This window comes from Cucurbita pepo, chromosome 9, assembly GCF_057944985.1.
Source record: "Cucurbita pepo subsp. pepo isolate OVF chromosome 9, ASM5794498v1, whole genome shotgun sequence".
Classification (NCBI taxonomy): domain Eukaryota; kingdom Viridiplantae; phylum Streptophyta; class Magnoliopsida; order Cucurbitales; family Cucurbitaceae; genus Cucurbita; species Cucurbita pepo.
This window is the reverse complement of record NC_141806.1, coordinates 11,182,541-11,254,224: the sequence shown is the minus strand read 5'-3', so window position 1 is coordinate 11,254,224 and position 71,684 is coordinate 11,182,541. Positions and strand designations below refer to the sequence as shown.

General features: G+C 36.0%; 6 protein-coding genes and 2 non-coding genes across 11 annotated transcripts; 6 read left to right on the top strand and 2 right to left on the bottom strand.

Moving 5' to 3' along the window:
* Positions 1-7,080: 7,080 nt before the first annotated feature.
* On the top strand, positions 7,081-7,154 carry TRNAN-GUU (transfer RNA asparagine (anticodon GUU)). The gene has a single exon. It is a non-coding gene; the product is annotated as a tRNA-Asn (tRNA).
* A 65-nt stretch (positions 7,155-7,219) lies between these two features.
* Positions 7,220-7,292, top strand: TRNAN-GUU (transfer RNA asparagine (anticodon GUU)). The gene has a single exon. It is a non-coding gene; the product is annotated as a tRNA-Asn (tRNA).
* Positions 7,293-11,369: 4,077 nt separating this feature from the next.
* Positions 11,370-16,939, bottom strand: LOC111801532 (nucleic acid binding protein). Of its 3 annotated transcripts, none has more exons than XM_087126690.1 (14): positions 16,674-16,939; positions 16,500-16,591; positions 16,361-16,416; positions 16,220-16,271; positions 16,033-16,137; positions 15,129-15,209; positions 14,412-14,492; positions 14,220-14,285; positions 14,008-14,124; positions 12,948-12,995; positions 12,648-12,733; positions 12,493-12,553; positions 11,676-11,762; positions 11,370-11,570 (listed from the first exon to the last, which is right to left on the bottom strand). In XM_087126690.1, the coding sequence occupies exons 1-14, from the start codon at positions 16,897-16,899 to the stop codon at positions 11,517-11,519; spliced, it is 1,212 nt and encodes a 403-aa protein (XP_086982816.1). In that variant the 5' UTR covers positions 16,900-16,939; the 3' UTR covers positions 11,370-11,516. The 3 variants fall into 3 exon arrangements, with proteins under 3 accessions (XP_086982816.1, XP_023541322.2, XP_086982817.1); XM_023685554.2 differs by having other exon boundaries at positions 11,672-11,762; positions 16,674-16,937; XM_087126691.1 differs by having other exon boundaries at positions 16,500-16,586; positions 16,674-16,837.
* Positions 16,940-18,468: 1,529 nt separating this feature from the next.
* Positions 18,469-19,587, top strand: LOC111802342 (uncharacterized). The gene has a single exon (XM_023686670.2). The coding sequence runs from the start codon at positions 18,469-18,471 to the stop codon at positions 19,300-19,302; it is 834 nt and encodes a 277-aa protein (XP_023542438.2). The 3' UTR covers positions 19,303-19,587.
* Positions 19,588-20,411: 824 nt separating this feature from the next.
* Positions 20,412-22,178, top strand: LOC111801340 (Leucine-rich repeat protein kinase family protein). The gene is made up of 2 exons (XM_087127220.1): positions 20,412-21,654; positions 21,841-22,178. Exons 1-2 carry the CDS (start codon positions 20,412-20,414, stop codon positions 22,176-22,178), a joined length of 1,581 nt encoding a protein of 526 aa, XP_086983346.1.
* On the bottom strand, positions 22,162-26,241 carry LOC111801341 (NAD(P)-binding Rossmann-fold superfamily protein). Of its 2 annotated transcripts, XM_023685301.2 has the most exons (6): positions 25,909-26,238; positions 25,428-25,580; positions 24,334-24,427; positions 23,947-24,029; positions 22,914-23,067; positions 22,162-22,599 (listed from the first exon to the last, which is right to left on the bottom strand). In XM_023685301.2, exons 1-6 carry the CDS (start codon positions 26,056-26,058, stop codon positions 22,364-22,366), a joined length of 870 nt encoding a protein of 289 aa, XP_023541069.1. In that variant the 5' UTR covers positions 26,059-26,238; the 3' UTR covers positions 22,162-22,363. The 2 variants fall into 2 exon arrangements, with proteins under 2 accessions (XP_023541069.1, XP_086983345.1); XM_087127219.1 differs by lacking the exon at positions 25,428-25,580 and having other exon boundaries at positions 25,909-26,241.
* Positions 26,242-35,189: 8,948 nt separating this feature from the next.
* LOC111802670 (putative WRKY transcription factor 35) lies at positions 35,190-37,549 on the top strand. Its single transcript, XM_023687115.2, has 3 exons — positions 35,190-35,929; positions 36,164-36,307; positions 36,657-37,549. Exons 1-3 carry the CDS (start codon positions 35,445-35,447, stop codon positions 37,195-37,197), a joined length of 1,170 nt encoding a protein of 389 aa, XP_023542883.2. The 5' UTR covers positions 35,190-35,444; the 3' UTR covers positions 37,198-37,549.
* A 32,907-nt stretch (positions 37,550-70,456) lies between these two features.
* On the top strand, positions 70,457-71,396 carry LOC111802014 (protein LIGHT-DEPENDENT SHORT HYPOCOTYLS 4). Its single transcript, XM_023686272.2, has one exon. It carries the CDS (start codon positions 70,644-70,646, stop codon positions 71,145-71,147), a length of 504 nt encoding a protein of 167 aa, XP_023542040.2. The 5' UTR covers positions 70,457-70,643; the 3' UTR covers positions 71,148-71,396.
* Positions 71,397-71,684: the final 288 nt, after the last annotated feature.

Sequence of the window (71,684 nt, the reverse complement as noted above, 5' to 3'; positions counted from 1 at the left end):
AAGGTTTATGAAAAAGGAGTATTCGTCTAGTGCTTTCAAGTGCATGTGTGTGGGTCAAAAAGTATTCTGCATCTAAACTCACTCGGGAATGAAATTTGAGCCTAATGTTATAGACAGAATCAATGTATGTGTAACACCCGACCCTGATGAGGAATTAAAAATTCAATGTTTCCTTTTAAAGTCGAATTTCTAGAATTTTATTGAGAACCTTAGAGGCAGAATTTGAGCCTAATGTTATAGATAGAATCAATGCATGTGTAATACCCGACCCCCGGTGAGGAATTAAAAATTGAATGTTTCCTTTTAAAGTCCAATTTCTTGAATTTTATTGAGAACCTTAGAGGTAGAATTTCAAGATAAGTTAAAAGAGAAAAATGCTTAGAAAAATCTCAGGAACTTAAGGAAAATGTAAAGAAAATAAATATATGGTTTGATCTAGGTTGATAATAACGCTAACGGTGTACTAAAGAAGATATGGGACAAATATTCTGATGATACTATTCACACTGCTAGTTAGGCTTGGTAAGTTACTTTAGTCATCCCTAGGTGTCATGGAGGTTAACTAGGTTTCTAAGTCGTCTAACGACTTAAAACTCGAACTCTCATTTCAAGACTCATTAAACTAGCTCATCGAGGATACCTAGGTTTTGGAGCACTAGGGATAGGCTTCTGATTGCAGCTCACGATCTTGGGGTGCATGGTTTATTAGAGACGTCCTGACCTAGGTCAACATAAAACTATCTGTCTTGGTGAGAGAAATACTTTATCTGAAATTCCAAAATTTCAAATAAAATCAATCTCATGATCTATCTGTCCCGGTGGAGAGAAATTCTTTATTTGAAATTCTAGCTTTGTGTCTCGGTGTTCTTGTAGTGGTCATGAGGGTTCTGCTGAAGTGAGCTCACTCGAGCTCCCCTCTTCAACCATGGGGTCATCATCAGTAAGATCCCTTCTCAACTGTAACGCCCACATCATCTTCACCCCTTTTGGCTGACGGGTGATAGTTTGAATGACTGTCGGGTTGGACTCCGTTACTACTAAAATTTTTGCTAAGGGCATGAGAATGACTTTGTGTTCAAGCAGAAAATCCATACCTAACACGATGTCGAAGTCGTTCATCTTGACAATCACAAAATCAATTTGTTTCATCCAACTCTCTATCTTGATTAGAGTTTTATTTGCAACCCTTGAGACAGGTAGGACTGCTGAATTGGCAACTTTCATCCGTTCGGTATCTTGATGTTCAAGTGTTTCACTTTGGTCTCTGACATAAAGTTGTGGGTGGCTCCAGAGTCGACAATAGTGTTCTTGGTTGCTCTATGGTTGACCAAGACCTTAAAATACATAAGACCACATTCTACTGCCTTTTCTATCTCATTCACTCTCTTCTAGATGACAAATAAATACTTTAGGGCCACCATGCAAGGGGGTTTTCCACGTTTTCGACTAGCGATATTTCAACTTTCACTGTCTTGTACTTAGCTTCTTAGTTCATTCCAAATTTTATTTGGAAGGCATAAAGTATCGCCTTTTATTGGCACTCGGTTTCTCAGTGAGCCTCCTTGTATATGAAGCAAGACGATAGACCTTGGCTTTTATTGTGACATTTCTGGTTGTGAGGTCTCCACCATGAAGTTCTACCTCTCTGTTGGGAGGACTCGTATTCCCTTCCTCTACGTTCAAGTTTGTCACTCCCCCCACCTTTGGGGGAATTGGACGGCTAGTTCTAGAGTTATGTTTTTGGGTTGATCAATGCTAAGATCAAACCACTTTCAAAACTAAGTTTGGATTGTATGAATGAGTTGTTATGCCTTTTGGGTTAACTAATGCTCCCAGTACATTTATGCACTTAATGAATCATGTTTGGAGAGAATATTTGGGAAAACAGGTTGTTGTGTATTTTGATGATATTTTAATTTATTCAAAGACTTGGCATGAGCATGTGTAGCATGTTAAGTCAGTTTTGATTACACTTAGAAAAGAGAAACTTTATGCTAATTTTAATAAGTGTAGTTTTTGCATAGAAAAAGTTGACTTTCTTGGCTTCATAGTTGGTTTCAATGGAGTAGGAGTAGAGGAAGAGAAAGTTAAAGCAATCAGGGATTGACCAACACAAAAAAAATGCAGGTGGAGTTCGGAGTTTTCATGGGTTAGCTAACTTCTATTGGAGATTTATAAAATATTTTAGCACCGGCACCATTGAATGAGTGAAAAAGAATATTGTTTTTAAATGGGGGATATGCAAGAGAATGCATTCAATGAGCTTAAGAAGAAATTAACCAATGCATCATTACTTGTCTTGCCTAACTTTGATAAAACATTTGAAATTGAATGTGATGCAAGTGGTTTGGGCATAGGTGCTGTTTTGATGCACGATGGAAAACTAATGTATTTTAGTAAAAAACTAAATGGGGCAACATTGAAGTATCCTGCCTATGATAAAGAATTGTTTGTTTTAGTTCGCACATTGTCGGTGTGGCAACACTACTTATGGCCTAGAGAATTTGTGATCATTATTATGAAAGCTTGAAGTATCTTAAGGGTCAAAGCAAACTAAACCGTAGGCATGCAAAGTGGGTGGAGTTTATTGAAATATTTTCGTATGTCATCAAATATAAGCAAGGTAAGGATAATGTGTAGCTGATCATTATCTAGAAGGTACAACTCTGTACTCCTCTGTGCAAAAATTATTAGGTTTGAACATATTAAAGAATCATATAAATATGACAAGACTTTTGTAACTATGCATGTTGTCTTGAAAAAAAAAAAAAAAAAAAAAAAAAAAAAAAAAAAATATGAATGATGGTAAATAATAATTAAAAAAAAAATGATGGACTCTCTTCACCTTCCTGCAAATATCTCTCCTCGACACCTTCTACATGATCTTAAAAAAAAAAAAAAAAAAAAAAAAAAAAAAAAAAGCCAGATTTTGGGAAGAGAAAAATTTTGCTAGGGATTGAAAAGTTATCCTAGATCTCTTTTTCAATTATTTAGATGTTAGATATCTTGTTGAAAATGTAAAAAATGGCGTACATAATTAGAAAAAAAATAATATTTTTAGGAAAGAAAAAAAAATCAAAATCCTTTATCCAATTAATTAGAATTAGATTTCCTCTTCCATCACCCAATTGTTTAGATTTTAGTGAGCGGTTGGAAATCATGCTAGAATCAGATCTCTCTCATTTACTTTATAAACTACTAACAGAACTAAAGGGATAAGAAAAGAATTAAACGGGAGGGGTGAAAAGAATTATAGAGGGAGAAAAAGGAAAAACAAAATAATAAAATGAGGAAAATAATTAAAAGAGAGAGGAAAAGGAATATATATAAAACAAAGTAAATATATAAAAGAAAAGAGAGAGGAAGAGGAAAACAGAAGAGTGAACTAAATACAGAAACCATTTGACAGAGTAAAGAGAGTAAATACATAGAGTAAAAAAAGATGATGAGAAATATATATATTATATATTCCATACTCATAAAGTTTCTAATGCTCCTATAAAATTTAACGCATGAACTATTTTAAAATTTAGATAATTAAAATTGAAATTAATGTCATGCTTCATATAGGTTGGCTTGGATACAAAGAACAAAACCGAACTTGATAAATTGGTGATACCAACCTAAGCTAATCAGGTAAGTGGCTTTACTATCGGCTCGGTCGAAAGATTTGACTTATGTATGACGACACGTGTCTAGTGGCCCTTGAACGTCTCATTTATGATTTATAATATGTGATGATGTGATGATGTGTTGATGTTGTATGATGACTTATTCTTTAGGAAAGTACCCGATTACATGGAATCCTTAGAATAATTGTGAGTGACAGGGATGCTAAATTTTTAAGTCACCCCCTTGTAAAGTATTGTGGGGTAAATTGGGTACCAAATTGTTGTTTTCAACTACATGTCCTCTTCGAACAGATGACAGTGGTGGTTAATAGAACATTAGGAGCATTGATTAGGGTTATTATTTCTAAAAATATTAAGTCTTGGTTGTAGAGTTTGCATATAATAGAACAATTCATAATTCATAGTAAGACTCATTATTCTCCTTTTGAAGTTGTTTATGGATTTAATCCCGCCTCTTGATTTGCTTCCTATTCCTTCTAACATTTTTGTGAGTGACGCAACCACAAATAATACAGATTTGATCAAAACATTGCACAAAGATGTGAAGAAGGAGAGACTTGAGAAACAAAATTTCAAATTGCTTCAAGAATTAACAAAGGACGGAAGGAAATCCTTCTTCAACCCGGTGATTGGGTTTGGATATATTTTTGCAAGGAGCGATTCCCATCTCAAAGGAAGAAAAAATTACATCTAAGAGGGATGACCCCTTCAAGTCCTTGAGAGAATTAATAACAATGCATATAAAATTGATCTTCCCAGATAATTTTCAGTATATTCTACTCTCAATGTTGCTGACTTGAGTTCTTTTTATATAGGTGATGATTTTTTTTATTTGAGGACGAAACCTTTTGAAAATGGGGAAGATGATAAGGATCATGGTGTTCCAAATATTCCAATTGAACCTATTACACGATCCAAGACCAAGAAAATTCAACAAGCATTCATTCTTTATCTACAAAATTGGGTAGGCTCGATTCAACCATCATTTTATGTGTTACAAGCTGATTCAATTGAGGAATGACCATTTGTAGCTCCACAAGTGAATATTTGCACGGTTGAAGTAGTGGATGAAGTTGCAAGCATCATTTAATGGGTTGTTAGAAAAACTTTATTTATTATTTTTAATTCATAGTTCTTGGAATGGGTAAGAGGGGAAGTTATTTGTCAAATGGACTGAGTAGATTTAAGGGGATCACGATTAAATCATGGCCACAGTCCTTTTTAATGGGCATTTGAAGAATTAAAAGTTTCTTTTGTGGTGAGACTATAAATACCCACCAATTAAATTATTACGTAGAAATGAAATGAATGAAATTGAGATTTCAAATTGAGACGATCACCCTTAGAAATTAGAGCATTATCTTTGTCATTTCTAAGTTTCATGCTATTCTTGTGGTAGACTACATCGAGTCATTCAATCAAGCCTTAATCACAAATGGAGACTTTCACCCTTAAAAATCCAAGCATCATCTTTGCCATTTCGAAGTTTCATGCAATTCGTGTGCTAGATTGCATTTGAGTCATTCAATCAAGTCTTGATCAAATTCGATTATGAAGTGACTTAATTTAGAACATTAACGTTCCAAATCTTGTTTCTAAATCTTTGATCTTAGGAGTTAATCTAATTTTAGTCTAATCTCTTGGTTGATCCAAAATTAACGAAGTGTTAATTTCTTTGATTCAAGGGTTCTTACTTCAACAAAAGCTTGGATCGTTTGGTTGAGGATTATGGTTGCCTTATGAGTCATTAACTCCGGACATGAGAATTTATGGGGAACATTTAGTGTGCTTGAATTGACGTTGAGGGTCCAAATCCAGATGGTCAAAGTCATCTGATAGTTGGCGGCTCTTAATTTTGCCAAGTAGCTAGAATAGCTCAAATTAACCCACGGTTTAAGGTTCAAGCTCTTCTTCTAGAAATAGAGTATTTTTTTTTTTTTTTTTTTATAGTAGAAGGCTAGAATAGCTCAATTGGTTAGAGCATGTGGCTATTAACCACAACGTTATACAAGAGATTGTCACTAACCTCGTACATGGGAATTTATCGGGGACATTTTGTGGGCTTGAATTGACGTTATGGTCTAAATCCTAAATGGGCAAGGTCATTTGATAGTTGGTGGCTCTTTTCTTCTCGTAGTATAGAAATTTTTGAATAGTTGTATTTGCGTATGTTATGTCTTATTATGTTATATTATAAATTATTTTTATTATTATTATTTATTTTATTATTATTATTATTATTATTATTTTTTTTTTAGAAAAAGGTCGGAATAGTTTAGTTGGTTAGAGTGTATGATTGTTAACCGCAAGGTTATAGGTTCTACCCCACCTTCTAGTGTACTCAATATACTTTTATCAAGTAGTTGGAATAGCTCAGTTCACCCCGGTCCTTTAGAAATTTCCCAAGGTCAAAGGTTCAACCTCTTGTTCTAGGTCGTTTAGAAATTTTAGTATAGTGGTTGTTGACCAGAAGGTTGAAAGTTCAACCCCTTCATCCCTAGAAATTTTTAGGGAGTGTTAACCTTGTAGTTGGAATAGCTCAGTTCACCCAAACTCTTCTTCTTGGTCGTTTAGAAATTTTTCAATAGTGGAGGTTGGAAGAAAATTTTGTATAGTGGAGGCTGGAATAGCTTAATTGGTTAGAGTGTGTGGCTGTTAACCACAAGGCCGAATGTTCAACCCCTTCTTCTTGCGTACTCCATATAGTTTTGTGAAGTAGTTGTTGGAATAGCTTAATTAACCCAAGCTCTTCTTTAGAAATTTTTTAATAGGGGAGGCTGAAAGAAATTTTGTAAAGTGGAGGTATGGCTGTTAAGCACAAGGTCGAAGGTTCACCGCCTTTGATAATAGAGGTTGGAATAGCTCAGTTGGTTAGAGCCTTGTAACCAACCCTTTCTTAGGTCAAAGGTTCAACCCCTTCTCCACTCAATATAGTTTTATCAAGTAGTTGGAATAGCTCAGTTAATGCCAAGGTCAAAGGTTCAAGCTCTTTTTCTTGGTCGTTTAGCAATTTTTGTATAGTGAAGGTTGGAATAGCTCAATTGGTTAGAGTGTGTGGCTCGTTAACCACAAGGTTGAAGGTCCAACCCCTCCTTCTAGCGAAATCCATATAGTTTTGTAAAGTAGCTGTAATAGCTTGGTTAACCTCAAGGTCAAAGGTTCAAGCTCTTCTTCTTGGACGTTTAGAAATTTTTTAACAGTGGAGGTTGGAATAGCTCAGTTGGTTAGAGCGTATGGCCCTTAACTACAAGGTCTAAGGTTCAACCCCTTCTTCTAGCGTACTTCAATATAGTTTTATCAGCTAGCTAGAATAGCTCAATTGGTACCTGGTTAATCACAAGGTCAAAGGTTGAACCCCTTCTTGTATTCAATATAGTTTTATCAAGTGGTTGGAATAGCTCAAGGTCAAAGGTTCATGCCCTTCTTCTTGGTCACTTTAATGGTGAAGGCTGGAATAGCTCAGTTGGTTAGAGCGTGTGGCTGTTAACCACAAGGTCGAAGGTTCAACCCCTTCTTCTAGCGTACTTAATATAGTTAAAGGTTTAAGCTCTTCTTCTTGGTTGCTTAGAAACTTTTTAATAGTGGAGGCTGGAATAGCTCATTGGTTAGAGCGTGTGGCTGTTAACCACAAGGTCGAAGGTTCAACCCCTTCTTCTAGCTCCCTTATAACCCCAAGGGAAGGTTCTATTGAAGGATAGCCGGAATAGCCCCCTTAACCCAGGGGAAGAAACTGAAAGACATACTCAATATATTTTTATCAAGTAGCTGGAAGCTAGCTTCCTTAACCACAAGGGAAGGGAAGGAACTCTAAGCGTGTAGAAACTGGAAGAGAAGGGAAGGAACTCTAAGCGTGTAGAAACTGGAAGACTTCTTGAATTAACCCCAAACCCAAACTGGAAGACTTCTTCTAATACTTTTATCAAGTAGGTGGAATAGCTCCCTTAACCCCAAGGAAAGGTTCCACTAAAGGGAGGAAAGGTTCTACTAAAGGGAAGGAACTTGTAGAAACTGGAAGATTGAAACTGGAAGACTTGAACTCTGAGCATGTAGAAACTGGAAGACTTCTTCAAAAGGTACTCTGTAGAAACTGGAAGACTTGAACTCTGAGCACGTAGAAACTGGAAGACTTCTTCTGAGCGTGTACTCTGTAGAAACTGGAAGACCTCTTGAATTAACCTCAAGGGAAGGAACTCTGAGCGTGTAGAAACTGGAAGACTTCAACTCTGAGCACGTAGAAACTGGAAGACTTCTTCTGAGCGTGTACTCTGTAGAAACTGGAAGACCTCTTGAATTAACCTCAAGGGAAGGAACTCTGAGCGTGTAGAAACTGGAAGACTTCTTGAATTAACCCCAAGGGAAGGAACTCTAAGCGTGAAGAAACTGAAAGACTTCTTGAATTAACCCCAAGGTAAGGAACTCTGAGCATGTAGAAATTGGAAGACTTCTTGAATTAACCCCAAGGTAAGGTACTCTGAGCGTGTAGAAATTGGAAGACTTCTTGAATTAACCCCAAGGAAGGAACTCTGAGCGTGTAGAAACTAGAAGACTTCTTGAATTAACCCCAAGGGAAGACATTGGAAGACTTCTTGAATTAATCCTAAGGGAAGTAACTTTGAGCAGGGAAGGAACTCTGAGCGTGTAGAAACTAGAGAACTTCTTGAATTAATTCCAAGGGAAGGAACTTTGAGAAACTGGAGAAACTTCTTGAATTAACCCCAAGGGAAGGAACTGGAAGACACTGGAAGACTTAAGAGACGGAACTCTGAGAAACTGGAAGACACTGGAAGAATTAACCCCAAGGGAAGGAACTCTGATAAACTGGACACTAGAAGACTTCTTGAAAGACACGGAACTCTGAGAAATTAGAAGACACTGGAAGAATTAACTCCAAGGGAAGGAACTCTGATAAACTGAACACTAGAAAACTTCTTGAAAGACACAGAACTCTGAGAAACTGGAAGACACTGGAAGAATTAAACCCCAAAGGGAAGGAACTCTGAGAAACTGAACACTGGAGGACTTCTTGAATTAGCCCCAAGGGAAACAACTAAGGGAAACAACTCTGAGAAACTGGAAGATTTCTTGAATTAACCCAAGGGAAGGAACTCTGAGAAACTTTTTCTTAGACTAGAAGACTTCTTGAATTAACCCCAAGGGAAGGAACTCTCAGAAACTGGAAGACTTCTTGAATTAACCTCAAGGTAAGGAACTCTAAGACACTGGAAGACTTCTTGAATTAACCCCAAGGTAAGGAACTCTTAGAAATTGAAAGACTTCTTGAATTAACCCCAAGGTCAATTGTTAGAGCGTGTGGCCCTTAACCACAAGGGAAGGTCCTATGGAAGGGAATGAACTCTGAGCGTGTAAAAACTTGAAGACTTCATAGTTCAGTTAGTTAGAGCGTATGGCTGTTAACCACAAGGTCGAAGGTTCAACCCTTTCTTCTATGGTACTTAATATACTTTTACAAGCAGCTGGAATAGCTCAGTTAACCACAAGGAAGGTTAACCTCAAGGTCAATTGTTAGATCGTGTGACGGTTAACCACAAGGTCGAAGGATCCTACTGAAGGGAATGAACTCTGAGCGGTTAACCTCAAGGTCAATTGTTAGATCGGAGCGTGTGAAGTATTCCCGATCCTACTAAAGGGAGAGGGAATGAACTCTGAGCGTGTGAAGTATTCCCGATCCTACTAAAGGGAGAGGGAATGAACTCTGAGCGTGTGAAGTATTCCCGATCCTACTAAAGGGAGAGGGAATGAACTCTGCGTGTGAAGTATTCCCGATCCTACTAAAGGGGAGAGGGAATGAACTCTGAGCGTGTGAAGTATTCCCATTCCTCATATTCCACAAGTTCTTCCAAGTATTCACATTCCTCGTGGGAAATATATATTTTCTTAATGATTTAATATTTAATTATATCAAATACAATAAATATATTTTTCCTTTTTAATATATCTAATACATTAAATATTAATTTGATCCTTGTAATTAATATATTTTTCTCCATTTATATTTAACCTATCTAATATATTAAATATTAACCTATAAACAAGTCGATCCTTCACGAGTGGTTCATAATTACAGATGGGTCAAAAGTCCGTTTTACCCCTGTAATTACATCTTTCACTTAAGTACCACTTATTCTCTAATGAACAATTTATGTATGATCCAATTATAAACCAAGTCCCTCTCAGACCAATGAGAGGGTGGGGCCCAATTGTTCACCCCTGTAATTACATCTTTCACTTAAGTACCACTTATTCTCTAATGAATAATTTATGTATGATCCAATCATAAACCAAGTCCCTCTCAGACCAATGAGAGGGTGGGGCCCAATTGTTCAAGTCCTGAAATCAGTACTTAAATAACAACTCATCTACTTTTCTTATATGGAAAGGAGTGAATTTCATCTCAGGATATTATGTTCCCAACTCCCTATTTGGTCAAGTCCCTAAAATGGTAGGCATATTGAATCTACTAAAAGAGCTATTCCACCCATGTAAATTAAAGGACAAGCCCTTGCAAGCAGGAGTTCGTACACTCAGGATTAAAATCGAGTCGCATATGATCATCATGTGAAATATTAATCTTCCCAATAAACGGATTTATAAAGAGAGATTAAATATTTCTTGGTCCAGTCTTATACAAACTCATTGTATAGAATACCCTCACTTACATGTCTCCACATGAATGATTTGATTATAATCATTTATATCGATTACAAAGCTCACTTACATGTCTCCACATGAATGATTTGGTTCTAATCATTTATATCGATTACAAAGTGGGTCATATCAATAGTGTTACCAGCTAACCTTATCCATATACTATAGACTCTTTAGATTATTACTTGAACATGATCCTCTTGTATGACAACCACGGTTCAAGATTACATTAATAACCTTAGATTTTCATACCATGGATAACAATTAAATTACAAATAAAATAATAAAAATTATTGTTCAAAAACTAAATAATTAATTACGAGGCTTTAGAGCATAAATCCCAACATCTACCCCTTCTTCTAGCGTACTCCATAAATCCCAACATCTACCCCTTCTTCTAGGGTACTCAATTGAAGGTTCTTCCCCTTCTTCTAGGGTACTCAATATAGTTTTATTCATCTACCCCTTCTTCTAGCGTACTCCATAAATCCCAACATCTACCCCTTCTTCTAGGGTACTCAATTGAAGGTTCTTCCCCTTCTTCTAGGGTACTCAATATAGTTTTATTAAGTAGCTGGAATAACTCAATTAACCCCAAGGTAAAAGGTTCAAGCTTTTCTTTTAGCTCGTTAAGAAATTTTTTAATAATAGAGACTTGAATAGTTCAGTTTATTAGAGCGTGTAATTGTTAACCACAAGGTTGAAGGTTCTACCCCTTCTTCTAGGGTACTGAATCGAAGGTTCAACCCCTTCTTCTATGGTACTCAATATATATAAGATGTTGTCACTAACCCCGACCCCGATCATGGGTGTTTATCGGGGACATTTGGTGGGCTTGAATTGACCTTGAGAGTCCAAATCCGAGATGGGCAAAGTCATGTGATGATAGCAAGTGGCTCTTAGATTTGTCAAGTAAGGTTGAAGGCTCAAGCTTTTCTTTTAGCAGTAGTTTAGAAATTTTTTAATAGTTGTATATGTATAGTAAAAGGGTAATTCAGTTGGTTAGAGAGCATGTGACTATTAACCATAAGGTCGAATGTTTAATCCATAGAGCGTGTGGTTAAACAAAGATCGTGGGAAGTCATATTTCGTTAATATAAAAACTTTAGTTTTTATTTTAATTCAAAGTAAAATCAAAGTCAATATCAATGTTTTCACTGCACGAACGAAACATTTATTTCCATGTAATTTATGAATCTAATTGTTACCGATTACCACTCAAAATGATTCTCCATAGTTACGAAGGCTCGTGGAAGCTCTCGAGGTCCTCTTCTGCAAAGTTAAAAGAGAGGAAGGTCATCAAAATAATTACCAAAACCCAAATCAAAAACATTTTAAAAATGGGAATTTTCTGGAAATATTTGGATACCCACCTACTTGTATTTGATGTGTATCACAAAGTTGATATGACTTGGCATCTTCAATTGCTTTCTTTAAAGCATCTGCGCCCAACTGCATCAGAATCTGTTTGTAATAACACATTCAAATGCCAAAAGGATCAAAATAAATATCATCATCCCAAGAAACAAGCTTCGAATTAACAACACGAAACCGCCCTCTTTTTGGCATCCTTGCCGTTTTCCATATTTTCAACAAAAATAGTAAGAATATAAAACGTACATCATAGAATAATGATCTATAATTAGCTTTAGGATGCTCGACTTCACCTGGTTATTAACTCTCATTTAGTTTATAACCCTTTTGTTCATATTCTCTTTTATTTGGTTCATGATGCCTATATAAACGCTTGTCTAGCATTGTTTTGAGGTGTGGAGTCATTGTCATTTTGTACTTGTCTAGAGACAATTGGGAGGAATTTTGTTGAGAGACTTTGTAGTGTAAGAGTGTGAGAGATACACTCGTAAACACTTTGCTTACAGTGATTGGCTACCACCCGTGGATGTAGGAGAATTTCTTGTCTCCGAACCACGTAAATTTTTGTGTCTCTTTGTTTAATTTTTGTTTGTGGGTGTGTGAGTGCGATCGGTTTTGCTTCCGCTTCCGCAACAACAATTGGATATCAGAACATTTTGGTCGTGGCATTTGGGTACAACAAGTGATATCAGAATATTGAAGGTTATGGCATTACGAGTTGTGTCAGAGCATTGAAGGTTTGGCATTAAGGCACAACACCATCCCACCTTGTTGAGCTAAAAACAATAACTTAAAAGAGTAATTTAGGGAGGAATGTAACCTCATTGGCATCTTTAAAACGGTTGAAGTCATCTTTATAAGGCCAATCTACCCGCCAACATCTGTTAACCAAAACAACAAAGCCACGTTATTTTGCCTTTATGAAAAACAAATCAAGCGTTAAGATTAACACAAAGTTCACAACTGAGTGGAGACCTGTGTTTTCCAAGCCGAAGTGCTAGCTCTTCTGCCAAAGCTTGCCCTGGTTCATCACTATCAGTAGCCAATATAATCCGGGGAACCTTTCAGGTTACTAATTTTGTTAGTATTTCAAACTTTAAAACACGTTTTCAAAACGTAAATTACAAAACGGCGAAGCTGTTAACGTGCTTATTTCTAACATAAAAGAAAAAAAGCAGCAAAATCTCGTTAATGAAGGCTCCATTTGATAACTATTTGGTCTTTTAAAAACCTTTCAAAATCCAGAATAAACCAGGACCAGACCATATTATTTACCTTATCTAACAAGTCTTTGCAGCTCCATAAATACTGATATGCAGTATCCTGACATGTGAAACCATATAAATTAAGAACAACGAATTTGTAAAATATATATGATCATCATAGCTAAACCTAATATTATCACAAAAGTTTTAACTTAGAATCAGTTCTTCTTATCTTTGGTTTCTAGTTGAAAACGGGTGTAGAGCGTTTCTTATACGATGCTTTAGTGACCCTTCTTGTCGTAACTTTCTAAAGATGAACCAATACACAGTCTAGTTTTTTAGATTGAAATTTAGTTTCTATCTAGTCCTTGAAATCCTAAAAATGTCATGCTTTGTCCTCGAATTTTGAATCTAGTTTCTAATTGGTCTCTAAAATTTGAAGTTTTTAACTTTTTTACGCTGAAGGACCAATTAGAAACCAATTCCAAACTTTCGAGATCTATTAAAAATGAAACTCAAAACACATAGAAACGTAGATACTAAATTTAAATCTTTGAGTATCAAAGGTGTGTTTTACTCCATTTTAAACCACATTTCAAGTTCCGTAATGTAACAGCTCAAGCCCACCACTAGCAGATATTGTCCTTTTTGGGTTTTTCTTTCTGGGCTTCCCCTCAAGATTTTAAAACGTCTGCTAGGGAGAGGTTTCCACACCCTTATAAAAAATGTTTCGTTCTCCTCCCCAACCAATGTGGGATCTCACGATCCATCCCCCTTTGGGGCCAGCGTCGTCGCTGGCACTCGTTCCCTTCTCCAATCGATATGAGACCCCCCAATCCACCCATTTCAGGGCCCAACGTCCTTGCTGGCTTCACCCCCCTTCAGGGCTCAACCTCTTCGCTGACACATCGCCCGGTGTCTGGCTCTAATACCATTTGTAACAACCCAAGCTTTTAAAACGCTTCTGCTAGGGAAAGGTTGCCACACCCTTATAAAGAATGATTCGTTCCCCTCTCCAACCAATGTGGGATTGAGGGAAGAGGGAAATAGTTTAGTAGCATAACTCAGATAGCTAGGAATGATGTAAAAGCAAACAAGATAGGCATAAATGAATTTCTATAACACAGAACCTTTTGAATTGATGCTACTGCATTAGTTGAAACCTTAGTTGGGGCACCACCAGGAACACTGATACAATTCAGGAAGCCAGCTTCTTCTACTGAAAGTTTATCCATTTCACCTTCGACCTTAATCGACATACACAACATTATCAAAAATCGATGGAAAAATAGATCAAAATATAAAATACAAACTTACAAAACAAGGTATTGTGAATTCATACAATGATGAGTTCATCTGCATCATTAATATCATCAATCCCATAAAACAATTTTTCTGTGCCCTTCGCCTGAATATTGATATCAGACATACAGATTAGAAAGCTTAGAAACGCTTAGAATTACAAGCCGAAGAACAGGAAGATGCTGGACAGTTTCTAAAATAACTCTGATTGAAGAAGGATTGATTAATGTACCTGCCAAAATTTCTTGTTTATGGTTCGGTACTTACAGCCAACGAGCTGTCCGTTTTGTCGATAAGTGAATGCAATTGCAGCCTGCAAGTGACCTTTAAACTAGTCACAAGTTGAAGCTACAAGGAAATGAGAGAGACGCGCTTGTGAGATCCCACATCGATTGGAGAGGAGAACGAAGCATTTTTTACAAGGGTGTGGAGACCTCTCCCTATGTTTTAAAAAACCTTGAGGGGAAGCCTGAAAAAGAAAACCTAACGAAGACAATATTTGCTAGCGGTGGGCTTGAGCTATTACAAATGGTATTAGAGTCAGACACTGGGCGATGTGTCAGTGAGGAGGCTAAGCCCTGAAGGAGGTGTGCACGAGGTGGTGTACCAGCAAGGATGTTGGGCCCCGAAAGATGGTGGATTGGGGGGTCCCACATCAATTGGAGAAGGGAACGAGTGCAGCAAGGACGCTGGGACCCGAAGGGGGGTGGATTGTGAGATCCCACATTGATTGTGGAGGAGAACGAAACATTCTTTATATGGGTGTGGAAAGCTCTCCCTTACAGACACGTTTTAAAAACCTTGAGGAGAAGCTCGAAAGTGAAAGTCAAAAGAGGATAATATCGATTAGCAGTGAGCTTGGGCTTGGGCTGGGCAGTATTGCATCCACAAGGGTACGAGTCTAAAAATTCAATGAAAGGCATACAAACAAAAGCATTCTTTCAGGTACCTGACGATCAGCTGTTTGCATAACAACATTCCTTCTGAGAGTTTCCTGGGATATCATTCTCTTGCTGAAGTAAGTGATTAGCTGAAAACGAAACATCAAAACACTTGAACCTCAAATTCAAAGATAAATTCAACAGTTTGCATTAAGATCAAAAGTTTTCCTAGTCTTATTCATCGTAACATGTAGGACTACCTAGCAATCAAAATTAACCGTGGTTCTGTCAAAAGATTGCACAAGTTAACCCATTCAAACAATACTAATGTATCAGCCCCAGCCCAAGCCCAAGCCCAAGCCCAAGCCCAAGCCCAAGCCCACCCCTAGCAGATATTGTTCATTTTGGCCCATTCTATATCATCATCAGCCTTACAATTTTAAAACATTGTCTACTAGTGAAAGGTTTCCATACCCTTATAAGGAATACTTCGTTTTCCTCTCCAATCGATGTGGGATCTCACAATCTACCCCCCTTGAGGCCCATCGTCCTCGCTGGCACACTGCCTATTGTCTAGCTCTGATACCATTTGTAACAACCCAATTCCACCACTAGCAAATATTGTCCTCTTTGGGCTATCCCTCCTAGGCTTCCCCTCAAGGTTTTTAAAACGCGTCTGGTAGGAAGAGGTTTCCACACCCTTATAAGCAATGCTTCGTTCTCCTCTTCAACCGATGTGAGATCTCACAATCCACCCTCCTTGGTGTCTGGCTCTAATACCATTTGTAACAGCCCAAGCCCACCGCTAGCAGACATTGTCCGTTTTAGCCCGTTACGTATCGCCGTCAGCCTTACAGTTTTAAAACACGTCTACTAGGGAGAGATTTCCTCTCCAACCAATGTGGGGTCTCACAACTAACGTATTAGTCTAAGTGTGTCTTATACATAGAAATGCAAAGAAATTCGAAGTACCTCATCACCAAGAGGCTCCAAAATAAGACTCTTCTTTGCAGTTCCTCCAAACAACTTTGCAGTTCTGCTGAACTCATTAAACGCCAATCTTCCATCTGAAAATATCTAAACCAAACAATCATTCGGCTAAGAAATTCTCATGTGTTAATTGTTAAATAAGAGATTGAACATATTAATATGACGTTACCCGGCCTGCCCAACCACACTCAGACTGGAAACACCTCCACATTGCAAAATCTCTGTTCCCAATAACAAAATGTAATTCATGAACAATTTACTGCCAATCAATCCTCATAAAATCAAGGGAAAAACAGTAATAATCACTTACCCTGTTGGAATTACATGTAGAGATAAGCTCCTCTCCATTAAGCGCCCACCCTTGCACTGTTCAACCATCAAAACAAGAATATGGATTTGATTTTCATGTATAGAAACCACGAAAGGCATAGACGGGGGGAGCAGATAACCTTGGGACAGAGCAGGCAATAGTATTTTCCAGGAGTACAATGTTCATCACAGACTATTCCGATAAGATCCATTTTCTCCATTAGAACCTTCACTTTAGATTCGCCCATAACATTAACCCTAAAACCGTAAACAAAGCAAAAGAGTATTATAACAAGGTCGAAACGATTAAGTACCTGGTGGTGGCGATGGCGACGGCGACGGCGACGGCGGAGTAGGAGAAAGAGCGCATGATAATCTGGTTGGGTAGAGTGGAAGAGAAGGGGAAGAGAAGGAGAAATTGTTGAGCGGATGAGAGAAAAGGGCAGGGCGATGATTGATGTTGAAATTGAAAGGGGTTTTCATTGGCATTTGAATCCGACGGATTTGGAGAACAATGGGGAGCAGAATCGAAGCTGCCATATCTGCTTTCTTTGATTTTTTTTTTCTTTTTTAAACATACTTTCAGATATTTTTAAAAGGAGGAATCAATTAAAAAAAAAATTAAAGAACAAATAAACTTTTTTTTTTTTTTTTTTTTTTTTTTTTTTTTTGAAGCTCGTTTCAATGGCGGGAAGAATCTTAATCCGAAGAGCGGTGAATTCAATCTTCAATCTACTATGTTTCAGCTAAACTTCTCGAGGTTCTTAAAACGTGTCTACTAAGAAGAGGTTTTCAGGCCTTTGTAAAGAATGTTTTGTTCCGCTCCCTAACCAACGTGGGATCTCACAATCTACACCCCCTTCGGAGCCCAATTGGCACTCGCTCCCCTCTCCAAGGCCGAAACCCAACTAGGTCTTGCTCGAGTTACTATGCGTCTCAAAAGGGTTGGTCTCTTGGCTCATCCGACAATTTAGGGTCTTACCTTAGTTTGAGTTTGATGAGATTTTGGGCACGAGTGCAAGAAGAAGCATACTAAAGAGCATAAAAAGGTGAAACGCAGAATCCACTCAATCTTTGAAAATTCCGCCATGGTTTTTGGCTTGAATCAAGTACCAGCTTTCGATAGTCTATTACAAGCAAAACAAAGATGATCATTGGAAACGGTACGCCCAAAACAATCCTCAAGCTCACACGTCTAAGCTATTTGTAGAACATTTATTGAATGCAGTTGACTTGGTTTCTTTACATTAGAGGGCGTTTGTTAAATTCTTGACATATGTTACGTCTTTTAAAATTTAGGTCCAAAAATTATTAGATTTGTATTTATTTTGTCTCTCAATTTCAAAAGTATTCAATAGATCGTGACGTTTAAAATATTTAATAGATTCTTAAACTAACAAACTTCCGTCCCATAGGCATAAAATTCAATTTAATATCTAATAAATCAATTAATTATTACAAAATTTAATTAAAAATTTATGGATTATTAGATTTAAAAAAAAAAATTAAACATAACATAAATTTGAAATGGGTATGAATTATTGGACGTGTATTGTTTGTTTTGATCAGTTGTGATAGTCCTATTGATACCTTATGTTCTATTTATTAGTAGTGACAAAATTTTCGTTACATAAATATTTTTCCAGTCCTATCACAGTCATGTCAAGATCACGACAATGCATGGATAAAAATATACGACCGTGACACTAAACACCAACGAGAAAGATGTTAGTAGTTTTTGATCGAGTCGATAACTCAAATCTCTCTTTTTGTGCTATTCCTACTCGTAAAGCAGGAAGAAGACAAGAAAATGCAGGTTGGATGGATGTCACCTTGATTGAAATCTTCGTAATTAGACCAAACGTCGAGAAGACAATTCAAGCTATAAACCTTTAAAATGAGATCGGATTTATATGAACCGAACCGAACCAATCCAAACCGCCAAATTCATGTCTCTCCTCCATTCCGACCAAAAGTAACTAACAACACAAATTCACAGTAGAGAGAAAATCGTGGGTTCAGAAGTTGGGGGTTTCATGGAGATTGATTATAACTGTTTCCTTATTTATTCCTAATTCAAAAACATCCCTGTTCTTCTTGTCCTCTTCAATGGCGGCTCTCACTTTTTTCTCCAGTTTTTACTCTGACCCTTCTTCAATCAATCCCCAATTCCCCTGTTTCTCCCCCGAAATGTCGCCGGACCTCTTCTTTCTCCCTCCGCCGCACCTCGATTACGTCCCTGCCATGCCCGATGACTCTGTTTTTATCCCGACTGTCGCTCCGTTCTTCGGCGACGCTTCTCCGTTTCTTTTCTCCGATGTCTACCCGTATTTCTCCGCTGAATTCTTCCCTTTTGATGAATTTGAGTTTCATTACTCCAAACGCCAGAGGATCGTGCTGGAGCAGAGTCTTTGCTACGGTGGTGTTGGTGGTAATGTGGGTGGCGGCGGTGGCGGATGTGGCTACTTTCCTTCGAGTTTGTTGGATGGGAGAATGGATAATGCTGAAATGATGAACAATGGCAATTGCTCGAAGACGAAACAGTTGGCGTCACCGAGTAACGCCTTATCGGTGCAGACAATTGCGGCCCGGGAACGGCGGAGGAGGATTACGGCGAAGACGCAGGAGCTTGGAGAGCTGATTCCGGGCGGTGTCAAGATGAACACTGCTGAAATGCTTAATTCTGCTTTCAAATATGTCAAATTCTTGCAAGCCCAAGTCGCCATTTTACAACTTAAGCAAGAAACAGAGCATGAACTAGAAGAACAAGAAACAGAGGATCTGCAGATTCTTGAATCCGCCATGATTCAAGAGAAATTATACTCAGAAGAACAGTGTTTAGTTCCAAAAGGGTTAGTTCAAAATCTTGCTAATTTCCCGGAGATTCAATCCCATCCGTTCATTTCAAACTCCATCAATCAGATCCTTAAAACAAGCGGCTAGAAAGAACAGTTGAGAGTGATCAAATGCAGAAGTATCTTGTTCATCATTTTGTTTTGTTCTTTGTTGTTGTTATATAGAATCTAAGGCTTTAGAGTTTTCTTACCCATTTAGTTTAGTTTAATTTAGAGATTAGTTTCTCGATGAGATGCTAACCTCGTGATGATCATTATCTGTTCTTTGTTAAACTTTATCATTTGATTAAATGAAACCCCTTTTCATTTTCTTGCGAAATTTTCTCGACTGTCAAATCATATGTTTATAAGTAAGGAATACGTCTGTATTGGTATTATGAGGTCTATTGGAGAAGCCAAAAGCAAAATCATGAGAGCTTATGCTCAAAGTAGACAATGTCATACTATGGTGGAGCGTCGTGGTTCCTAACGTGATATCAGAGTCATGCCCTTAACTTAGCCATCAATAGAATCCTCAAATGTCAAATAGAGAAGTTGTGAGCCTTGAAGATGTAGTCAAAAGTGATTCAAATGTTGAATAAATGGTGTACTTTGTTTGAGGGCTGCAGAGAAAGGAGTCGAGTCTCGATTAAAGGGAGGTTGTTCGAGGGCTACATAGGCCTCAGGGAAGGCTCTATGGTGTGTACTTTGTTTGAGGATTGTTGGTAGGGAGTCCCACATTGGTTAATTAAGTGGATGATCATGGGTTTATAAGTAAGAAATTCGTCTTCATTGGTGTGAGACCTTTTGAAAAAGCCAAAAGCAAGACCATGAGAGTTTACGCCCAAAGTGGACAATATCATGGTGGAGTCGTGGTTCCTAACACCCATTTTTCCATGCCATTTGCTTTGTTTCTCGAGAAAATATCAAACTTTCCCGAGAAAAAAAAAATCTCCTTTTTAATAATTGCCAGCAAAATTTTCTCGGAAACCAAACACAAAGACAAAAGTAAAACATCTAGACAAAGATTATCACTTTCAACTGTTCTCTATTTTTCTCCAACATAACCGCCATAGCCTCCGAAAATGGCGGCTTCCACTTTCCACTTCATCACTAACCGTCAAAACCTACAAAGAACAGTTAAAAAAACATCAAACAATTCTTCATGTCTTTTCTCAAACTTCCTAAAAACTCAATCTTAATATCTCAGAATCATCAATGGCGGCCATGTCTGCAAATTTCATCTTGTTCCTCTCAACAATGGCGGCTTGTTCTTCTGTTATTTTCTCTGCTTCTGTCATTGAAGATCTTAACACCTTACACCCACCTTCAGATTTCAACTCTACAATCTCCAAAAACTGTCTGTTGAACCCTTCTCTTCGTTACTGCTCTACTTCTCCAATGAATCTCATTGAAATCTTCAAGTCCTCCATTGTTGCTAGCCATCTTTGCAACGATTCCCGCAACCCCAATTGTGTCGAGTCGTTTCCGAAAATTGATCTTCGTAGTCGACCCAATATTGCTCCTTTGTATTTGTCGTTTCACTTCTTTTGGAAGTACTGTCCTCTGAGTATCCTCTCCATTGATCTGTCTAACAATTCTTTGAAGGGTAGTTTCCCTATTGATGTTTTGGAATGTAAACAAATAGAGGCTCTTGATCTTAGTCGAAATGATCTCATTGGCGAAGTCCCATTTCGGATTTTCTCTGATCTTACTAACCTGACTACTCTAAATCTGTCGTATAATCAGTTCTCTGAAAGTAGGATCTCTGATTCAGAGTTGTTCTTTAAACGGTTTAATTCATCAAGTTTTATAAATTCGGGTCTTCTTCCAGATCATAGGAAGTATAGAATGAAGGTTGTGATTCTGTTGATTGTGTTTCCCATTCTTGTGATTGTGTTAGTGTGGTTCTTGGGGTGGCTTTGCTTCCACAGACCTGATTTCTTACCAAGGATGTTAAGGAGGAAGCACAAGTTCACGCCGGCGATGCTCGGGGCAGCAACCGACGGATTTTCGGAGAAGAATTTGATAGTGAAGTGTGAGGGAGTTGATATTTACAGTGGAGTTCTAAGAGGTGGGACTGAAGTGAGGATTGAAATCTACAGGAGTGGGAATTCAAGGGAGAGTAGGAATGAGTTTATTGAAGAATGCAAGATCTTTACCCAATTATCCCATAAAAACTTGGTGAAGGTGCTCGGTTGGTGTCACAACCGACGAATGAGAGCCCTCGTGATCGAGGCATCGGAGGGAGAGAGTGTCGACATGTGGCTGTCGAGGTCGCGTCCACCATGGAAACAGAGACTGAAAGTAGCCAAAGGAGTGTTAGAAGGTATGCTTTATTTGCAGGAACAATGGCCTGCTGTTGATTATGATCTCCGGACAGACAGCCTCTTGTTGTCCAGAAAGCTAGTGCCATTGATTTCAAGGTTCAAATTGGGTCATCAAAATTGCAGCTCAAGAAGTAAGTCAATCTAAACGAAACTCTACACATGGTTTTAAATACCACGATCGAATCATTCGGAAAGATTAATAGTACCGAACTCCCGAAATCACTATTCACAATAACTAAACAATTATCAAAATATGTTTTTCATGAAATCTAGCATTAATGCAACTAAGAAAACTAACATGATAATTGACGTATCAGATATCTACAAGTTCGGCGTGTTCTGGTTCGAAATGATAGTGAATAGGCATCTACGGGACGAGATCAAGCGTGATGAATCTAGTTTCATTAGAAACATAAAAGCACAGATTTCCAAGAATTTGCAGACAGTGATCAATGAATGTATAGAACTACAGAGAGAAAGCATGGTGGATCAAGCAAAGACAGCAATGAACCTGGCATTGATGTGTACAGATCAATCACATGGACATCAGCCAAATTTGAAATACATATATGACACTGTAACTAGATTATCAAGTAATCAAAAGATGCAGGAAACTGAGAAAATTAGGCACAAGAGGATTCTATCAAGAAATTAAGAAGGTATATTTATGTTGTCAATAACTACAAAGAACTCTGAAATCTATTCAAGTGGTTCTTGCCTCGTTTTCGATGTTCAAGTCGCTTCGTATTTGTTAAATGTATTACATAATCATGCAATCATAGCAGCAGATCAGACCACCAGAAATTTATGTAAAAATGTAAAACTAGAGAGAAGTTCATGTTACCAAGGAATTTCCTGACCATCCCAAGCAAAAAACTTTCCATTGTCTTGGCTCTTTGCATTGTTGATGATTGTCATAAGCTTTTGGACTGAAAAATCTTTGGTAAAAAGTTTGCCTTCAGGAACATTTCTCTGAAATGGCCTAGACAGGTCTGTGTCCACTGTGCCTGGATGCAATAATATGCATATGATTGGATCTTTCTTCCTTGCGAATTCAACCGATACGTTTTTTGTCACTGTGAAAGCAAAAAGGGAATAGATTTTATATAACTATACGACGTCGAAATGCATGATGTTTAGTTCCTGTGTCGTTTATGCATACAAATAACTAACAAGTTTAAAAAATATATAATATGGTTTTAACAATATTTGTTGAATATGATTTCGAATGTCTGCAATGAATGTGTATGTGTGTCGGTATTGTAGATGACTCGTTTTGCTCGATTGAAGAGCATGGATGCATGTTATCATGCAGAAAAGTAATATATGCAAGGTGGATGGGAAAGGAATATGCATATAATCAGAAAAGGCCACAAGGAAGAAACTATACATTGGTTAAGTGCAGTCTTTGAAGCTCGATATGAATGCCATCCCCCAAGACGATTGTCTCCGATTGATCCCACCCGAGCACTTAAATTGGCAACGACTGCAATATCTCTTTCTGTTCCAGAGCCTCCTCCAGCCTTCAGAAAAGGCCACAAATGCTGCTCATATAAACCATAATCTACAGCAGTCAGTGTGCTAAATGTTGAAAAATCCACCAAGAATTTAAATGACTGACAGAAAACATATACTTGAGTTCAGAAAAAAAGAAATTCAATTGGTGGTTTATTTTGGTTGTCCCGTAACAACCCAAGCCCACTACTAGCAAATATTGTCCTATTTGAGCTTTCCCTTTCGGGCTTCCTCTCAAGGTTTTTAAAACGCGCCAGCTAGGGAGAGGTTTCCACACCCTTATAAAAAAATGTTTCGTTCTCCTCTCCAACCGATGTGGGATCTCACAATCCACCCCCCCTTCAGGGTTAGCGTCCTTACTGGCACTCGTTCCCTTCTCCAATCAATGTGGGACCCCCCAATCCACCCCCTTCGGGACCCAGAGTCCTTGTTGGCACATTCTCCGGTGTCTGGCTCTGATACCATTTGTAATAACTCAAACCCACCGCTAGCAAATATTGTCCTCTTTGGGCTTATCCTTTCTAGCTTCCCCTCAAGGTTTTTAAAACACATTAGCTAGGGAGAGGTTTCCACATCCTTATAAAGAATGCTTCGTTCTCCTCCTCAAATGATGTGGGATCTCACACCTTCAGACTAAATAGCGTTAGTATTTGGTTAAAGGAATAAATGCTCTTTCCTTTCCCGGAAGGAAATAAGAGATGGCTAGTCTCAAATGCAATAACTATCTCGGAATTATTTCAACTATACGTGCATCTTCAGGGATGAAGTTTCAACTGAATAAAAAGAAAACACGTTTTTAAAGAAACGCAGAAATAATTTCTATATCCAAGATTGAATGGACTAAGCCTACATTTCTTTCTGAAAGTTAATATTGTAGACATTCGTAATGGTATTTGAGCGAGTTTTACCTTGATCACTAGGATAGGACCAACAGCATTAACCTCATAAGCATGAAGCAAAGAAGATTTCTCCACTTTATTCAATGTAGTTTCTGCATTGGGACCAGAGCATGATCAATTGCTTAGATCATGACTACTATGTTACATGAACAAAAAAGAAAAATGAAAATTATTGACTACAATTATCAATTCTGTTACATAAATTAGGAACATATCTCCATTTTAGGTCGAGATCTAGCTTAAACTCAAATATATTTATCTGAGCTAAAACGAAACCTTGATTTCACTAACAAAACGTTGGCTACCACGTTGCGTGAAAACCCAACGGCACGATGAGGACTGTTACCGTTATACTGTTCAACCAACCAATGGATTTTTAATTCTCAGAAGAAATACCTGGTTGGAGTACATTAGGAATTGAAAGAATCCCAGATGCATTAATTAGCAGATTCAACGATCCATATCTTTCTCCAATGGACTTTGCAGATTCCTGAAGTACATTGTGACATTGGATGACAGACAAATATTAGAAAATTTTACATGAAATTCATGAGTTAATAAAAATACTTAATCAAAACCAAGTAGATTTCGAAACATAGAAATTTATATCGTATACTGCACAACCACCTAACTCAAGACTTCAAACTTTTAGCCATCTGAAAGAACCCATAGTATAGATTTCAATACCACTTTATCCAAAACTATCTCTATAACAACCCAAGCCCACCGCTAGTAAATATTGTCCTTGCTTTCCCTTTCGGCTTTTCCTTCAAGGTTCTTAAAACGCGTCTGCTAGAGAGAGGTTTTCACACCCTTATAAAGGGTGTTTTGTTCTCCTCCCCAACCGATGTGGGATCTCACAATCCACACCCCTTCGAGGTCCAACGTCCTTGCTAACACTCATTCCCTTTTCCAATCGATGTGGGATCCCCCAATCCACCCCCCTTCGGGGCCCAACGTTCTTGCTGGCACACCGCCTCTTGTTCACCCTCTTTGGAGCTCAACCTCCTCACTGGCACATCGCACGATGTCTGGCTCTGATACCATTTGTAACAGCCCAGGCCCAAGCCCACCGCTAGCAGATATTGTCCTCTTTGGGCTTCCCCTTTCGGGTTTCCTCTCAAAGTTTTTAAAACACATCTGCCATGGAGAGGTTTCCACACCCTTATAAAGGGTGTTTTGCTCTCCTCCCCAACTAATGTGAGATCTCACAATCCACGGGTCCTTGCAAGCACACTGCCTCTTGTCCACCCCCTTCGAGGCTCAACCTCCTCGTTGGCACATCGCTTGGTGTTTGGCTCTAATACCATTTGTAACAACCCAAGCCCACCGCTAGCAAATATTGTTTCTTCGGGCTTTCCCTTTCGAGCTTCCCCTCAAAGTTTTTATAAAGCATTTGCTAGGGAGAGGTTTCCACACCCTCATAAAGGGTCTTTCGTTCTCCTCCCCAACCAAGGTGTAAAAACCATGTTAAAAGAAAAGAGTGAAACCTTAATGGTGCTTTCATTGGTCACATCCAACTCTAGAATGCAAAGGCGCTCAGAAAACTTGTCTTTTAACTCAAGAAGCCCTGTAGCTTTTCCAGGGTTGCGACAAGTAGCAACAACATGTCCCTTTTCATTCTTCTCCAGCAAATGTCTGACCTACACCAATACAAGTAAAGTCAATTTTCATTTGTTAAGCTGCAGCCAAAGTAATGAGTCGGAGCAATTTAGGTCTATAACTCACATCCCTTTCAGATTAACAAACATGAACAGCAAAAACTGATAATACTCAGAAAATCAAATCAAACAATTCACAACAGTCCACACCACAAAAACAGAGAAATAGGAATGAAGAAATTGGAAGATTTCATTGAATTCAAATGAACCTTTGATCAACTTCAACTGAACCATCCGCGAATAGCGAGAGAAACAAGTAATTGAACCGGAATAGAAATTGCTAGGGAAAAGAAAAAACAGAAGAACTCACAAATTCGAGGCCAATTCCTCTGGAAGCTCCTTGAACCATGGAAACTCCACCTTCCCATTTGGCAGCAAGAGAGGAAAAACTAGCTCTCCGAGCCAACGATCTGAGGGTTCCAGCGGCGAACATTGGGTGATTCAGAAGTTGAAGCTTCATATCCTGATTGGTTTTCGAAGCGATGAGTGTTGAATGCCACAGGCATCCATTATGGAGCTTCTTCGAAATTGTTGGAGCCTATTCTAGGCAGTAAATGCAGTAGAAATGGCATCCAGAGCTCCATGGCCGAACTCTTGAAAGAATTGTGGCTGCCGTAGCGCCACATCTGCGGAATCTGTACAACACACTCTTTCGTTAATTAGAAGCCTCGGTGGAAGTTAACCGATGAATGCGTGGCTAATGGAATTCAAGCGCCAGGCTAATGGAATTCAAGCGCCAGGCTAATGGACCTATCATCATGGGTCAACCGGAAGGGCTCGCACAACCCCTAAGGCTGCTTGTCGGGTTAGCTTTTCAGTGATTATGCGGCACTTATTCTAACCCAACGAACAAGTCAATAATATTAGCGTATGCTCGAGCCTCAAGTCACTGTTGAGAGAAATGTTTTAGAAAACGTGAAAGAGAGGAAATTCATTGAAAATAATTTTAAAAGAATGTTACCAGCTAAAACTAAGTAAGTAACAATAATGACTTTGATAGCATATATGTAACACCTTATTTTCCTACTGAAATAAAGTTGCTACCATATGCATGACATGACATTTTTATGCGGAAACATTCGTTTATAATAATTCATAAAACGTGTGAGTGTAGGCCCACCAGGCGCATATTCACACCCCTAGGCCTACTGATCGAGCTAGCACTCTCTAAGCTATTGCTGGACACTCGGAGGGAATAGTGACTGTTGTAGCATCATGGTGAACATGATGGTCATTTCAGCCTCGTAGCATATGTGTTCGTACTCGTCATAAAAGAGAAATATCCCAATGCACGTGAATATACAATTATGCATGAGGTTCCCATATTTTTCATCGTGGCGTAATAAATCATGCAAGACAACCTCCATTCTTTCATCACTTATTACACTCGGTAATATGCATACATAAATTCTTATAAAATCGCTCCATTCATAACATAACTTTCAAATCATGACGTAGGAGTTGTGCATCGTAGATTTCCTTATTTCAAAACATACCATAGCATGTCATGGCCTAACATAACATATCATAGTACATCATGACATCTCATAACATAACATAACTTTTCGTAACATAACATGACATTTCATTTATACCATAATATTATTTGGCATATCATATAACGACACTTAACATAATATCACATATCACACATATGACAGGTGCAAGGCCACTAGGCACGTGTTATTATACATAAAGCAATTCTTCCAATCAAGCCTATAGTAGAGTCATTTACTTGGTTGGCTTAGACTGAAGCTACTATGACCCCTTGATGCTAGCTTAATGCTCCTCTCTAAAATTTATTTCTACCTAAGAAGTCCCACAATCATAAATTAAAATTTTACTATGGAAATTGACTTATCTAATTTTGCTTAAAATAATTTAAACTAGCTAAAAGGTAGTCATACTAACCTTAAACACTTTCGAAGAATTGAAACCATTAGGAAAGGGTCCGAGCATATCAAACCTGAGTCGGATCAGTCGAAATGCCAGCCTGGAGCGGTCAGAAAATGTATTCTTCGACTAGCTTTGAGCTGCCCTAATGGGATGAAAAGGAGAAATTGTTGTAACTTAGTAAGTAAAGAAACCCCCTTTACAACGGAGTCCAAGTCCCCCACTTTCTCAACCTAACCGACGTAGGACAACATTTTTTTTTCTTTTTAAATTTTGGGTTATTACAATATAACCTATGGAGGAAGAATTAACAACTAGTCGTATTCCCTTATAGTACATTTTAGGGCATTTTAACCCTAACAAGGGTAAACATGATTTTGGTGACCGATCATACACCCTTGTACGAACACAACAAGAAATAGTAAAAGTCTATCTAAAACGAAAACAAGTAAACGGGATTTATAACAAGCATGCAACTATGGACAACATGTCCTAGACAAGCATGACCGAGACATCTAGCATGTGGCTATAGGGCAACACGTCTTGGACAAACATGACAGTAACACTAGACACAACATCTTGAGTCTACGAGTAGAAACTAGAGGACTTGGACGAGTGTGTGCTTTTAGCATTAAGACACCGTCAGGCAGAGAACACAGCAACGACTTAAATTTTCTTACAAATTCAACAAATATATATTTGAAAATATTCAATTACACGATAATAAAACTTCACATAAGTTGCTATCAAATTCAATAGGTATAATTAGATAAGTGTCGATGTCAATAAAAAGCATCTCAATTATTTAAGACATTACATTCAGGATATAACGATCCATGTCGTTATCTTCAACATGGTCATATTACTTGCAACTCACTTTCTAAAAGTAAAAACTATCCTCACAGACCAACACAATACAAGTTGTCGGGTCATCCAACACAAAATTGCTCCCAGCAAAACACATTTAACCATGAAATTCTTACAATTAATGATCGTGATCTCAACTCATTTATGTACCCCTCATTTATTCCGATTTTAAAAAATAATAATAAAAAGAAAAAAAAATTAAAATAATTAATGAGCTATGAGTTGGCTGTTTCTCTCTCTACATATAAATTAAATAAAATTAATTAGTTAAAATAAAATAAAAAAATAAAATAAAATAAGTAATGAAATTGGGGTGGCTGCTTCACATGGCAGGACACTTGGTGTACTAACACACAACAGTTACCCTACGATGGACCCTCTTTGTGATGGCCACATCCCAACCACTATTTTTAATTTCTCTTTTTTTTTTTTTTTTCTCTACAATTTTTAATATTTATCTTGTTTTTTTATTAAAAAAAAAGTTAAATCATTAACGATACGTACCCAGAATTCAGATCAAGATTTAGAATCTGAATTCAACACCTGATGGCCCCCCGACATTCTCTTGCATCTCCGTTACTTATGTTACTTACTTCTCATTTGTAAGAATGAAAAGTATCGCTACAGATCAACACATGAATCCTTCCAATAGTGGTGGACTTATTGTGAGATCCCACGTCAATTGGAGAGATGAACGAGTGTCATCGAGTACACTGAGCTTCAAAGAGGAGTGGACATTAGACGGTGTGCCAGTGAAGACAATGGGCCCTGAAGGGAGGTGAATTATGAGATGCTAAATCGATTAGAGAGAGGAACGAGTGTTAGCAAGTACACTGAGCTCCGAAAGGGGGTGGATTGTGAGATCCTACATCGATTGGAGAGAGGAACGAGTGCGAGCGAAGACGCTGGCCCCAAATGAGGTAAATTGTGAGATCCCACATCGATTGAAGAGGAGAAGGAAACATTATTCCTAAGGGTGTGAAAACATCTCACTAGTAAACACGTTTTGCGGAAACTCAGAAGGAAAAGCCCAAAAAAAGACAATATCTACTAGAGGTAGACTTGGGCTGTTACATACAAGGTCACCCCAACATAGAGCTGCTCTTAACTCGTAACTTAATGATTGAGTCACTCAAAAGAAAGGTACACCTTATTGGTACACGCAGTCAAATTAAATAAAAATAATTAAAAAAAAAAAAAAAAACAGGCAAACAGAAATTATGACAAAAAATATGTACATGTCACAACCAAACCTATACAAATTAAAACAGTATTTCCCCACAATATGAAAATGTTTGGAAAAAATTGTCACAAAATATTTGATACTGCCCCAAACACTGCCCTACAGAGGGGGGATAGTGTGTTGCTCAAGAAGAGAATCCCAGTTTTATTTTGTTTTCCTCTGCCCTTATCATGTCCCAACATGGGGCAGCTCTTTTGTCCTTACCCAAATAAATCCCCATTTCATTTATATTATTATAACCTCCATTTTTTTAATTCAAAACTATATATTATAAACTTTAGGGGTTTATTATTTTTATTATTTTTCTATATCATATTGCTAAAGGACCACATCAGAATCCTTGCTGTCTCACTATTAAATTAAAAATCCTCAAAACCTAGACTTACATAATTTTCAAAAATATAATTATTTAATTCTTCTACTTTTATTTATTTCCTCCACTTATTAATAAATAAAAAATTACTCGACCGTAATTAGTTTTCCTTAATCCAATCGTGAAAAACACCATTTATAAGAGTGTGAAAACCTCTTATAAATCGTGAACAAAACATGTTGGGCCGTTACAACATGTTTGAAAACTCAGTCAAGCCGTCTATAACAGCCCAAGCTCACTGCTATATTGTTCTCTCTGAGCTTTCCATTTAAGGCTTCCCTCTCAGGGTTTTTAAAACACGTCTGCTACGGAGAGGTTTCCACACCCTTATAAATAATGTTTTGTTCCCTTCTATGTGGGATTTGACAATCCACCCTCCCGGTCCAGCGATGTGAGATCTCAAAATCTACCCCATTCGGGACCCAGCGTCTTTGATGACACTCGTTCTTCTATCCAATCGATGTGAGATCTCACAATCTACCCCTTTTTGGGCCTCAACGTCCTTGCTAACACATCACTCGATGTCAGCTCAAACCCACCGCTAGTAAATATTGTATTCTTTGGGCTTTTCCTTCCAAGGTTCCCCTCAAGGTTTTTAAAATCATCGGTTAGGGAGAGGTTTTCATATTCTTACAAATAATGTTTTGTTCCACTCTCCAACCGATGTGAGATCTCACACCGACTTTACACTCCAACACACAGAGGTTCGAAAACGTAAGATCCCGTCAACCAACCCTATTAAATTCCGAACAAGTGCTTCAAGTTCTCCTAACGTTCTTCTCGTCCCATCATTAAGTTGATGAGATAGAATGAATGACCTTTTTAACTTATATAGAACATCACATCTCATTCATTTCTTCTCCTACAATTCTTCTCCTACAATGAATACAATTTGACCATGATGATATTCCACCACCCTCCACAACACATATTTGATACCTTTTTTCTTTTTTTTACTGTACGGTTAAAATAAACAATGGGAAGCTGAAAACCCAACAAAGAAACGTAAGATTATAATCCATCAACGACCAGTTTTTGTTGCATTGGGATTGTCATGTCAATGTTGAAAAACTTACCTTCTTGATGAGGGTAAAAAGTGAAAAAAAAGAGAAGATAAAAGTGGAGTTACTAGGGTTAGGGCATGAGATAACAAATAGAATAAGACCATGATTGGTGTGGTAAAAAGTAAAAAATATATATAGAATTGGAAGAAAGTGACTGATGAGAGAGAGAGAGATGACGGTAGATTCTAAAAACGTCTCGTCAAAGCCTTACAGATTGGTGATTCTCTTCATAATTATTGCTCCACTTCAAAAAAAAAAAAAAAAAAAAAAAAAAGGTTATTAGAGGTAAAAAAAATTTGAATGGTTACGTTTAATCGATTTTTAGGTAGCCACATAGAGAGTGACGCCCGAGTAAAGAAGAGATAATTAAGGTAAAAAATTTCAATTTTACTAAATGATTTAGCTTTGAACGAGATTCCCCTCTCCAACCAATGTAGGATCTCATAATCCACCCTTTCGAGACCCAGCATACTAGCTGACACTCATTCCTCTCTCCAATCGATGTGGGATCTCACAATCCACCCCCTTTCGAGGCCCAACGTCCGTGTTAGCACCACTTCTATAATTGTTGCTCCACTTCAATCCTTTCAAATCTATCACGTACTTCAACTAAAAAAAGTTATTGGAGGTAAAAAAAATTGAATATTTACATTTAATCGATTTTTAGGGTACCCACAGAGAAGGTGACGCTCGAGTGAACAAGAGATATATGAATGAAATTCAACTACATTTGAATTAAAGCTGTTTTCGTACGATTTAATTAACTTTAGGGTAGGGTAAGATGATGTTCGTGCATGGGTCGAGAAAAAGAAAGCATTTATAAGAATATTACAAGCATGATGTTGATTGTTAATTATACCCTAAAGACTAAATGAAACCTTTGGAACACCATTTTCCACACATTATTTGCTAACTTTTGGGTTTCTATATTGATCATGAAAAGTGGAGAAAACAAAAAGGGTTTTTATAAATTTCAACCCCACAATTGAATTATTACACTATACCCACCAATCTCTCTATGAGAAAAGTCAACTCATGTTGACTTTCAAAAGACGAGTGGAAGCCCCGAGAACGACCTAAAAATAATATTGCTGAAGTACCCGCGTGTAAAGACTGTCTCTATATTTAACGATATCGACGTGGCTCGTTCTACTGTTGTAAGTTGATTTTAGCGGTATCAGATGCAACGTTGTTGAAAGTTTCAATAATAACGAAAGCTAATAATTATGTCAAATTAAAAAAAAAAAAAAAATCAATTTTTTTCTTTCCTTTTTGGAACTCAAAAAATGGTTTAGTTAATTAGTCAACCAAGTCAAGATTTAAAATTTTAAATTTTGTGCTAATTTTAATAATGGGAAAGAAGGGGCTTTTGCACATGGTTCCTTGCACTATTGCCAAGGAAAACACAAGACTTTGAGTGTTCTCATTTTAAAGAATTTTAAATAATATATATTACCTATTTATCTCGGGATATTCATATGACCTAATAATCTGATTAATTTGAACTACTCGGTAAAAGCTGAGTTGAGTTGGATTTTTTTTTCAATTCCTATTTAGTCGAAATTTTGAAACACTAAAAAATTTGGGTTAATTTGCAGGTTGACATTTTTTGATCGGGTCAATCCGATCAAACCGAAAATAGGGTTACAATCCAACCTAACCCTACTCTGTTTAAGATTGTTGTGAAATTAAGAATATTTGACGTTTATTACTTAAGTCAATGATGAGGTGTGACTTGTAAATGTTTGATATTTAAATTTTATGAGATTTTAGTTATCAATGTAATATGTAGGGTGGATAAGTAAATTTTTTTAGATAATTAAAAAAAAAAAAAAACTCAATAATCCAAAACAAACCAACTTGAAAATAGAGAGGGTGTACGACTGTTCACCAAAATCCACTTGTCACAATCGCACTTGTCACAATCGCACTTTTAATGGCAGCGGACTTGCGATTGTGCGGCACTCACTTTCCAACAACAAGTGAGCTAAGCCAATTCGTTCTAGCGTCGCCTACGGCCAAGCGATGTATGCTCGAGCCTCTGGCCTCGGTTTTAAGAGAAGGTTTTAGAAAGCGAGGGCAGAGAGAGATTTTCGAAAGAGACGTTATATAAGCAAGCAAGAGAGAAATAACAACGGCTTACCGTATATAACCTTGAGTAGGGAGAAGTTGACATGTCTTGACAGGGCTAAAATGCCCTAAAATGTAATATAGGGGATATGATTAGTTGTCATTTCTTCCTACCCCGGTTATATGCTATCAAAACCATTGTTGTTGCTACTCGCTTTTAGCTTATAACATTGTTTTCTCTAAAATTGTTTTCAACGTATTTCCTCACTCACGTTGTCTAAAATATTTCTCTCAAACGTCACTCAAGGTTCGAGCATACGCTAATATTTTTTGCAAAATCCAAATTTTCCACGACTGACTTGTTCGCTGGGTTAGAATCAGTGCCGCACAATCGTTGTCACAATTTGTTAAATTGTGGATTTTCTTTAATTTATTGGAAAATAATTTGTGTTTTTTTGACATAATAAAATTTATTATTATTATTATTCATTTTTAAATAATTTTCTAAAATTCTAAAAAAAGAAATAAAAAAAATTAGGAAAATGTTTGGGGTTAAGTTTACAAAGGAAGAGACGTAGTACGTACGTATGTATTTAATTTAAATGTACAATTATTTAATAAATAATTAAAATTTATTATATTCTAAGCTTATTATTAATAATATGAAAAATTGAAGGCATCAATAAATGAGATTTCGGTCGAATTCTTGCAAGCACATGTGCCCGAGATTTTCGTCTAATTATTTTAATCATTTTTTAAATTTATTTTCTGCGGTTGAAATTCATTTTCGTAATTAATTAATCAATATATATTTATTACACACGTGGAATTTGTTTTCTGGTAACAGAATGTTTTGATTGTTTTCTTAATCCTTCATTTTTCGTGCTTAATTTTACCTAATTATCTTTAATTATAATGATTTATTTTTCCTAACATTCCTTATTTATGATGTCATTAATTAATTATCATCTATATGTATTTATTTTTAAGTCAAATTAATAAAAATCAAAAACTTCATTAATGCGTTTAATTTTTTTTTTTTACAAATTTAAAAAATACTCTTATCATTAGTATATACACGAAACCTTTAGTACACGTTTTAGTAAGATTAACATCTTTAAATTTTTAAAAAAAAAATTAAAAAGTTTGGGGATAATTTCTTAGATGGAAATGGACGTTTTTAGTTCGTATATTAACGGTAAAAAAAAAAAAAAAATTTAAAAATTTTTTAAATTATTTTTAAAATTTTATTCTAAAATTCAAGAATATTAATGATTTTTTTTTTTAAATTTAAGGGTATTTTTAAAAATTAAAGAATATATATCGTTAATTATGCTGTATTTTAATTAATTTAACATTAATTTTAGTAATTATTTTTATAAATTTTTTAACAAAATGTTGTAATTTATTTTAATAAATAAATGATAATAATAATAATTGAAGGGAATCTTAAAATTTAAGGGTATTTTTAAAAATTAAAGAATATATGTTATGCGTATTTGAATTAATTTAACATTAATTTTAGTAATTATTTTTATAAATTTTTGAACAAAATGTTGTAATTTATTTAATAATAATGGAAGGGAATGTTAAAATTTAAGGTTATTTTTAAAAATTAAAGAATATATTTTGTTAATTATGTGTATTTTTAATTAATTTAACCTTAATTTTAGTAATTATTTTTTATAAATTTTTGAACAAAATGTTGTAATTTATTTTAATAAATAAATAAAAAAAAACAATAATAATAATAATAATTGAAGGGGATCGAAGCGTTCTCCGAAAAATGCGGCTACTTGCCGCCTTCTTTACTCTCCCATCACTTGTTTTCCAAAAATGACTTTTCCTCCGGTCTTTATTTATTTATTTATTTATTTATTTATTTAAAAAAAATCAATTTATTTAATAAAATAAAATAAAACAAAACAAAAAATAAAAAACTCTAATTCCTAAATCAACCCCAAAACTCCTCTAAATTTCACAAATAACCCCCAAAACTTCTTTAATTAATAAATTTGACTCTTCACACATATCACTACAACCCCTCCACTTCTAATTTATTATTTCTCTCTCTCTCTCTCTCTCTCTCATCGTTTCTCTCTCCTCATGTTGCGTATAGAAGCTGATTTTTTAGAGAGAGAAAGTCTAGAGAGAGAAAGTCAGCGTTCTATTTCTCTCTCTTAAAAATTCAATTTTTCATTAACAAAAAAAAAAAACCCATTTCCAATCTCTCTCTCTCTCTCTCTCTCTCTCTCTCTCTCTCTCTAATCTCGCCGGCGACAAAAATTCTGCATGTTTTCCGATTGGTCTCCGGTGAAGACAGACAGCAACAAACTATGTTCTGCAATTTGTTTGAGATGGACAATGATAACTATCAGCAAGCGGGTGATTTGACCGATGTAATTCGAGCTAGTTCCGCCGCCACCTCAGCTGCCCACTCATCGGAATTCTCTCTCGGCGACCGCCATCTCTTGCCTCACCTTCCCACCGATGACTCTTCCATGAATTTTGGAGATCCCTTGTTGCTTCCCACTTCTAGTACTCGAGATCCATTTCTTCATCCCCATTTCTCTTCCTTCAATTTTGATTCTCACGGCGGCGGTTGGGGTTTCACGGCGGCGGAACGGCCTTCTACTGTATTTCCAAGAATGTTGCAGATCTCTCCCACCTCCAAAGTTGGTGACGGTGTAATTACTACTCCTCCATGCGACTCACCGGCCGTGGCGGCCACGGGGAATTCTCCGACTTCAAATCCGCTTTGCTTAAGGGATAATTCCGACCTCCAGATCTCTCCTCCACGAAATCCCGCCATTAAAAGAAGGTATAATAACAACCATAGCGTTTATCTAATCAATCATAGTTATTAAACAATAACGAATCTCCGATAATTAGTGTTCTAAATTTCGTTTTAGCTTGATTTTTTCTCTAATTTCATGTGGATTCGAAATGAATTCAAATTTTGGGTTAATTTCGATGATTATTGATTAATTAAAGAGTTTATAAATTCGAAAAAACCTAAATCATAACTAAAATTTCCTTCATGGAATGTTCATAGGAAGAACCAAGTGAAGAAGGTGGTGTGCATTCCGGCGCCGGCGCCGGCAAACAGCCGATCAAGCAGCGGCGAAGTTGTCCCCTCCGATCTATGGGCATGGAGGAAGTACGGACAAAAACCCATCAAAGGATCTCCCTATCCAAGGTCAATTATACTTCAATTATTTTCCTTAAATTAAAATAAATAAATAAATAAATAAATAAATATATATATATAATTTTGTTTTCCAGAAATCAATGCCAAATGCTGCAAGTTTTTGTACCTCTTAATTTTCATCTGACAAGAAATTGACTTCCAATAATTTTATTCATCATTTACTCATCAAATTCTCAAGTGATTTGTAAATTTTTAATAATTATATAATTATTTTAACAAAATTAATGTTTTGTTCTTTAAATTTTACATCTTTTTTATGAGCTGATAATTAGTATTATCATTTGAATTAAGAGAATTTATTAGTGAAAATATTTCCCTTCCATTCTCTTTTCTTTAGGGGGTATTACCGGTGTAGCAGCTCCAAAGGCTGCTCGGCTCGAAAGCAAGTCGAGCGTAGCCGAACCGATCCCAACATGCTCGTCATCACCTACACTTCGGAGCATAACCACCCATGGCCTACTCAACGTAATGCGCTAGCAGGCTCAACTCGCTCCCACCCTTCTCGAACCTCCACTTCCACTACACGTATAACAAGCCCAAAACATGAGCACAACAATGAAAACCTAGCAAGTGTGACGATAAAGGAGGAGGATATGAATGAAGAGCAAACGACGGAGAAAGCAGCAACAACAATAACAACAAACCAACATCAGGTCGAGGGAGATCATCAGGAGTTCTTGTACGACTTGATTTTCGACGAATTTGCCGATCAAATGAACGAGCACAATCGTCATCATGCAACGGACACGATGAACGATAACCTTCTCCGGTTTAGTAACCATGGGTTTAGTAAAGGAAATGATGAAGAGTGTAGTAAAGATCCATTTTTGGAGCTCTATGATTGGACAGAGAAGTCAAATGGGAGCTTGTTCAAATAAGCCAAGGCAGGTTGATGAAGGGTAATTATCTGAGATCATATCAGCTATATATATATATATATAGATATATATATTATATACACATTCACCTAGCTAGCTCTTATTTACTTTGGTTTCTCATGGATGAGATAATTAATTAATTGTATTGAGTAAAACAGAAGTGAACTTTTTTTGTTTGTGAGAGAGAGATCATTTCTTGGATTATCATTTCATTAGGGTTTTGTTCATTACACTTTGATTAGTTCATGAATTATGTTAATTAATGCAAACTTTGTTAAAGATCTGAACGAGTCTGTCTCGATCATACTTAACGAGGCAATCAAAATATGTGAGTACTGAAGTGTTTCATCAATTGTATGTTCAGGGTATCCCCTCAACGCTTTAAAACGCGTCTGATAGGGAAACGTTTCCACACTCTTATAAACGGTGTTTCGTTTTCCTCCCCAACCAATGTGGGATATCACAATCCACACCCTTTCAGGGCCCAACGTCCTCACTGACACTCGTTCCTTTCTCCAATTGATGTGGTACCCCCACCAAATCCACCCCCCTTCGGGGCCTAGCATCCTTACTGACACATCGCTTCGTGTTTACCCCCTTCGGGGAACAACCTCCTCCCTGGCACATCGCTCGGTGCCTGGCTCTGGTACCATTTGTAACGACCCAAACCCACCGCTAGCAGATATTGTCCTCTTTGGACTTCCCCTCAAGACTTTAAAACGCGTTTACTAGGGAAATATTTCTACACGCTTATAAATGATGTTTTGTTCTCATCCCCAACTCATGTGAGATATCACAGTATCTCTTGTAATGATAAATCTTATTGACGGGTCAAACACCCACATAGTCAAATGAGCCGAAATAGTTATAAAAACGGGTTTTAAACGATTTAGAAGTATATCGAGACCGACCCGAGTTAGAAAAGGAGGTATGAAATGAATTAAGGGTGTGGGGGGTGTTAAAAATGGATTGTGGTATAATGTAAATGGGATTGTTGGATGATTGGAAGCAAGAGGCAATGAGACCCATATACCCTTTGGGGAATTAATATGGGGAGGTGTGGATGGGACAGAAAGCTGAAGAACAGAAGATTTGAACAGTGGAAGCTAAGTACATCCAATGGAGACCATCACTATGCAAGAAAAACAAAGAAGAAAAGTGGAAAGAGATTTGATGGAAAGATGGGACTCACCTTTGGCTTCTATCTTTTGGAAGTGGAGGAAATCATTCTTGACCCTACTCTTCACCATTAGGGATTTTCATTTTTTTTCTTCATTTTTATGTAATTTTGTCAATCGATCCGTTAAATTATAGATATTGTCCACTTTAGTCCGTTACATATCGTTATCAATTTCACGGTTTTAGAATGCGTCTACTAGGGAGAGGTTTTTATATTCTTATAAGAAATGTTTCGTTCCCTTCTCCAACTGATGTGTGATCTCACAATCCACCCTCTCGAGGGTCCAGCGTCCTTACTGGTAGGTTCTGACTTTGATACCATTTGTAACAATCCAAGTTCACTGTTAACAGATGTTGTCCGCTTTGACCCATTATGTATCGCTGTCAGACTCATGATTTTACAACGTGACTATAAGGAGAGGTTTCCACACCCTTATGAGGAATGTTTTGTTCCCCTCTCCAAATGATGTGGGATCTCACAATCCACCCTCTCGAGGGTCCAGTGTTCTCGCTGGTACATTGCCAAGGGCCTGACTTCGATACCATTTGTAACCCAAGTTCACTGCTAACAGATGTTGTCTGATTTGACCTATTACGTATCGTTAGACTCATGGTTTTATAATGTGACTATTAGGGAGAGGTTTCCACACCCCTGTAAATAATGTTTGGTTCCTCTCTCTCCAAATGATGTGGGATCTCACAATCTACCCTCCTTGGGAGACGAGCGTCCTTGCTGGCACACCGCCAAGGGCCTGACTTTGATACCATTTGTAACAATCCAAGCTCACTGCTGACAGATGTTGTCCGCTATGACTCATTAGGTATTGTCGTTAGACTCACGGTTTTAAAACGTGACTAGTAGGGAGAGATTTCCACACCCTTATAAGGAATGTTTTGTTCCCCTCTCCAAATGACGTGGGATCTCACAATGCACCCCTCTTGGAGGCTTAGCATACTCGCTGACACACTGCTCGATGCTTGGCTCTGATACTAATTGTAACAGTCCATGCCTAACAAATATTGTCCGCTTTGACACGTATCGCTATCAATTCACAGTTTTAAAACGCATCTATTAGATAAAGGTTTCTACTCTCTTTTAAAGAATATTTCGCTCCCCTCTCCAACCGATGTCAGATCTCACATTTAAAACATCGAAAAATACCCTTTTAAATTATTTTAGATAATATGAAATAGAAGTAAACTTTTATTCATTTGAATACATCATACAAAATATTAATTTCCGTCCACTTATTTGTATATTATTAATTTATTAATTTTTTTTTAGATTTTTTTTTTTGTTGAAAAGATGACAATAATGATATAATAATTGGGGTTAGTTTTAAAATTATTCTTAGAAGTAATTTTATATTATAAAGTTGTTTTTTGTGTGTTTACCAAGTATTTTAATAACATTTTTTTTGTAATGATAAGGACAAAAATTAAATATACTTTGTTAATTTAATATTTTAATATAGATTTGACTTTGATTGTCATGTGAAAATACACATTTAAATTAATTAAGATTAATTAAATCAAAGTTTATCTAATTTTATGTGGTTATAACTTTATTTGACTTTTAAGAATTAAAATAAAAAAAATAAAAAATATGTGAGACCCCCTCAATGCCACCTTGATATAGCATGCTTTTTGTAAAAAAAAAAATATATATGTTTAAGAAAATTCTTGATAATAATTAATAATATTATATATTTATTTTTTTTCTTTAGAAATTTTTGTTTGATAATAAGCCAAATTTAAATACTTATAATATAATTTTAGTTTCTAAACTAATAATTATATTAATTTACAATTTTTTATATCATTAAATCAATTTAGACCCGAGTAAAAGATTAATCTTCTCTCAAATTTTAACTAAAGTAGCAAAGAGTAAAGACTATATTCACAAACCAACACGATTCTTTGTAGGGTTGTGACACCTGAGTAAAAGAGGGGCTTTTTGATGACTCAATCATAAGAATTTTATGGTTAAACGTGCGTTAGTTAGAGTGAATGACTTCCCCTTTTGGGCTTTCCAACTGATGTAGGATCTCACAATCTACTCCGGTTCGAGCCTAGCGTCCTCAGCCACCTAATGTTTGACTCAGATATCATTTATAACAATCCAAGCCCACCGTTAGCAGATGTTGTTCTTGTCTGACTCAGATACCATTTGTAACAATCGAACCCCACTGTTAGCAAATATTTGGACTTTCCCTTCTGGGTTTTCCCTCAAGGTTTTAAAACTCGTCCACTAGAGAAAGATTTCCACACCCTTACGAGGAAAACTTCGTTTTCATCTCCAATCGAGGTGGGATCTCACAAATTCTATATTGGGTGACCTCCTAGAATTTTTCCTAAAATGCATATGAGTGAGAACAAAGTATGCGGGAAGGATCAGTGTTCGTCTGGAGGTATAGTCTTCACTTGTAAAAAACAAGGAGTAGGTAAAGTGACCATGTCGTCAAGAGAAGCCGAGACAATCAGGTGTCAAATCTCACTCACATGTTTTCTAAATTTTTTTAGAATCAATCACATTTAGATATAGTCTCCATAAATTTGAACTGATATGACCCAAAATTTAAGGCTATTAAATTGATTTTGAACTCTAATTTAAGGGTATATTAGCAATTTCAATGGGTCCTTTAATATCAATAACTAAGCCTTTAATTTTAAAAATATCATATTAAAGACTATTTATGAAGTTTTATTAAATCAAAATATTAAATTGAAAAAAATTAAACATTTATTTAGAAATAAAAGATTAGACATCAAATTGTTTTAATTTTCAATATTTTATTATGAGTATTAAAACTAATTAATGATATAAATTGAATAATTCTAATTTTTCCTCCAATTTTTTAAGAAATAAATAATTGTCTCACATGACAACAACGAAAATTTAACATTTTGAACGAGAATATATAAATTAACCTAATTTATCTTACGATTCTAAAGTAGAGGGAAGTACACACGCGAGTAGTGGTGGACGAAGCGGAAGCGAGAATGTCGGCTTGAGTAACGCAAACATTGGTGAGAATCTAATGCCTCTAAAACTTAAGGGCTCCTCACAAGGTTCGTCCAGGAAGGGTGAGTCAGGGCCTAAGATCAAGCCGAAAGGCGTAATCGATGGATAACAAGTGAATATTCCTATACTACCCCTTGTTGGTCCCCAATGTCAACATTCTAACTTCATACCTTTTATCAATCTCAACATAATTTAATTAGTTAAGCCACTTCAGATTTATAGAAGTTCCGGAAAGAAATTACACCTTCACTGTTATTAATTATGGGGGTTCAGAAAAATATATGATGTATCAATCCTCTTGGATGAAAGTCCCACCTCGGCTAATTTAGGGAATGATCATGAGTTTGAAGGAATACTCTCTCCATTGGTACAAGGCCTTTTAGGGAAGCCGAAAGCAAAACTATGAGAACTTATGCTCAAAGTGGACAATATCATACCATTGTGGAGAGTCGTGTTAAAAATGTCCAAACTCGACTCAACCTAACTCACGAATACCCGAACAATGATATTATTAATGATGAGCAAATTTGAAAAATGGATCGTTAGGGTTTAGAGTAGGTTAGCCCTAAGGTCTATGGGCATATACTAAGTGCATTTGAATGATGAATTTTGAGAATAAAAAGAGTAAGGTTTTTATTGATTGACATATAATTATTAAATATATTATATATTCTATTTTATTTTTTTTCCAATTTTATAAAAAACCCTATTTAATTTCTTAATGATGAATATAATAATGGTGACATGAAGTATCCCATTAGTTTAGAATAAGCAATGATGAAAAAGTATATAATATAATAATGTTTTCCATTTCTTTTGGACATTTCTACTTTTAACTATATTATATTATTACCATTTGACTTTGGTATTATATTATAGAAAAATGAGGAATAATCAATAATTGACTTTAAATTCACAAAATCATTGAAGTTAAAACTATATTGTTATAATTGTGTTGATGTGATTGGGTTTAATTGTAAAAGTTTCGTAATGTTTGTGTGAGATTTTACGTTGGTCAGGGAGAAGAACGAAACACCCTTTTATGACCGTGTGAAAATCTTTCCCTAGCAGAAACTTTGAGGGAAAGTTCGAGAGGGAAAGCCAAAAGAGGACAATTTGCTAATAGTGGGCTTGAACAGTTACGAATGATATTAGAGCAAACACCGGATGATGTGCCAACGAGGAGGCTGTTCCTTGAAGGGGGTAAACATGAGGCGGTGTGCTAGTAAGGACGTTGGGTGCTGAAGGAGGGTGGATTGTGAGTTCTCCCATCGGTTGGGGGAGGAGAACGAAACACTCTTTGTAACGGTGTGGAAAATCTCTCCCTAGCAGACACGTCTTAAAAAATCTTGAGAGAAAGCTACAGACCGACCGCTAGGTTTGGGAACATTTTACAGACTAGTTGAGAGGTTCATCATATGCAATCAAAATTAGTGGGAGCAAAAAAACATATGATTCCCATGGCTCTACAACAGACGTCCTCATCCTCCCTGCTCACCCTCGTTCTTACTTGAACGTAAAATATTTTTAGAAAGAGTTGGGTATTATAAAGACACGGAGTAAGTGACTCCACTGTTGTAGTCCGGAAATGCAAACACATACTAGCATGCCATACCAAAAAAAAAAATAAGAAAAAACATAATTGTGACGGTATCGTCATAAATTATTAAATAATAAAAATTGATGAAATTTTGTATGACATTAATTAAATTATTACAAATTAAAAAAAAATAGTAACTAAATTTTATATTGAAAGATTAAATGGGTGTAAAATTAATAAAATTAGGTGCTTTTCATTGAAACCAAAGCGAGATTAAGGCAAAAGATTAGTAGGGCGGGCTGGGCCTTGGCCTAAATGAACAACATTGTTGGATCCACGAAGCTGGTTCTAAACATTTCATTTATTATGTTTCACATTTCTTCCTCCATCTTATTCGTCGAGGCAAACAATCTCACGCCCAAGTCATTACGGTAGGAGATGAGAACGAAATATTCTTTATAATGGTATGGATAACTGTTACTGGCAGACGCATTTTAAAAACTTTGAGGGAAACCCGAAAAAAGAATCCTAATAAGACAATATTTACTAGCGGTGGGCTTGAGTTGTTACAAATGATATTAGAGTCAAACACTGAGTAATGTGCTAGCAAGGACACTAGGCCCTGGAGGGAGGTGAATTTTGAGATCCCACGTTTGTTGAAGAGGGGAACAAAAAACTTTGAGGGAAACCACATAAAGGAAGTGCAAAGAAGACAATATTTGCTAGTGGTGGGCTTGAGTTGTTACAAATGGTATTAGAGTTAAACATCGAGCAATGTGCTAGCAAGAACGCAAGACCCAGAAAGGAGGTGAATTTTGAGATCTCACATCGGTTGGAGAGAAGAACGAAACATTTTCTATAAGGGTGTGAAAACCTCTCCGTGATTGATGAGATGACCCATTTGAAGTTTGAGAGAAAGTGATATTCTAAAAAAATGATGAACTTTGTGGACACCATTAATGATAAGACTCTCTCCCTCAACTTATTAAGGATATGATGTTAAAGCTTTTTGTCCATTCCATCTCTTTCTCCCTTCTGTCACCCTTCCGTATTCCATGCTCCTTTTTCTTCTTTTAGGTTCATCTTTTAAGAAAAAGGGTTAGATTCGTATCAAATTTCGAGATTACGATGTGAATGTTCGTGTGTAAAATTTAGCTATGAATGTAACAACGGTTAAAAATAAAAAGTAAAAAGAAAGAAAGAATATAAGTTAATTAATAATAACTGATACCATGTCTACCCTAGTCACTTCTCCCAAATATCTATCCTCAATAAATTCTGTGTGTGTCAGTAATTTCGGTAAAAAAAAAACAAGAAAAAAAGAAAAGGTTTTCAAGTTTACACCGATCTAATTGAGGATATAGCTTGAATAATTTGTTGCATCAGGTCTGAGGATGTAGCTTGAATAGCTTGTCGGATTAAGTTAGTTAAATCTTCATTTTCTTTAGTCTAAATTGTAGCTTGAATAGCTTGTCTGATTAAGTTAGTTAAATCTTCATTTTCTTTAGTCTAAATTGTAGCTTGAATAGCTTGTCGGATTAAGTTAGTTAAATCTTCATTTTCTTTAGTCTAAATTGTTGCAATTATTTATATTTTAGTTATAAATTAAATATCAAGAACAATTTATGTGATCGTGTGAATCTAGTAAAAATCATTAAAATTGGTCTGTGAATAGGATTAAAAAAAAAAAACACAAATGGAAAGAAAAGGAAAAATCACGAAATTTAAACCGTTTTTAAATTGGGTGTATGAAAATAATATTATAACAAAAAATATTTATTTAAGTTAAATTGAGTTAAAAATTAGAGTTAATGAAGGAATTAGGTGAATGTTTTTAATAGGTGAAGCACCTCGGTATAAGTAGAAAAGAATTCAAGGGATGAAGGCAAACCGGTTCGAAATTAGATAGAAACTTTAGCTAAGGCCAACCAAGTAAGTGGCCTTACTATCGGCATGGTCGGAAAACTTGTCTTATGTATGACGACACGTGCCCAGTGGCTCTTACACGTGTAATTTATGCTTTATGTTATATGATGTTATATGATGTTATATGATGATGTGATGATGTTATATGATGACATGGTGACGTTAGATGATAATGTGATGATGTTATATGATGATGTGATGATGTACATGATGTTGACATGATGATGATGATACATGATAACAAGATGATGTAAGACGTATGATGATGAAATGACTTAATATGATGATGTTCCATATTAAGATGATGTACATGTATTAAATGCCACAATATATTATGACGACGAGTTTTCAACGATACAACCCTAATTAATGTTAATAATGATGAATGTAAGAAGGCCAATGCGTGCATGTTACTTAAAGTAATGTGTAAACGGTATATAGGGTTGGGTCATAAAGATGATTCAAAGATGAAGATTATAGAGATCTCATGCATTTTGTGTGTTCATATACATTAGGATACTTTCTCATTTATAATGATGAGTATGGACGTGTACACGATGATGATGATCATCATATCTCGCATGACACTTGGGGTCTTTTGACTATTGGGCATCGCTACAGACAACTAGCTCGACTATGATGGATCCAAGGGGATGCGAACCGCCTAGTGATCCATGCTCGCATGTGTGAGTCGTGTGTAGAGAAGTACTACACATCCAATTTTGTCCGAACTGGAGGCTACCCTGTGATAGTTTTAACAATAGGTCCTTAATCATGAGTTGCATGTGTTTGCATTCCTTTGTCTCCAATAATGGGCTGAGTATTTCTTAAATGAAATCGATCCCAAAATAAGTTTTTTGGAAATGAATAAACCAACAAGAAGCCAGAATTGATCGAACCAAGATCTATCCCGATCAAACCGATGAGAACAAAACATAAACTAAAAGATACAAACCAAGTCTGAATGATAAAACTCGACGTAATAGTGACGTAAGCTAAAAGCTTTTCGTTATTTTATTATATATTTTTTAATGAAAATATAGAATTAGACTTTATGGTGCAAGTTGAAGATTGAATGGTCTAAAATAAACATGAAAAGCATTTGATGATTTGAAAGGGTTGAAAATTTGGCTCTTAGATTGGGTTTTACTAATTTCCACTATAATTTTGCGTTTTTTATTATTTAATATGCAATTCGAAGTTAATATTTTTGTAATTTCACTCGTTTAATTTAAAATATAAAATATGTGCTTGATGTGAAATTTTCTTTTCTAAAATTAAAATTTTAATATTCTGTCACGTCAATCGAACGCCATTCCCTCCAAATGTTGGATATCGGATTTACGATTAACTTTAAAATCAATAGAAAAAATAATTTTAATTGATGTAAAATACGTGAACCAAAATAATATTTAACATTTATTAATAACTCGAGCTATGAAATGTAAACCCTAAATCTATATAACTGTAATAGTCCAAGCCTACCGCTAGTAGATATTGCCCGCTTTGACCCGTTACGTATAAAACCTTTTCCTTTCCAACCAATGTGCTCACAATCTACACTTTGGGGGCCTAGTGTCCTCTCTGGCATACCATCCGGTGTCTGGCTCTGATACTATTTATAATGATCTAAACTTACTCCTAGTAGATATTGTTTGCTCTGGCTCGCTTCGTATCGTCGTCAACCTCACGGTTTTAAAATACGTCTACTAGGGAGAGGTTTCCACACCCTTATAAGAAATGTTTCATTCTTCTCTCCAATCAACGTGTGATCTCACAATAAAGAGCCCGTGTAAAAGTTAGTAGATAACATATCAGAATTGACTTTTCTCATTTATTCTCATTTCGATTCATTTGAAATATTTTAATTTTATTTTCTAACCCTTTTTCTTATTCCAACTCATCTCGATTCTTAAGAAGTAAACGGAACGTTAGGGCCTTTTGTCACATCCAAATATCTCTATCAACAAACAAAGTTAGATTTTACTTTCATCTAAATATTCATGTCATTGGGAACACTTATTGCATAGTTTATGGCTTTATAGAGGATCATGTGGCAAACCTAGGACCATATCCTTTATTTTAGGGCACTCCTCGATCGTTCCAGAATATATATAAGTTATAATATGATCGTGATACCATCGATAATAAATTAGTATAGTTTTAAAATCGACCGCGTATCATTAACAAGGTCTTATTTGTTCTATAATTACGTCACTTTCCTAAAAATAAAAGAATTTAATATGTTGTTAAAAATATTCTTTAGATTTAATGGACTTTTGACGTGTAGATTATAAATTGATTAGAAACCAAATGTATTTATAAATTAAAAAAAAAAAAAAAAAAAAAAAACTAAACCATTACATAATAAAAATTAACGTTTAATTTAATTTTTAAAGTTTTTTTAATAGTAAAAACTAAGTTTTTATAAATTCAAAAATACAAGAAGTAATTTTTTTTTTATACAAATTTAATAAATATGTCAAGAAAATATCAATAATTATTTACCTAACATGTTTTTATAATTTTTTAAAAGAAATTTAAATAGCTAGATGTTTTTTTTCTAATAAAAAATTTATAAGCACGTATTTTCTTTAAAAAAAAAAAAAACTAATAGAAATTTAAAAGATTTATAAATAATTGAGTTATAAATGAACATAAAATTATTAAAAAAAAAGGTTTTATATATTACATAATATATTAGAAGGATTAAAACTTAAATTAAATTAAATTAAATTGAAGAAATTAAAGAAAAAAAAAATCTAGAAGAAAACAAATTAGGCATCACTTTCACATGAAATAGGGATCCTCTAAAATGATAGGTAAGTGGGGCTTGGAATTGTGGTCACCAACGGTCTCCCTTTGTAATTTATTTGAGTCGGGTTTCGAGTTTTGGGGTTCGGTTTTGAGTTTTGGGTTTCGGGTTTCGTTCTAATTAGAATAATAAGTGTTTTGTTCGTTGATTTTGTTTTAATTTACCTCTTAACTAATCACTCTCCTCATCTCGTGATATCAAATGAATTTCAACTTACCTGGGCATACGTTTTAGAAGAATTATTGGAAGAGACGAGCTTTGGAATAAAAGAAATAAATTAGAGGGATAAAAGTGGAAAAGGCATTATTTGATATTCAAAATGAATAGTAAAGTTAGGTTAGACTTTAATGAAAAGTGGTGAGAAATATATGGTTTAGGGATTTCCTTTTCTCCAACTAAGCACCACTGTGTATTTGTTCATGAATACTTTTAATTTAAAAATCTTAAGAAAACGAGAGATTTTTAGGATAAAATGGTAGGTAGTGGAGCTTGATGTTTACTTATACCTTATTCAATGATTATACGTCGTAAATGGTCATATCTAATAAATAACTTTGTTGTTTAATATATATATATATAGTAAATGGGTATTCATTATTGTAGATAATTATATTAGTAGAGTTATATCTAGTAAAGTTGGCCCAAGCAAATATGACCCATGAAAATAAAAGAACTTGAAATTTTTTACAAATAGATCAAACGTAACGTGATGAAAATGTGGAGAAAAAAATGTTACTATTGAACAGATTGTATAAAACCAAAGAAGAAGCATAATAACAAATATGGAGATGCTAACAATGTTATAAATTCAGCCGAAAACAGTAGGGATCCTATAATCCTTAATGTAGGCAACCTGATTGAAATCTGGTGTATCTTTTCATTTGTCTTCAAATGAGAATTTTTTTCGAGATTTGAAATGTGAAAATTTCGAGAAGGTGTATCTTGTCAACAATGAATCCTTAGAGATTGAAGGAAAGAAAATGTCTGCCTACAAACTCCAACAGAAAAATTAGTGAACATTGAACGATGTCAGATATATTCATGTCATTGAAGAATGTTAAATGTATTCTTGTCTCAAGAAGAATATGATTTCTATTGGTTAGTTGGACACCACAAGTTATGTAACAGAAATTGAAAAGAATTCGTGGAAGACTGTAAAGGGTGCTTTCGTGCTAGCACATGGCACAAAATCTAAAACCTTATGCATTACTAGAGGATGTATATACATGATTGTTGCGAGTGAGAGTACTTCCAGTTTAAGTCTATGGCACAATAGGCTTAGACCTATGAGTCTATGGCACAATAGGCTTAGACCTATGAGCATTATAAGAATGAAGATGCTAGTTAGTCTCACAAATTGTTGATATGGGTTTGAAATTTGTTGATAGGAGCTTTAGAAAGTCTGAAAGATAGGAGTTTTAGAAGGTCTGAAATTTGTTAATATGGATATTTGTGTAAGTTGCATTATGGATAAATAGAAACGAGTTAGCTTCACAAAAGTTGCGAGAGAACTAAAGAAAGTACGATTGGAAATGGTCCATATAGATTGTTGGGGACCATCTCTAGTTCTATCACTTGTGGATCTAAGTTCTACGTCATCTTTATTGATGACTTTAGTAGGAAGACAGATTTATTTCCTCACAAATTAGATGTGTTTGTCATTTGTCACCTTCAACGGGTGGAAAACTAAAGTTGAAAGTCAAATGGGTTGGAAGATCAAATGGCTAAAGTCTAACAGTGTATAAAATATCTTACATGTCAAGTTATATCTTACATTATGTATGACGACACATGTCCAGTTGCCCTTGTACGTGTCATTTATGCTTTATGGTATGTGATGATGAAATGACGTCATATGATGATGTGATGATGTTGTGTGATAATGTGATGATGTTATATGATGATGTGATGTTGTTATATGATGATGTGATGATGTAATAACCCAAAAATTAGGAAAAAAGAAAAGAAAAAAAAAAGAAAGAAAAGGAAAGGGAAACTTGTCCCACATTGATTTAGTTGAGAAGTGGGGAGTTGACCTCCGCTATAAAATGGAGATCCCTTGCTTCATATCATCATCTCACTTGAACAGTTCGAAGCCAGTCGGAGAATACATTTTCTAACGATTTTAGGCAAGCATTTTGGTTGATCTAGCTTGAGTTTGATATGCTCGGGTTCTTTTCTAATAGTTTCAACTCTTTGGAAGCATTTAAAGTTAGTACTCTTCTAATAGTTTCAACTCTTTGGAAGCATTTAGAGTTAGTATGACTACCTTTTAGCTAGTTTAAATGTTTGGAGTCTAGTTTAAATTATTTTATGCCAGATTAGATTTAGTTAGTTTAAATCATCGGGAAAAATTTAAATTATTTTATGTAAAATTAGGTGAGTCAATTCCCGTAATAAAATGCTAGTTTATAATTATGGAACTCATTAGGTAGAATTAAATTTAGAGAGCAGCGTTATGCTAGCATCAAGGGGTCGTAGTAGCTTCGGCTTAGGCCAACCAAGTAAGTGGTCTTATTATGGGTATAGTTATAAGTTGATGTTTGTATGATGATAAGTGCCCCGTGATTTTGCACGTGAAATATGTTTGATATGTGTGAAATGTTTATGAAATGATATGACTATGATATGTTTGTGATATGATATGACGATGATATGATATGTTAATGTTATGACACGTGTTACAATGTGATGTGCTGATGAAATGATATATGTTATGGTGTAACACGTTTGATAATACAGTATATGTTGTGACATGCTTTATGAAACGATATGTGCATGATATAATATGATATGTTGAAGAACATGCTATGTGCACGATATGACATAAGACGATGCATGATATGAATGACACGGTATTCAACCCTAATACATATCTTAAAGGCTATGTGGTAAAATGATATGATTTGAAGGAAAATGGAAGGGGTTGCTTTACATAATTTAGTGAATGAAAATGTTGGGACCTCATGCATCATTGTTTGTTACATGCATCGGGGAATCTCCCCTTTTACGATATTACAGACGCGTATGTTATGAGGTAGGAAAACGATCATTATGTCTATCATAACGCTGTGATGGTCACTATTCCTACCAGGTGCTCGACAACCGCACCAGAGAATGCTAGTCCGACGAGTAAAAAGGGGCCATGGAGGTGTGCAAACCAATTTGTCGGTCCATACTCGCACGTGTGGGCCATGTGTAGAATAGTAAATAGACATCCAATTACCCGCTTAGGATAGTCGCTTAAGAGAATACGAATTTAAATGATAGATCTCATTCATAATTGAATGAGTTTGCATCTAACCCCAATATCGGGGTCACTGAGTATTTCTTAAAATATTTAAACCACGTGTTGCTTCTATTTCAGGTAAATACATGACACCCTTGTACGGCTATCGACGACATCACAATCGATACCATGACACATGCATAGGATAATTGTATTTAATTTTTTAGACTTTAAGAATAGAGTATTTTTAATTTTAATGTTTCTTTATTTTATTTAGTATTTCGTTATGTTGTTTTAAATATATTTTCGAACATGTAAGTCCATGACATTGTTTTATGATGAAGTTTCGAATTATTATTTCGGCATAAAATGATTATGTTATGCATACAATAGCAATTTTGTGTTAAGTAGAAATCTTGGATAGTTGCAGATGACACGACGATGACATGATATGAATGCATGATGATGATGAAGCAAGATAACATAATGATGTAAGACACATGATGATGAGATAACTTAATATGATGATATTCCATATTAAGATGATATGCATATATTAAATGCCACGATGCATTACGACGACAAGATTTCTAAGGCACAACCCTAATTGATATCAATGAAGATGAACGTATGAAGGCAAATGCATGCATGTTACCATGGGTAATGTGTGAATGATGTATAATGTTGTTTCATAAGAATGATTTAAAGATGAAAACTATAGGACCTCATGCATATCGAAGGTGCATATACATCACATTACTTCCCCCTTTATGATGATTTGGATGAACACATTCACGATGATGATGATGTGATCATCATCATCATCATCATCATGCCTTACATGATACTTGGGGGTTTGCTGATCTCTGGACGTCCGACTATGGACAACTAGCTCGACTATGATGGGTCTAGGGGGTGTGAACCGCCTCGGGACTCACGCTCGCACGTATAGATTATAGATTGTATGTAGGGAAGTACTACACATCAAATTTTTTTTTTGTCAAAACTAGAGGTCACCCCTATGATGGTTTTAATGATAGGTCCTTAATCATGAGTTGCATGTGTCCCTAATCATGAGTTGCATGTGTTTAGATTCCCTGACCCCAATATTGGAGTCGCTTACTGAGTATTTCTTGAAATATTCAAGTCGTGTGCTACTTCAATTTTTCAGATAAAGGCAAGGCACCCATGTACGGCTGACGACGACATCGCAAGTAAAGACCATGACTCACGCATAGGATAGAGGTATCTCAATTCTTAGACTTCAGGTTGGTCTAGGGTTTTTTTTTCTTCTCCTTTAAATGTGTTATTTATTTTAATTAGTATTTTAGTTACGTTGGTTTAAAGCTATTTTCAAACATGTAAATCTATGACATAGTTCTATGATCAAGTTTTAAATGTTTATTTTCACACATGAGTATATTATGATGATGGTAACTACTTTACGTTAGTAGAAATCTAGGGTCGTTACAGTTGGTATCAGAGCTCTAGGTAATAGACTTTGTAGATTGGCCTACGGGTAGACTTGACATGTTCCATGGTCTCACCATTGATGCCCCGTCACCGTCAGGTATATCATGCGCAAGATAAGAAAGGAAAATGTCGTTCATTGCGTATGTTGTTACTGCTGGTCATTGTCGATGAAAAGAATTTCTTGAGAATGAAGTTTTGGTTAACCGTATCAGTCTCCGAAAGAAAAAATTATTAGATTGTGGAGTATAATGTTTACTTATAATTTATTTAATGACTATACATAAAAAATAGTCGTATAGAGTAAACAAATTTGTATAGCGAATAGCTATGTATAATAAACGACTATATATAGTATATAACTATATGATGGCTATATATTTTACTTATGTATTTATAGTAATTCATTCCATTCATGCGAAAGGTAACTCTCATGTATATCTAACGATTTTTAAAATTAAAAGTAATAGTTATCTAACATAAAAGTCTTACTTTAGTTGAATCACAATGAGAATACCCTACTCCATCCTAAACTCTTACCAAAATACCTTAAATTAGCCTTATCCAATAAAATTTTAGCTTAAATACGAGGTATTGAGGCATAGTGACCTAGAAAATTAAATTAAAAAAAATAGTTTAACCAAAATCGGTTCCACTAAACTAGACCTCTTGATCGTAGAGTCGAACTGCAACATTTAACGTGTGATCGTGCATGGTTCATTCGACATTTGCACACACGTCCTTCCTCAACAACCACAATGATCTTAATCTGAGATGACAACCACAAAAATCACCATGTGGAACACTCGTGGAGCTACTCTGGAGAACTCCTAGCAATAGGCTATAGTACTATGGTAAAGACTTGAGAGCGAGAACGTGTGAACCCTAGAGCTCAAATTGAAACCGAAGATCAAAACAAACATAAGTTTCGAGATGTTGATCCACAATACAGTGACTAGAGGTAAGGAATACGAGTAATGGACGGTGAAAAGAATGGTGATTAAACCTTGCAAAACAATCGCTAACCAATGGTGAACTCGATCACTATGTATTGGAGATATCTCACTAATTAGGTGTGCCAAAATGTAGACGAACACTAAATTCAATAGTATTGTGAGTCGAGTGCGAACCATAACTGATACTAAAACCAATGATGAGACATTTTTAGTCGATGACGCATGCATCGTGATTCCAACCAATTTTTAGAACTTCCCCTCTCTTTACTGCATGACACGAATTCTATGAGAGGAATCAAACTTCCTAACTTTTAAAGTTGGGTAGCTCTAGGTTCCGTTTTGAATTTGTTCTTTAAATTTAAAGATGTAACGACTCAAGTTCACCGCTACCAGATATTGTCTTCTTTGGGTTTCCCTCAAAATTTTTAAAATGCATTTGCACGGGAGAGGTTTCCACACCTTTATAAAGAAAGCTTCGTTCTCCACCCCAATCGATGTGGGTTCTCACAATCCACCCCGTTCCAGGCCCAGTGTTCTCACTGTCATTCTTTCTTTCTCCAATCGATATGGGACCGAGCTCACTTAACTTTTAAAGTTAGTGGCTCTAGGTTTCTGTTTTCAATCTGTTCTTTAAATATAAGAGTGTAACGACCCAAGCCCCCGATATTGTCTTTTTCAATCTGTTCTTTAAATATAAGAGTGTAACGACCCAAGCCCCCGATATTGTCTTTTTTGGGCTTCCCCTCAAGGTTTTTAAAACGCGCTTTCTAGTTAGAGGTTTCCACACTTTTATAAACAATGTTTAGTTCTCCTTCCCAAGTGATGTGAGATCTCACAATCCACCCCCTTCATGGCCCAACGTTCTCCGCTGGCACTATTCTCTTTCCAATCGATGCGGGAACCCAAATCCACTCCTTTTCAAGCTTCCCTTCAAGGTTTTTAAAACGCGTATGCTAGGGAGAAGTTTCAACACCTTTATAAATAATCTACTCCAACTGAGGTGGGATCTCATAAAGGGTGATACATTTGTAACGCTTAAACCCTATTTTTTTATATAAAAATTCTTTCTGAGCTAACTTAGTTAAATGTCTCATGCAAATCATATTATTGATAAAAAATTGAAACATTTAAAATTTTAATAGCATAATTGAAACCAAATTTATACATTTGGAGCTTTGGAAGCATTGGAAGTATTTTGCTCTAAGCTATCTTACAAGTTTGATAAAAAGAGTTTGTTAAAAGTTCTAATTATACAAGATCATAAGACATTTCATTTCTTTTGTTTTTTTGTTAAAGATTTTAGTGACAAATGTTAGAACTTTTTATGACGAACATCAAATTCCATTTTAATTTTACACTAACACCAAACATAATATTTTAAGATATAAAGATGGTTAGAATAAAATTAAGCTTTTTTTTTTAAAATTTAATTTATTATTCGTTTTGCACTATGTAAGTTCAAGATGATAAAATAATTCCCTTGATAAGAATGGATTAAAGAATTAATTCTTTATTTTTTTTTCAAGAAAGAACGAGCAAGAACGAGCGTTAAGTGAATATTTTTTTAAAAAAGACAAACTATACGGATATTACATTTATGATGCACTCACCTTAATATGTCCATATGACAAGACATGATCGAGATGACGTTATCATCTCTATCTTTGTCCATCATTTCACTTTTGGTGTTAGCAAAACTCATCACTTAATTTAGATTCAATTTCACCATTCCTCTCTAAAAATTTGTGGAATAGAATTCTCTATGAGAATTTATTCCTCTTTTACGATTTTATATGGATAAAATGAATAGTTGTTATTATTATTTTGTCGAAAATTTTCATTTGATTTTTAATTAATAAAAAAGAGAATCTATTTAAAAAAATTTAATTATTTAAAAAAATGAAAAAAAAATTAATATTCCATAGAAATTTAGATTTTGTAATAAAAACTGAAAACCATTTATTAATAAAATAAGTAGAAGGTTTCTCACTCATTTTTTGATTTAGGGTCTCGGGTTGGGTTAGGTTAGGTTGTCAGTTTATTAAAAAAAAAAAAAAAATCAACTTAAATTTTTTTTTTTATTTATCAACAATACATCTTCATTGAATATAATTTCATATAAAAGATAATAAAATTTCACACACGAACAAAAATCAATACATATTCATTGAAATAAATAAAAATTTCTCAATATAACTACGAACATAATTTAACATAGTCATATAAGAAAACTAAATATCAATTAGTTATCCTAAAAATAAGGTGGCTTGGTTGCCCCATAATTATTAGAGAGCTAAGAGGAATAGTTTCACCATTACTACGAGAGGAATAGCTTCACAATTACATCTAATATGATCAAAAAGTAAAATGAAAGTAATATGATAAAAAACATTCATTCCAATATAAACAATTACCATATTATGCATCAAAATAACTCAACTATTTGTATAAGCGGTAAACATTGAACACAATATGATTTTATAATACCCGAGCAAAACATGTATGAAAATTTCCCTTTATTCATTTTTTAATTTCGAGCATTCAGGATTTTATTAAAGGCCTTAGATATTGAATCTTCAACCGTCCCAAAAAGAAAAAACGTTTGAGACTCACCTAGGAACCTAGAAAAAAAAAAAGGTCAAAGTCAACCGGGAAAAACAGTATTTGCCCCCACTTAGCATTTGAGGGGTCTAGCCTCTCCTATTAGGAGAGAAAGCAAACAAAAGAGATAGAAAGCAATGGGAGAGGGGAAATTAGGGTTTAGTAAAACGAGGAAAAGAGGGGAAGAGCACCTCAAAATTAGACAATTGAGGGATGATGCCGATCGGCAACCCTCACGAACTCGTTCACTAGATTGAAAAAGAAGGAGATCAAGTATTTGGATCGACCATTTCTGACAAGAAGTCGTTAAAGAAAACTTGAAGCAAATCCACTAGAGGTTACTGTCGAAATAGTTTCGAAAATCAATGAGTTTTGAGTTTTAAGGTCTGATTCTCGAACATAATGCTTTATGGAAATCTTGAAGTTTCGTGTTGGTACTTGGTAGAGAACCGCAACGAAAATGGAGTAAATCAGAGGTGCTGACTTCGATAAGAATATTATTTTTTTGTAAGTTTGAACTCGATTATTAGAGTCTAAATGCACCTAAAAATTTCAAGAAAATCAGAGTTGAATAGAGGGATATGAGGTCTATAATTTTCGTGAAGAAATCAAGCAGTTTTGGATTACGGATTGACAGGTAAAACATTACAAAGAAAATAGATGGAGTTAGAATAGAACAGCAGAAGAACGTGTTTGGCTCACCGAAGGATACGCGTAAGACGATATTAGGAGAAATGCGTCCGATGCAAAACGAGACACGTGACGTAGTTAACCGGTCAACCCGACTCAACTTAACCTATGATCGATCGAACCCTGTGCGCTCAAACCAAACCTGACCGAAACCGCTCGACGACCCACAGTCCAACCTGATGACTACCCACCTATCCTCGCGTGCCATGTCTCACTTCCACGTAATTCAAAAGGTAAGTTGCTTCATTCAGAAGGTAAGTTGCTTCTGCCGGGGATCGAAGAAGGTACCTAATTCAGAACGTAATTAAGTTGCTTCTGCCACGTAATTCAGAATGTAATTAAGTTGCTTCTGATACGTAATCCACAACGTAATTAAGTTGCTTCTTCCACGTAATTTAGAACATAAAAAAGATACTTCTGATACGTAATCCAGAACGTAATTAAGTTGATTCTTCCACGTAATTGAGAACGTAATTAAGATGCTTCTGATACATAATCCAAAACATAATTAATTAAGTTGCTTCTGCCACATAATTCAGAATATAATTTAAAAGGCAAGTTGCAATGGTTTATTTGCTTGCATGATTTAATGTACATTAACTCTAGGGGTATGAATGTATTTGATTCTCCTATAGAGGACTAGTAGTACGAATAACCTTAGATTGGGCGTATGGGATAATTTAGCTAATTATGACCTAGGACGGAACGCCTCTAAAAGACAAGCACTATGGATTCGTGAGAGATGAACAGAGGGTGAGACCCTATTGAACAATTGAACACCCTCTTGAACAATTGTTGGTTTGCTTGCTATGATGACGAATAGAGGGTGAGACTCCATACTCGTGACCAAACCAGACTTGATGTCAGAATCACATTACCTAGAGATGTGGAATTTCTTCAAGGCCGCTAGACAGCCATGAGACCTAGACAATCAACACGGTAGCCCTGTATGGAACTAAAGCACTACGTAGGCCAGTAACAGACGGTGCAGCGTCGAGGAGCCTCCAAATCCCTTTTCACTCAAGTTTGGTACCATTGAGCTAGGCATGAGGTCGGTTAGGGTTGTGTGACCTGAGTGAGAGAGTTTACCTAAACTACCATGAGTGGAGGATCCGACCTATGGGAGGTGTTGATCATGTGAGTAATCAGCTCACCTCCGACCTTGGGCAACTCCATGGCTTATGGAACGAGTTTCCCAGCTACCTCTCATGGATGACGAGCATGCTAGCACTCACCATGATGTCCCCACTTGATTTTCGAGACTGTTCTTAAGGTAGTGCCTAACTCCAGGCACCGAACACCGCTATGAAACCTAACGTAATATAAAGTCTATGCATAGCAAGGCCGAAGAGCCTAGAGCCTAGGAATAACCTGTGGTCATTTGTTAGGTCAAGGATGCGATGAGGGCCTACAGGTAGGTTGTTTACCGGGTATATTTTTATACACTCACCCCGTTCTACTTTTCCTTTTTCAGATCCATGAGAATGTTGGTCAAGACGAGGGGTGCTTGAGAGCTCAGCAGTCACAAAGAAATGTCGACCCGGAGAATCTGTAGAGTCCATGAGCTCATAGTCCACATTCCTTTAACATAGTTTATCCCTACCTCGTTCCTCTTTTAAATGTGCATTCCATATACATTCACTTAGATTTTTTTCACTATAGTGGCTTATTTTGTAAAAGAATTGTCGAAGCGAAAGGCGAAACATAAATCATGGATCAGTATGAAGACTACTAAACATGTTTGTACCTAAAATGAAATAGGAAAAATATGATTGATCATTCATAAGCCTTCCAATAAAGAGAACACTAATAATAATAATAATAGGATGAAAGGATACTAGTGGATTGTTTGCCATAAAGACCATGAAACACAAAACTTATATCATTACGATGATGATAGTAAAAGTTATTATAATACGATGTTTGGTTTTTTAGTGAAGGTCAAACGACAAAGTCTGAAAAATGATCACAAAGCAACAACATATAGTTTTTAGTAATAAAGACCTTAATAAACAACTTGAAGGTTGAACTCAATGTGATGATCGTCTTTGTGATGTGAGGAGAGGAGGAAAAAGAACTTGATGTGATGACTCATGCGCTTGCGCCGAAGAACGGAAGAATGGGCGGTCGACGGGAGTTGAACATTGAAGAAGAACGTAATGGGAGACATAGATGTGGTTAAAAATGGTCAAATTACGCTTAAAGTGAAACCAGTTCGATTAGACCAAACTAGCCAATCCAACTGAACCGAGTTGGACCGATCATCGTATACCTTATGATAGTGGAACCCTAATACGTATATATCTCCTTCCTCAAGTTGAAGACCATGGCTAAGTTTCACTAAGTTTCATCCAAAAGCAAGGAAGTTATGGCCATCCAAAGTTGTAGAAATACCCAAAACCATACCTTCACATTTTTCTCGAACCTCTTCAAGAAAGGTGTTGTGATGTCGGACATTGGTTGGGGGAGAACAAAACATCCTTTATAAGAGTTTGGAAACCTTCCACTAGCAGACGCGTTTTAAAGCCTTGAGGGGAAGCTCGAGAGGGAAAGCCCAAAGAGGACAATATCTAATAGTGGTGAGTCTGGGCCGTTACAAACGGTATCAAAGCCCGACACCGGACGATGTGTCTGTTGGATGATGGAAGTCCCACATCGACTAATTTAGGGAATGATCATGGGTTTATAAGTGAGGAATACTAACTCCATTGGTATGAGGCCTTTTGGGGAAGCCCAAAGCAAAGCCATGAGAGCTTATGCTCAAAGTGGACAATATCATACCATTGTGGAGAGTCGTGTTCGTCTAACATGGTATTAGAGCCATGCCCTAAACTTAGTCGTGCCAATAGATTGATAAATCCTCAAATCCTCAAATATCGAACAAAGAACTCCTAAAGAAAAGGAGCCAAGCCCCTCCTCGAAGGCAGTAAAAAATGACTAAGACTCCAAAGGAGTCGAGCCTCGATTAAGGGGAGGCGCACTTTGTTCGAGGGGAGGTGTTGGATGATGGAAGTCCCACATCGACTAATTTAGGGAATGATCATGGGTTTATAAGTGAGGAACACTAACTCCATTGGTATGAGGCCTTTTGGGGTTGGATGATGGAAGTCCCACATCGACTAATTTAGGGAATGATCATGGGTTTATAAGTGAGGAACACTAACTCCATTGGTATGAGGCCTTTTGGGGAAGCCCAAAGCAAAGCCATGAGAGCTTATGCTCAAAGTGGACAATATCATACCATTGTGGAGAGTCGTGTTCGTCTAACAGTGTCAACCTTCTCGCTGTTCCCCAAAGGGGGTAGACACGAGGTGGTGCGCTAGTAAGGACGCTGAGTCCCGAAGGAGGGTAGATTTAGCGGAGGTCCCACATCGATTGGAGAAAGGAACGAGTGCCAACGAGGACGCTGGGTCCCGAAGGGGAGTGTATTATAATGTTTCACTTTTTTCGAGTCCTTTCGCCCGAATTGGGTTTGTTCAATCCTCAAGCTTCAACCCTTTACGGGGTCCTTGTTCTTAATCGATCATGGATGGCTCGCGAATTGAAGCTTGATTCTTCTCTAACGGTCATGGTTTGGTCAACTAACAATGACCATATCTCCATAAATCCGAGCTTAAATCTTTTCAATCTCACCTAAAATCGCACGAACTTGCCCTTCCAAATCTACCATTGTCGCTAACCGTAGCGTACGACCAACGACTACGACAACTTTTTTATTTTTTCTATTATTTAGTTATTCCATATCAAAACTTCATTTATTTTATTGTAACATGTACAAATTTGAATTTTCTATCTCAAAAAAATAAGTAGATACGTTGAATTGAGCTTATATTAGCATGTATTACACACCGAGCATACCGCAACTCAAATATAATCTTAACATAACCTAAACTAACTATCGATATCGTTCAAATGGATATTTAATCACATAAAGTTTTATATAATAAGATATGATGTGCTTTATTTTTGGTTTTAAATTGAAGATTGGATATGAATAGGGGAAGTTAAATGGAAAAGATGAAATTATTGAGCATAAAGAATATTCACAAATGTGGGAATTAAATAATTGAGAGCGTGAGGAATGGAATTTTATTTTTAATAATGGAAGTAATAATCTAATAAGAGACCGCATTTTCGAATTTCATAAAATATTTTGACATAAAAAGGAAACGACAATGTCCTAACAATCCAATTTTAAAACATTATCTTATAACCCTAAATATACAAAAGCTTAAGGTGACGTCACCTTCTATTCCAACATTTAGTTGGAACATTAAATGTCCCAAAACTATATATATATATTTTTTTACCGACACCTATTATAAAAATATTAATGGTTTCGAAAATATTATTCCTATCTGCTATCCGATGCCTTGACGTTATTGTTAGTCAAACTTACTATTGACCTAGAATCTTACTGTGAAGGCACACCTTGAATGCCGATGGTTAAAAGCACACTAACTAAAAAAATTTGAATCTTATGATAAAATGTTTGTGAGAATAGTTAAACTTTTACGATAAAAGTAATTCTAACATGATCTAGTCTTATAATATTTAAATTAATAATTTTGAATTTTATAATTTTTAAATGAATTAATCATAAGTATGTTGTCTATTTTTCTAAGATATAATAAAATTATATCGAGTTTTTTGAAATTAATAATGGAATAATTAAATTATTTATCCTAATCAGTATGTTGTATTAGATTAATATTTTTTATCATTATTAATTTAAATGCATGCACATGAATGGAATATCTCACCCACTAGTTGAATTTGGATGAAATTATTCATTATTCTTTTCAAAATGAAGTGAATCATTAGACTAAAATTATTCAAAGTATTTTAGTACCTAACTTAGTATTATTCTTTTATATATATATATATATATATATATATTATATACACGGGTTCCAACATATATATTTTCATGAAACAATATACTTCGAACAATAAGAAGGTCCCTCACATAGCGACTTTGTGGTAACAATTTTCGATGTGCGGGACCTACTCCCACTTTTCAAAAATGTTAAATTTGATTGGTTTGTATGTCGAACCCCCAACTTTAGGATCTGATATTTTTGTCATAATTTTAAGGTTTAGTATAGGCGCTGCGTCATAATCAAAATCAAAGTGATATAAGAGTCATGAGGCTCATAGAAACTTACTATTTTTCTCCTTCAAATAATGTCATCGACGATTTGTGGCAACGTGCAGCTTGCAATGATGGTGAAGTCATACATGGGTATGCAAGCCGACAATGAGGGCACGCGAGCAGCCGATGTTAATCTCCTCCTCTGACCGATGGTGCGATAGCTAGAATGTGGGCGTGCAATGTGGTTCGATGATGGGTGTTAGTTGCGGTGTTTAGTAGAGACGGTAGGCTAGTAGAGGTAGAAGAGAAAGGAAGAAGAAAGGGCAAGCGACAGGAGAGGCGGGCTTCCCCAAGCTACCTACTACCGTGACGGGCATGTGGCGACTGGTGGTCGGCTCGACTTCTTATAATCGAGCCCTTAGGGTTAGGGTTTTACATGAGTACAAGCTATTTTGATTTGCCATTGTCCACAAGTTAAACATGTGTATGAATTTTAATTTATGGTTGATACTAGTTAAATTGTGATCATCTTTGACAATTTTTACATGTTGAACCATGTTAAATTCTAAAAACCGTGTAAATAAACTTATTAAAGTCTCTAATTGAGACATGCTTATGAGATAATTTTGATTTTAAATTATATTCAGATTTATGATTAGCACATACTTGAATTGACTAAGATCGGTTTATTTAAGCATGTTAATTTTTTATTGTGTATAGAAGTGTTTGTAAATTGTGAGGATTTATGAGATTGAATTTGTGCTTTAATATAGAGTAGGCACGAGATCAGGTTCAATGTGAAAGTTATTATTAAAGATTGCTAGTTAATCTTTAATAGTAAACTGTCTTAATAGACAAAGTCTAAATTTGTACCGAAAGGGTTAGTTGATCTAAGGTCGTGCCATAGGAACGTATGACATGTAGTGTCATTAAGTTATTATATCGATATCGTTTATAAGATCTTCAACTATCCTTTGATAGTAAACATATTCATAAGGACAAGAATCTACCGAATATCCAGATAATTGGTGGGCACAGGAGTTGCTCCCCTCATGATTTTGATCTAGGCGTCTTTAGGTTCTTTTGAAGATTGAACAACTTTCCTTAAGGTGTTGAGCTCGAAGGACATCATTAGGAGAAAACCTCAATTTCGTTCAAATATACTATATTGGCCAAAATTATCAAGATTTCTCTTACCCAAAATATTCTTTGTACGAGCAGAAAGTTGGATGGTTATGTTTGCTTGAGGATACTTGAAGGGGCCAAAATGATTGTCGACGAAGAGGGAGAACCATTGTTGTTTTCTAGGTAAGGATTCGTGTTTCAAAAATTTTAGAACGTGATTTCTTTTTATTGTGTGAATGATTTTGACTCTAATTGGTTTTTTCTTAGATTAGGGTTGGTGTGAACAAAATCAAACTTAGAGGAATTAGATCTAATCATCGAGGAAGGATGTTAAGAAATAATATCGGAGCAACGAAAATCATAGTTGGAAAAGAAATAGGATCCACGAGGTTCTTAAGGTAGAGAAATATGCCCACAGTCAGTGTTGACCTAGTTAATAGGTAACGTATTTTGACCCTCAAAGTTCGATTTTTTATTCATTTTTACATGTTTTCCTCTTTTTACTCAATTTAAGACAGTTTATGACACCTTAAACTCCCAAAAAGAGAGAAATTGAGACTTTAAACCTCCGAAAAACCATAAGTAGTCATTTTAAAAAATTTATGCCAGTTTACCTCTTGAACCGTTTTGAACTAGTATATTTGAGTTAGAATAAGTTAATGTCTGAATATATGTATGAATTAGCCTAAAAATTTCAAATTACGATAATTAGGTCGTATTAAGAGCTTGATGGATTATCCTTTAATTTTGTTGTGCATGCACCCTGTTAAGATAACAATCCTACACGTGGAGTATGCAAATATAAGGATCATTTTTTTTTTACCTTCTAATCCTAGTTGGTTAGAATGAGCCACCCTCTACAAAATTGAGCAATCATGTAAGTCTAGATAGGTCCACAAAGATTAAATGCTAGATACCACGTTGAAGTACAAAATCTTGAGTCAGTAGAGAACTTAGGCTATACAAAATATTTAGTCGTGTCTCATGATTTGTGATCAATACTTTCAATAATAGATTTTCATGCCAGGATGGTTTGAGGGCTCATCAGCTCACTCATAATCATGAACTTATCCTCAAGGAGCGAGGGTCTGTTAGTGGCTTTAGTTATGGGGTCACCCCTACAATTTCTATAACGATGTGGGGTTTAGTAGTCGAGCCAATAGCTCCTATTAATGAACCTATCACAAAGATGGGGTCTACAATTGTTTGCAGTAGATTTTCAAGAGCTAAATTATTCAAGGTTATGTCCCGAGCGTAGTATGTACCACAAATAAAACTTATGTGGAGATGGTTAAGAAATCTTCAACTACTCATTGGTCGTGAACTTACCCCTAAGGGTAAGGGTTCACAAGAGTGTAGTAACTTGGCAAACACGAGGCTCTCTCTCTTAGATTATGACAAGATTATGAGGCCTATAGGTAGCTACCTGCTAATTCTTTTTAGTTGACTAATATCAAGAAATATTTCCCATGTAGTAGTTTAATAATAAGAAACAATTGGAGATGGTGTCTAGTAGATGCATGATACATAGTTGTGTGACATGAGCAATGACAAGTTCAGTACAACTAGCCTAATCTACCCTTCTACCCTAAGACCCTACAGAGAACTCAGATAGGTGTAGACGTACTTTGAGGGAGCTGAGTACGAGATATCTTGATGTCATTAATATCCAAATAAGACTAGTGCCTAAGAGAAGAGACGAGATTCAACCGCTCAATAAGAACCTCAATTAAGTCAGAACTCAAGAGATAGAAAGATAAAAGGTGCAGTATCCTACAGGAGCTCGCTTAGAGTTATATAATCCAAAGTTAGTCTCGAAAAAATGGCGATCTAGAGGTGTGATACTAACCCTAACATGAATCAATAAGAACCTGTAGTGAGTCTACTTGGTGAATATATATTCAGTCATGTTATTTTCTATTTCAGATGATTTGTGGGTAGCAATCAATGGTGGGAGTGTGTAGTTCTCGTTCGAATGCAAGGGCATCCTTAGATTCGTGCCTTTAGTCTCCTATGTATTTTGATTTTGTACTTTGAATACTTGAACACTCCTTTGGTAACTAACTCATGAAAATGTATTTTGTATTTGAATGTTCAATAAATTTTAATGCATGTTTATTTCAATACATGAATTTCCATGTCATTGACCTAATGGAAGAATAAATTTTTTTATTGAATCCTTTTAAACCTAACCGTTTATGATTCGAAAGTTCAAAAAGTGAGTCGTTGCAATAAATTTGTTTAGATGGACAAAGGTCGATGTATAATATTAAGATAATTGGCAGACATAGTTATGATATATGACAACTGCCCGTGAAACTCTTACTAACCTCTAATAGTAAGTTGTCTGATGTAATAACGATCAAGAGGTAGTGCCACACCTGAGCGTATCTAAATCACCTAAACCCTAATGAATCCAATCGTTGATACACATTTATAAGAGATAGATCACATGGCACTGATAGTTGATAATAACTTAGAGGACCTGAATAACGTTTAATAAATCATTGATATGTTCACTAGAACATGGTTGATAATAAGCAGTGTGATACTTACTATTGAGTTGGACCATGTGATATAGATAATGTTTTGCGAAGAGGAAGGTATCAAGCATCAACTCACTACACCATACAATCCACAACGAAAACGTGTGGTCGAACGAAGAAATCACTCCACAAATGAACACTGCAAGAAGCTCACTCAAGAGCATGCAAATCCCAACGATTTTCTAGGGTGAGGCACTACGACATGCGATTTGTAACGACCCGAAATTTTCTACTTAATCTTGTCGCTACTATATACATATAATGACCACTAAATGCGACAATACTTCATTTAAACTTCTTCATAACATAAACTTTATCTTAAAACACTGACATTGACGTACGTGCTCAAAAACTTCTTTAAAGCGACATAACAATAAATTAAATGAGTAAACAAACATTTAAATTAAAAACATCCTATTCTAACGTAAGTTTAAGAAAATAAATGCAACTACCCTGTGCATGTGCAATGGTCTTGAGTTGCGATGTCATCATCAGCCGTACCGGGATGCCTTGCCTTTATCTGAAATAGAAGTAACACGTGACTTAAGTATTTTAAGAAACACTTAGTAAGTGACTCCACTATTGAGGTTAAATGCAAACATAGACAATTTCATGAATGAGACCTATCATAACATTCTATTTTCCTACGGCGGCTATCCTAACAGGTAATTGGGATATGTACTTAATTTTCCTACACACGATCCACACGTGCGAGTATGGATCCATCAGTCGGTTCGCATACCTCCTTAGCCCCCTTTCTAGTCGAGTGAGCATTCACTGGGAGCTGTTGATGTTGGACACCCGTTAGGATAGTGATCGTCATGGCAGCATTATGATAAACATAATGAACGTTCTCCTGTCTAGTAGTGGATAGGGGTATCCCCCAATGCATGTACACACAATAATGCATAAGGTTCCAACATTTTTCAATTTTATTATTATTTAATACAACCCTACTAGCATCTTCCTTCATATCATATCATTCATGCGTATGTCAGGGTTGTATTTTATGCTAGTACGTCGTTTTGCATGTCATTCACATCATATCAATCACATTTATATACATATGTCATATCCTAACATTTCCATATTTCCAGACATAATAATTCTCATCAAGTACATATCATACCATGACATATCGTAAGCATATCATTTTATCACATATATCATACCATAACATATATCGTATCGTTTTCATATCATATCACAACATATATATATATATATATATATATATATATATATATATATATATATATATATATATCATATCATTTCATAAACTTCGTAGTTATATCGTTTCCTAAACTTGTCATAGCCTTATCATTCTTATACATCTCATAGTCATATTGTTTCATGACCTTACCTTAGTCATATCATTTCTTAAATGTATCCTAACCATATCATTTCATGAACGTATCCTACTCATATCGTCTTATGAACGTATCGTAGTCATACTGTTACAGGAACGTATTTTAACTCTACCGTTCTATCAATCTATCATAATCCTATCCTTTTTTTTATCCATAACCTAACCATATTGTTTTATCAATCTATCATAATCCTATCCTTTTTTTTATCCATAACCTAACCATGTTGTTTTAACAATCTATCATGACCATATCTTTTCCTATACATAACCTAACCATATTGCTTTATCAATTTATCATAACCATATCACTTTCTATACATAACCTAACCGTATCGTTATATCAATCATATCTTAGTCATATCGCCACATTACATTTATCGCATGCTTCTCGTATCCTATCTTACACATATCATTGAACACATAATAACGTAAGAGTTATCATACCATTCACATATCATATCATAGTCATATCGATTCATAAACAATTCACACATATCAAATATATATATGGCATGTGGGGGACCACGGGGCATGTGTCAACATCAAATATAATCATGTCGATAGTAAAGCCCCTTACTTAGTTGGCTTAGGTCGAAGCTACTACGACCCCTTGATGCTAGCTTAATGCTGCTCCCTGAAATTTAATTCTAGAGTCCAACGTCATAAATTAGAATTCTACTATGAGAATTGGCTCACATAGTTATGCATAAATACTCTAAATTTGATTCCAAAATTTTAAACAAGTTAGGCCTAATTATGCATAAATACTTTAAACTTACTCCACAAATTTAAGGTTAATTGTGCATAAATACTTTAGACTTTACTCTAAAAATTTAAACTACCTAAAAGATAGTCGTACAAACCTTAAATGCTTCCAAAATTGAAACTAGGCGAAAGGTTCGAGCGTATTAGACCCAAGCTGAATTAGCCAAAATGGTGGTCTTGAGCCGTCAGATAGTGTACTTGCTCGAACGGTCCAGTTGGGATTATAAAATGAATTGGGGGACCTCCCTTTTATAATGGAGGCCAACCCCCACACACACACTTCTCACCTTTAGCAATGTGGTACAAAGTTTCCTTTTTATTTTTTGTTATTACACGATTCTTTTTCTAAACCGTTTACCGACAAAGGCACTGGAAACTCACACCCCTTACGAAGCATGGTTCGAAAACACACCTCACTTCGAGTACCTAAGAGTCTACGATTGTACAGTACATGTGAAGACTGCAAAGCAATATATGAAAAAGTTTGATGATTGAAGCCAAAAGATGGTGTACTTTGGCGTAAGGGATGGGACCAAGACACACAGGCTGTATGATCCGCAACATGAGAAAATTTCTGCAAGTAGAGATGTCGTATTCAAAGAAGAGAAAAAGTGGGATTGGTGCAGCGTTGGCGATAACAAGCAGACTGTTACAGAGATCACTGCCTTAGAAGAAGAGGGAGACGCAACAGACCTAGGAAGTGCACTGACAGTGACACCAACAAGTCCACATATGTCATCACCGATGACATCAAAAGGCGTGATGAATTCTCTAGAACAAGAGAGTCAAGAGAGTCAAGTGAGAGCACAAAAGGATCCACAATAGAGGATGGACCAAAAAAGTTTCATTCTCTTGCTGAAATTTATGCAGATACAGTTGAGGAAGAATTGGGTCCCAACGAGTAAGTGTTTCTCGCGGTCGAGGAGCCAATAGCCTACCGTGAGGTAGCAACTGAGATGATGTGGCAGGAGGCCATGCAAAAAGAGCTTGAAGCCATTGAAAAGAAAAAAACGTGGGCACTGACTAACTTACCGCCCGAACACAAGCCCATCGGTTTGAAGTGAGTGTTTAAGTTGAAGAAGAATAGTGAAGGAAATTTCATCGAGCATCAAGCAAGACTCATGGCGAAGGGATACGTGCAAAGACAAGGAGTTGATTTTGAAGTGGTTTTCGCACATGTGGCTAGACTGGACACTATAAGGTTGATTGAGCCCTCACAGCTCAACATGGGTGGGAGGTCCATCACTTGGACGTCAAATCAACATTCCTAAATGGTGACCTCCAAGAAGAAGTGTATATTGTCCAACCTGAAGGGTTCATCATCAAAATCGAAGAGCACAAAGTGTACAGGTTAACAAAGGTCTTTTACGGTTTATAGCAAGCACCGAGAGGGCGTGGAACAAACATCTGGACAAGAGCTTAAAGAGTCTAAATTTCATGAAGTGCTTGCAAGAACAAGCAGTATATACAAGAAATAATGAGGCTAAAACACTCATAGTTGGCATGTACGTTGATGACCTGATCTTCACTGGTACCAGTGTGGAAGGCGTCAAAGAGTTCAACCAGCAAATGATGAAAGAATTTGAAATGATTGACTTGGGCTTCTCACATACTACCTCGGTATTGAAGTGGATCAAAAGAAAGATTACATCATGCTAAAGCAATCAGCCTATGCTAAGAAATTGTTGTAGCAATTTAAAATGGCAGAGTGCAACCCAATCAAGTATCCCATAGAAAAAAAAAGTTACAACTCGAGAAAGATGTTGAAGAAAGCTTGGTGAATTCCACTTAGTATAGGCACGTCATTGGAAGTCTGAGGTACATGAAATAGCCCACTATGATGCATCATCAAGCACTTAAGCACATTCTCCATTATGTGAAGGAAACCACAAGCTACGAGCTAAAGTATCAAAGAGGGCGAGGTCTTGAAGAACTAGTCAGTTTTACGGATAGTAATTTAGCTGGAGACATTGACGATAAAAAAGCACCGCAAAAATTGCGTTTTATCTCAACGGAAATTTGATCTCTCGACAATCTCAGAAGCAATGAACAATGGCACTATCTTCCTGTGAGGTCGAGTTTATGGCAGCAACTGCGGCATTATGTCAAGCATTGTGGCTGAGAAATTTGCTGAACGAAATGACTAGAAATGAACTAAAGTCGGTAGCTCTCTACGTCGACAAGAATCTGTGATTGCACTGATGAAAAATCTGGTATTTCATGGACGCAGCAAACACATTGACACTTACTTCCATTTCATCCGTGAGTGTGTCGAGAAAAGACAAATCATTGTGGAGTTCGTATGCACTAGAGAGAAACATGTGAATACTCTAACCAAAGCCTTAACAAGGGTTAAGTTTGTAGAGATATGAGAGTTGTTGAGAGTGAAGAATTAAAAACAAAGTTAAGTTTACGGGCAAGATTGTGAGCTCGTAAACTTGACTTAGTAGAACAAGGAAAAAGTTTAGAAAACTAACCCCACTATAAATACTCATGAAATGTATACTCTTCTCACAAAATTGAAAAGTACTAGTGATTCGCCCGTTTGTTTCAGACCTATTTCGACCGTGGACTACATCCAACAGTGGAAGGTACTAGAAAATGGTCACTCGATATCATGTGACGTGGCTGTGAATGCTGTGGGCCCACCTTCTCACAAAAGTACTAGTGAAATGTATACTATAAATACTCATGAAATGTATACTCTTCTCACAAAATTGAAAAGTACTAGTGATTCGCCCGTTTGTTTCAGACCTATTTCGACCGTGGACTACATCCAACAGTGGAAGGTACTAGAAAATGGTCACTCGATATCGTGTGACGTGGCTGTGAATGCTGTGGGCCCACCTTTGTCTCCAATAGCCCCCAAACTCTTTTCCCTGTCTTCCACCCCATTCTATGAGAATCTCTTTAAATTCTCTTCCATTTCACTCCCTCTTCCCTCATCCTCTGTTTTCCCCTCTCTCTCTCCTCTGTTCTTCCCTTTCTCTCTCTTCAAAATATCAAACCCATTTCTCTCTCCAATTCAATCCAATCCCACAACACCCACTTCAAATCATCTCCCAATTATCAACCCCCATCTCAAGAACAACAAAATCCCCTGTTTTTAGCCATGTCAGCTGCCGTCGCCGCCGCCGCTGCCGCCGCCCTCAGACGCCGGAGCTCCTCCAACTCGACCGCCTCCGATGGTTTATACACTCAATATTACCCCTCTCTCTCTCTGCCACAGATGCCTCTCCGACAACCGCCATTGTTCAGCCGATACGAGACCCAGAAACGGCGGGACTGGAACAACTTCCGGCAGTACTTCAGAACCCACTTCCCAAAATTAAGCCTCGCTCGCTGCAGCGGAGAGAATGTCGTGGAATTCCTCAGCTACCTCGACGGATTCGGCCAAACAAAAATCCACGCCGCCACCTGCAGCAACTCCGGCCACCGTTACCCAACAGATATCTGCTGCGATTGCCCCACCCGGCAGCCGTGGACCAGCCTCAACGCACTCATCGGCCGCCTCAAAGTCGCCTTCGTGGAAAACGGCGGAAATCCGGTGACCAACCCGTTTAACGCCGTCGACGTCAAAGCTTACCTCATCGATCTCAAGGACTCTCAAAGCTAACCATGAAAGCTTTTACACATAATTTTTTCATGGCCCAGACTGGTTCGCTTATCTAAGAGAGAGGGGGCAGATAGCAAAAAAAAAAAAAGAAATGAAAAAGAAAAAAATGCAAATATCTATAAATGTAGGCCCCTATGAGCAAATAATTAATTATAATTATGCAAATCTAAGGGTTGTTTAGAACCTTAAATTTATTTGTTTTGTTTTAATTTAAAAATAAATAAATAAATCTAATGGGATTGAAAATCACTTTTATTTCATTTATATAATAAAAATGATAATTATGTATTTATTTATACTTATTAACAAAAAAAAATTATAATATATAATTGAAAAAAATTAAGATGAAATTTGTGAAAATAATTATTACTTTTAATTTAATTATGGGATAAATATCATAAGAATATAGATCAACATATAAACTATATGTTAAAAAAAGTATTTTAAAATATTAATTTTTTTTTTTTGTCATGAAATTTCAAATAAATTAATTTACTTTGATTTTCCCACTAAATTCAACTTGACATAATTTAGACT

Excerpts from the sequence above, each read along its gene's own strand:
- LOC111801532 (XM_087126690.1), bottom strand. The coding sequence starts at position 16,899 with ATGGCAGCTTCGATTCTGCTCCCCATTGTTCTCCAAATCCGTCGGATT. Across the intron at positions 16,417-16,499 it reads ATTGCCTGCTCTGTCCCAAG|TGCAAGGGTGGGCGCTTAAT; the intron begins GTTATCTGCTCC and ends ATGGTTGAACAG. Across the intron at positions 15,210-16,032 it reads TGGAGCCTCTTGGTGATGAG|CTAATCACTTACTTCAGCAA; the intron begins GTACTTCGAATT and ends TTTCGTTTTCAG.
- LOC111802342 (XM_023686670.2), top strand. The coding sequence starts at position 18,469 with ATGGCGGCTCTCACTTTTTTCTCCAGTTTTTACTCTGACCCTTCTTCA.
- LOC111801340 (XM_087127220.1), top strand. The coding sequence starts at position 20,412 with ATGGCGGCCATGTCTGCAAATTTCATCTTGTTCCTCTCAACAATGGCG. Across the intron at positions 21,655-21,840 it reads TCAAAATTGCAGCTCAAGAA|ATATCTACAAGTTCGGCGTG; the intron begins GTAAGTCAATCT and ends TTGACGTATCAG.
- LOC111801341 (XM_023685301.2), bottom strand. The coding sequence starts at position 26,058 with ATGAAGCTTCAACTTCTGAATCACCCAATGTTCGCCGCTGGAACCCTC. Across the intron at positions 24,428-25,427 it reads CCAATGAAAGCACCATTAAG|GAATCTGCAAAGTCCATTGG; the intron begins GTTTCACTCTTT and ends AATGTACTTCAG. Across the intron at positions 24,030-24,333 it reads TCCTAATGTACTCCAACCAG|AAACTACATTGAATAAAGTG; the intron begins GTATTTCTTCTG and ends GTCCCAATGCAG.
- LOC111802670 (XM_023687115.2), top strand. The coding sequence starts at position 35,445 with ATGTTCTGCAATTTGTTTGAGATGGACAATGATAACTATCAGCAAGCG. Across the intron at positions 35,930-36,163 it reads AATCCCGCCATTAAAAGAAG|GAAGAACCAAGTGAAGAAGG; the intron begins GTATAATAACAA and ends GAATGTTCATAG. Across the intron at positions 36,308-36,656 it reads AAAGGATCTCCCTATCCAAG|GGGGTATTACCGGTGTAGCA; the intron begins GTCAATTATACT and ends TCTTTTCTTTAG.
- LOC111802014 (XM_023686272.2), top strand. The coding sequence starts at position 70,644 with ATGTCAGCTGCCGTCGCCGCCGCCGCTGCCGCCGCCCTCAGACGCCGG.